This window comes from Nicotiana sylvestris, chromosome 8 (genome assembly GCF_000393655.2).
Source record: "Nicotiana sylvestris chromosome 8, ASM39365v2, whole genome shotgun sequence".
In the NCBI taxonomy this organism is placed as follows: domain Eukaryota; kingdom Viridiplantae; phylum Streptophyta; class Magnoliopsida; order Solanales; family Solanaceae; genus Nicotiana; species Nicotiana sylvestris.
The window spans coordinates 212,053,036-212,113,983 of NC_091064.1; the positions used below are offsets into that span (position 1 = coordinate 212,053,036).

Below are 60,948 nucleotides of genomic sequence, written 5' to 3' on the forward strand. Positions count from 1 at the left end.
AATCTTTTAGATAGAGCCAAAAATATCTCTACCTTATTTCCGCTATCCCCTAATTTTTGAATAACACAAAATCCTTCTTACTTGTTCTTTTTTATTTTGTCCTCATTATATGTAATTCACTTCTTTGTTGCCTTCTTAATAAAAATTCTTATACAAACATCCCCTCTATCAAGGGAAGTTTAACTGGTCTGCATAATCATAAACACAAAGTCTTTCAACTAAATCTTTATTGGACATGATAGATAGCACGATAAAATAGAGAACGAGAAATGGTGTGAATTTTCTAACATCTAGAAAATTCTAGTTATAGTATAAAAGCTAAAAATTCTGTAACTTTTTCTACTGTTTGGCATGTAAAAGTTCTCTTGGAAATTCAAAAGAGTTGAACACTAGTTAAAAAAAATTGCATTTTAATTGATTAATGGTAGTGGGTTAGTCCCAAATATCGTCTAACGTGATAAATTCTTTGTTGTTAGTGCAACAAAATAAAGTAGTGGCAAGTCAAAATTTCCTAAGTCGGGTAATGTTTTCACGAAATTGAAGTTTGTGAATTTTGTAGTATTAAATGCAAATTCGTCGCATGCTTGTTGGTAAGAATTATTCTATCCAATGCATTTAGGTTTTCTTCACATTAGGAACTAGGGGTATACATAACTATATATATTTATAGGCTGAACACTTAAACTTGTCCCTTAAACTTGTCCCTTTTTTCACTTGAATACTTAAACTCACCCCATGACCTATTGAATACTCAATCTCTATTTGAATTGTGTCAATTAAACACAAGAAACTGACCTGGCACAAAAGGTGAATCTCACCTATTTTGAGCGTGTGTACAATAAAAAGAGAGCTAAAATGGCCTTCTTCTCCACATTGAAGCCAAACGCACTTTAAACTTGCATAAGCAGTTAAGCTCCTTTCATTCACCAAAATAAATACACAATAAAAACCCAGCACAAAGTTTTATATAGAATTTTACAAACACCCAGCAAATAAAGAAAGAAAATTGCATACCCAGCTTTAGGAAGAATAATGCATACCCAGCTTCTAGAAGAAAACGTCTCAGAAACATGAAGACCAAATTTCAGAATTTCAACTCATCGCACTATTTTAATTTTCGTTTTACTTTTATAATTATTGAATATTTTTTTGTTATTCTCTTTGGGGCTCGTGAGGTGATGTAGTTGGTTTATTCCAAAATATAACTATTACTTTCATTATAATAGATCCAGATGCTTTTTCCTTAATTAGCTGTTAGATATTCCATAACAGAATCAGTGTTGTTCATCGAGTAAAATAATGAGATTTTGTCCAGAAATCTATAGAACTTGGCCATAACAGAGGAATTAGATTGGCGAGGATGACCCCTGATCTGGTCTAACAGAGGAAGTTCTTAAAAAAGAAAAGAAGCTCGTGTGGGGAAGAAGATCAACAAGGAGAAAAAAAAAAAGCTACTATAAACTAACACAAAAAATCCATAAATTAATGGGGATAATTTTCTGTGTAAGATGAAGATGTATGTGGGGAGTATATTATTTTTTTATTTTAATGCTCAAAAAGTTAGAAAGAGCCACATGTTTAATTTGCATTGGCTTGTTAAAACATCACCCGAGAGTGAGCTACACACATCTTGTTTTCTCAACTGTTCCAGCTTGTCGTGTCTAATTGGCACAATCTAAATAGAGATTGAGTGCTCAATAGGTTATGGGATGAGTTTAAGTGCCCAAGTGAAAAAAAGGGACAAGTTTAGGGGTCTGTAGATGTATTCAGCTATATTTTATTTATATATAACTATACAATATTGTATAAGAGTGTATACTGACAAGTCAAATCTTGGTCAAACTTTTCAAATTTCAAGCTTCAAACTGAGAACTGTTCTTCCAAATTCATTTCGATTACCCTGAAAACCAAAACCAACGATTCACATAAGTCATAATCCATCACACGGGGCAAATCATACCCGAGAACTGACGAGCAAAGTACAAAAGCTCAAAACGATCGGTTGGTCATTACAATTTGATGTAATTCTAAATCCAAACGTGCAACAATAGCCAAAAGTAAGTGAATTGAGGTAAACTTCACAACTGGTGAAAATGTTTCCTCATAATCTGCTCCAGCTTCTTGAGTAAAGCCTTTTGCCACCAATCGTGCCTTTGTATCTTTCTATTGTCCCATTCGTTTTGCATTTAACTTTGAGAACCCATTTGTTCCTAATGGCTCTATGCCCAGGCGGAAGGTCAACTAGATCCCAGACTTTGTTGGTTTTCATGGACTCTAATTCTTATTTCATTGCTTTATCCACTCATCTTTTCCAGGGCTCAATAAAGCTTCAGTCACAGATTTTGGCTCATCCTTTCTATGGGAGATACCAAGAAAATATAATCTTCAATGTCATAAATACGTTTGGCTATATTTTTCCTAGCACTCTTTCGTAGTTGAAATTCAGGTCGTCAGAAGGATTATGGGATTGAAAGTTCCCGCTCCCACTTGGATCAAGAATAAGATCTTGATCAATTTGATTATCAACTGTGTCAGAAGACACTTGCTGACTATATGAGTTCAACTTTTCATAAAAAGGCTCTTCATTATTTACCTCGCCCTTCTTTAAAAAATTATTTTCTAGAAATGTGACATCTCGTGATTCAATCTCAGTAACACTTCCATCCTCTAATTCACCAATGAACATATACCCTTTGGAGTATTATGAATATCTTATAAAGATACATTTTTTTCCTTTTGGACCTAATTTACCAAACTTGCTAAAGGATTCTTTTACATATGCAGCACAACCCCAAAGTCATAAATCCTTTAAGTTCGGTTTATGACCAGTCCATAACTCATAAGGAGTGGAAGGAACTGATTTAGAAGGCACTTTGTTCAATATGTAAGTTGCAGTCAATAACGCATCTCCCCAAAAGGAGATAGGTAAATTTATTTGCGCCATCATGGACCTTATCATGTCTAATAATGTTCTATTCCTCCTTTCTACTACACTATTTTGTTGAGGTGTGTACGGAATAGTTAACTGTCTGGTGATTCCTTTTTCATTGCACAATTCTTCAAATTCTTTTGAAAGATATTCACGCCCTCTATCGATTCTTAAGGTCTTAATCCTTTTGTCTAATTGATTTCTCAACTTCATTCACATATTTCTTAAAGCATTCAAGTGCTTCAAATTTATGAGAGATCAAATAGACATAACTAAAGCGTGTGAAATCATCAATGAACGTAATAATATATAAAGCACCAGACCTAGCCCTCACATTCATTGGACCACAGATATCAGAATAGATTAATTGCAATAGAAAATTAGCTCTCTTTGCCTTTCCAATTAGTTTACGTGTAATCTTTCCGGCAAGACACTTTTCACAAGTTGGCATTTCAATTTTAGAAAAAGGACCTAGGTATCCTTCCTTAGCCAATCTATTCATCCGATCCTAGTCTATGTGACCTAATCTTGCACGCCATGTCATAACATCAACATCATTGTTACTAGAATAACATGTCATAACACAACGGTCAACATAATAGTTATATATAGAAGAATTACAATCTAGCACAATAAAACCATCATAACGATGTCCAAAACCATAAAAACGTTGTCTTGAGTAATTCTAAGACCACTACGATTAAAGTTCAAATTGAAATCTAAATCTAGAAGAAGAGACATAGATATTAAGTTTCGTCAAATCTCTGGAACATATAGGACGTCATGCAATATCAAAGATCAGCCACCAAAGTCCACTCTGCAAGTGCCTATCCCTTTGACTTCAAGCTTTTCATTATTTCCCACATATACATGCTTTGATCCAGGTGGAACTCGACGAAACTCTATAAACGCTTCATTATCGCGGCTCACATGATCAGTGGCCCCTGAGTCTACAATCCACACAGGATAAGATTCAGTTAGTAAAACAGTGCTAGAAACATATATAGCACTAAGAGATGCGCTTTGAAATGCTACCTTTTTCGGCTCAGTGCACTCACGAGCAAAATGCCCTGGGACTTGGTAATTGTAACACTTCATCTTGCTCTTGTCATTCTTCTTGTAGAACCGTTTTTCTTTATTGGAATTTGGCTTGTTTATTTTCTGGGAGGGTCCTTCTCCGGTCTCCTTACATATTTCGTCATTTTTCCAGTTTCTCTTGCGCTTGAAGCTTGATCTCTTTGTACCACTTAATTCTGCCACAAAAGCATTAGGTACAGCTTTAGCAGCACCAAGCCGCTCGTCTTCAAGCTCCACGTGACGGGCAACATCAGTAAAAGTTTTGATGCTATCATTGTGGGTCAAGTTAACCTTCAAATGTTCCCAATTATTAGGAAGAGACCGAATCACTGCCTGAACCTGCTGCTCATCAGAGAGAACATGGCCAACACTTTTGAGTTGAAAAATCATATTTAACATCACCCTTAGATGTTGTTTAACACCGTGATCATGACGTTTTTTATACGTGTCAAACTTAATTGTCAGTTGTCGAAGGCAAGTCACAGTCATACCCCCATATGCCGTTCTTAAATGTGCCCACATGGCGTGAGCGGTAGGATATTGCTCACATTCGTGGATAAGATCATCAGCAACTGAACTTACAATAATTTTACGTGCAGTGAAATCTTTCTTTTTCTAAACATTGTAAGTTTCTAGATCCCTCCTGTGTTGGCCAGTATTACCCACCTCTGGGTGACTCATAGCATGGTTAATACTTTCAAGAGCATCTTGCTCTTCGAGTACATACCACATCTTACGACTTCAGATGTCGTAATTTTCACCATTCAGTTTGTCACCCTTGTTCAAGTCAGCAATGATACTTTTCGATGCCATGTCTGATATTAGAGACAATATTATAAGTTTAACTCATCAATATATATACTTCAGTTAATTTATGCATGTGATTACACACTCAAGTAAATTAATTATAATATTAATTTTACATTTAGTATAGAATCGAACGGTCACTACGTTTCCATTCATCATCTATATCTAAATATTTTGAATTAATATTAGAATCACTTCTTAGTGTGTACTTTATTTCAAGTCTCAATCCATTAAAAAAATATAATAAACAATGTATGTAACTGGTGAGACAAATAACATAATATAAATTTCATTAAGATAAAACACATAATGACAATTTACAAGTTTGCTAAGACATCCATATACCAATTGAACACTAACTTTTGCTCATATACGCTAAAAGGTGCACTAGGCCAAACATCATGATAAATCTAGTTAAAATTTCGCCCCAAGGCTCTCGAAGAGAGTCCTCTAAAATAGCTAATGCTTCCCAATCAGTAAGTTCTACGTAATTAGCCAATTCAGCTCTTTTTATCTTTAAAAGGTGTACATGTTCAGGGACGAAAGCATCCGGGTCCATTTTAAATTCCTTAAACTCCGTAAATTTCTTTTCTCTTTCACTTCGTTCAGCCCTTCGATCCTTTAACTCATTTTGCCTCGCCCTTGGGACATTCCTGATGACTTCCGGCTCAGAGTCTAAATTATTATAGAAATAAGTCATGCGACGACGTATCCTTCTACGTTGTCCCCCCCCCCTTTTTGACTTCGAGAACTCTCACTTGGAGTAATTCGAACTTGTCCCTGTTCAGCCATATCTGAAATAGGACCAAGGAAACAATAAGAATGACTACAACCACTCAATGTGACAACATATATCATAATTATTTGTAGAAGAATATCAATTGAGGGATTATGACTAAACTAATTTTAATTCAATGAAATAGACAATGATAGACATTAAGATTACCAAACGTCCATTCCGTGTACTTTGTTTAACCAATTTTCAGGTAATTTCCCTTCACCCCTTTTTTATATAACAAAAAGTATTTAAGATTATGAAGCAATTTACTTATTGGAGAAATTCCTCAAGAAATCAGTAGACCTTTTTGCCTGACTTCCATAGACTTGCAAGATAGTAAGCTTATAAGCTCTATTCCACCAATTATGTTTAACCAGCCATCACTTAAATAGATTGGTCTAACAAATAACAATCTTTATGAAAACTTCCTGGAAATATATGTGACAATTTTCCAAATTTAATTATTTCTTTTTAGCAACAAAAGAATTCATCACTACATTCTGCGAATGTCAAGAAAAAATTCACAGAAAATATTAACTTATGCTTTCTGTGATATAACATGGTGCTAGGCCACTTCTGTTAAAATTAAAATTGTTTTAAAGCACCATAATAGGCAAAGAAGGTTAAAACAAATATAAGTATTAAAGACAAAAAAGAAGTATGAAGAAAACTTCTGATATGAATAATAGATTGGACATTAGCCAAAAATCAATTGTTTGACGTCAACAAACTAATTGGTAAATAGTTATACTACAAAACAAACTTTGTTCCCTTTCCAGTAAGGATTCACAATTCTAGAATTGTTATCAAACATGACGTTTTCTACCTTTTACTGCAACAGTACCAAAGAAAATTGCAGTAACAGTCATAAAAAATATAGCATCGACTGAGAAGATGTAAACCAGAAAATAATATCACTGGCTCTAATACCATTGTCAGTTAAATTCGAGTAACAGGGATATCGAATATGTGTACCTATTAAAAACAGCGGAGGATTTTTGCAGAATCTGTTCCAATCAATTGCCCGAATCCGATTTCGTCTCTCTTGAAAACGAAATTCTTGTTCACGAACTAAATACATTTTTCTTTCTTTTACTGTATTTCTATCTTTGAAGGAAGAGTATCTCAGAGTCTATATTTCTGAAGAAGGGGAGTGTTGATTATATAGAGAGGGGAAGTTGTCAGAGAAAATAAAAATTACCGTGAAACTGACCCACGTTGATCCCCACGCTCCCCCTTACTTCTCAACGTGCGATAATTTTATTTTAGGAGTTAAACCTTCCCTAGGTAACTTGCCTTAATTATATCTCCTTTAAAAACAAGCCGGGTCAGTCCATATGGACGACCCGCGACCCAAACCCAATATCCAACACTAATTCATGCTGGTTTTTCGAATTAATTTCCACACCTTTAAGGAATGCAAATCAGCTTCAAATGGTTTAAATAGTGATTTATTTTGAAACCCACCATTCATGGATTAGAAAAGTTAAAAAACTGGAGAATCGAAATTCTTGGGTGTTTGTGATTTGTATTGATAAATAGTTGATTTTTTTTTTTTTGCCTACATATTCGTATTTTAAATTCTGATTTTAGTATTTGGGTGAAGAACACATGAAATTCATTCGGTGAAGAATTTCCAAAAATCTGGAAGCTTTTCGCCGTTGACGAGCTCTAAGTTTTTTCAGATCTGGAATTGCTTGTTGAAAAAGTGAAGAGAAATTTTTAGAGAAGTTTAATTAGTTCTAATTTATCTATCCCTGTATAAGTAGAGCAAAAATATCATTTTTGGTTAATACAAGTAAGCATATAAACTACAGTTTCAATTACTTTCCTTATTAGTCCGTTTAAAAAATAATAATATATTTTTATATTTAAAAATAACTTAACATTGAATTTTTATTTACTCATTTTATCCTTAATAAAAAAAATTTATAGTCATACAAATATCATCACCTCATAATTCTTTTGCCTCTTAAGTTTTGTAAGATCGCGTTTCAAAAGTTTTTTTTTTGTTACTTAAATTTTGTGTGAAATTAAATTACATCATTTAAATTGGACTGAACGGATAAGTTTAATTGGACCTTTTAGTCGGCTATGAACAAGAATTTGTGTCAGTACTTTGTACAGTATAATAACATGCCACGATACGAAAATCCACGATTCACATGCTCATTTACCCGCACGCGAGAAAAACACTGTATTTGTCGTATTCAAATGTTTGTCTATTGTGCTGTCTTTTCTTCAACCTAAGCCTAAGACGAGACAAAATAGAATCGTTTTCTTTGTTTTTCTTAGCATAATAATATATATTCTAGTAATTTTCTGTTCCAATTTTGCAACTAGTGGTTCACGAGTCACAAACGGCATAGAATTTTGACAAAAGTAGACAAGTGAATAGTATAATAGAAGTCTCGAAGGGACGGCCCATTTGGTTTGGATGGGTGTTGTCCACACGAGCGATGAAAGTTTGATTCATTGTCAATGTCTTCTAGCTTTGAGTATGTCGTACATGATTTATTTAGTGCGATTTATATACCCTGTATAATATTATCCACACGGGCGATGAGAGTTTGATTCACCCTAAGCTGTAGCGACTACAAATTTTTTTGGTTTCCAAAAAAAATATTAGAATAGACAAAAGAGGGGACAAAGATTGGCATCTAATTAAAATTTAGTTAATTGGGTAAGAAATGGGGTTAAATTAATTGTAGGACGTCCTAAACAACCAATTTAGAGTTACTTGTATCATCCCGTTGCTTTTTCGTATATTTGGAATTAAACCTAAAGTCGGCTAGTTTCTTTTAGCACAGGTGTTTTTATTGCTTCTTATTTATTTTGGTACATAATCGTCTGGTTATTTTGTGCACATCTGACAAATTTATCAGGTACATCTTACCTTTCACTGGCATATATATTAAGTAACTCTGCTAATAATAATTTTCTTAATTGGTTTTAACTTCTTCTATTCATATTTACTTTACAAGTTTCACTAATTTTATACAATGTAAGAAGATTTTACACTATCATATCACTTACGACGTTGTCAGCATTTTTAATTTTCTTTTCTTTTCAAAGAGGAGCCGTGGAGCAACGGTAAAATTGTCTCTGTGTGTCCTATAGATTACGAATTCAAGTCGTGAAAGCAGTCACTAATGCTTACAGTAGGGTAGCTTATCTACGTCACACACCTTAAGATGCGGTCCTTCCCCGAATTAATCCTTCGTGAACACGAAATACCTTGTACATCGGGCAGCACATATTTTTTAGACTTTTTTTTCCGTGTATGCCTTGCTGACTTGTTTTCCCTATAGTTTTCCATAAGCTTGATTGCATATAGATTCGTGCTTTCATCTCTCTCTCGGCAATTTAAATAATCCATTACTGAAACAAATTGGTTGTATTCTTAACAAACATAAATATATTGATAAATCTTACTCCTATTAATTAGCTGGAGAATTGAACTGTTTATTTGGCAATATTCATGCGTTGTATTAATTCACAAACTGAAACGGCAGGCTTTGAATTGCCTCTGCCTCTCAATTCATAGTCAAATCTATTTTTAATAGTGGCTTTAAATGACCGTCCAACAGTTTCTCTTGCCTCTTTCCACACATACCTTAAACAATGTTATCTAAGGTAAGTGCCTTCAAAACAGAAATAAAAAGTTTTTTTTTGCAACTTTAACCCGCGCTAAAAACTATTTATATTTGATAGCCCAAAAAATATATAAAATATGTATAATTTCTGTATATAACATAGAAAGGTATATATATATACAAAATATATATATTTTTCGGCTATTATTTTGAGGACGATTATACAATATTATTTCATAGAAATATTAGTATTTTCTACACACAAAAAACTTTCTACCAAAATAAATACACAAAAACAACCCATTTAACGTAAAAAGACCAAATACGTTTACCACATTCATTGTCTTTTTTTTTTTTGTTCAAGGCTCGAAAGACATGGATTTAGTGTAAGTTTTTCTCATCTTTCTTGAAAATCTTGCTGTGTATTTGATTTGAGCAGGCCAAATAGTGACATATATATAGTCAATAGATAGTCGGTTATAAAACGACATTTTCAATTAGAAACATTCAAAATCTTTTGAGTTGGAAAATTTTGGAGGCTCTATTTGCAAACAACTAGTCAACCAAAATATCTTTTCCTCTAAAAAAAAAAACAAAGAAAATTTCCAAATTTGCACCCTTATAAAAAGCCAACGCCAACTCATATAAACTCCTTAAAACCCTTTCTCCTTCCTTCAAAAACCCCTTAAACTTACCTCCTTTTTGAAAATTCATATACACAATTTTTTTTTTTTGTTAAATATGTTGACTCCATTGATTTCTGAAAATCCAACAATAGAATACCAAAAGGAACATAACAATTATATTCCTAGACAAAAAAATCATCTAACTCTTTCAATTTTAGAAGCAAAATGCATAGCTAATATTGCATTTCCAATGATATTCACAGGCTTAATTCTTTACTCTCGTTCAATGATTTCCATGATCTTTCTTGGCCGGCTCGGCGAGCTTTCTTTAGCCGGCGGTTCGCTCGCTATTGGTTTTGCAAATATAACCGGTTATTCAATTCTTTCTGGTTTAGCCATGGGAATGGAACCAATTTGTGGACAAGCTTTTGGTGCAAAAAGATTCAAGCTTTTAGGTCTTACGTTACAAAGGACAATTCTTTTGCTACTTTTAACCTCAATTCCAATTTCATTCTTGTGGCTATACATGAAAAGACTCTTGATATTATGTGGCCAAAATCATAATATTGCAACACAAGCTCAAAATTACATTCTTTATTCACTTCCTGATCTTTTAACTCAGTCATTTTTACACCCCCTTAGAATTTATCTACGTTCACAATCCATAACATTACCTCTAACTTATTGTGCTGCTTTTTCTATTCTTATCCATATCCCAATAAATTATTTTCTTGTTATAGTACTTAATCTTGGAATTAAAGGGGTTGCCTTAAGTGGGGTTTGGACAAATTTCAATCTTGTTGGTTCATTAATTCTTTATATTATATTTTCTAGGGTACATAAAAAAACTTGGAATGGAATTTCCTCAGAGTGTTTAAAGGGATGGAAATCACTTCTAAATTTAGCAATTCCAAGTTGTATTAGTGTTTGCCTAGAATGGTGGTGGTACGAAATTATGATTTTATTATGTGGACTTTTAATTAATCCTCAAGCTACAGTTGCATCAATGGGAATATTGATTCAAACAACATCTTTGATATATATTTTTCCATCTTCTTTGAGTTTTGGTGTATCAACAAGAGTTGGAAATGAATTAGGAGCTAATCGTCCGAATCGCGCTAAATTAGCAGCCATAATTGGACTATGTTCAAGCTTAATATTAGGAATTTCAGCATTATTTTTTGCTACTATGGTAAGAAATATTTGGGCAAGAATATTTACTCAAGATCAAGAAATTGTGACATTAACGGCTATGATTTTGCCAATTATAGGACTATGTGAACTTGGGAACTGTCCACAGACAACAGGTTGTGGTGTTTTAAGAGGAACAGCACGTCCTAAATTAGGTGCTAATATTAATTTAGGATGTTTTTATTTTGTTGGAATGCCAGTGGCTATTTGGTTAGGATTTTATATGGGGTTTGATTTAAAAGGATTATGGTTGGGATTATTAGCTGCTCAAGCTTCATGTGCAGTGACTATGATGTTAATTATATTTGCCAAAACTAATTGGGAAGATCAAGCAAGAAGAGCAAAAGAACTTACTTCAATTATTGGTGATTATGATAATGAAGATGAAAAGTTCATTGATGAAAAGGCAGAGGATTATTTGGATTTATCAGATTATCAGAAGCTAGAGAATTCAGTTGTTTGATTTTTTGTTTCAATTTTTGGATTATTCATACTATTCTTTATCGGAAGGGAGACTTGGAGCAACGATCAACTTGTCTGTTTGACCTATAGATTACGGGTTTGAGTCGTGAAATCAATCAACATCACGGTAGACTGCCTACATCACACCTCATAGAATGCAGCATTTCCCTGGATCCTACATGAACGCGGAATAATTTGTGCACCGGACTTGGCTGCCTTAATTCTTTTCTTTTTCATTTTCTTTTTATATTCCATTTCTTTATTTTTGTACACTAGTAGAGAGCTTAGTTTTGGTGTTTGTCATTCATCAAATTAAATTATTTATTTTTCTTTCTTCAAATGTAATTATGCACGTAGATATCCTTTTTCTTTATTTTCTTCCTTAGAATGAAGATTTTGTACTTTTCTGATATTATTAATTAATGAAAGCCGGCATTTTTTAATGTCATTGTAGCTGTCTATAGATTGTGCAAAATTGATCGGCATGCTTTTTGAGTTTATATATGTTCTCCACATTTTGAACACGAATGTTTTACTTCTAAAGTCAATTATTTTTTTTCTTTTTAAATTGTTTAAATTTAGGTTAGGTGAGTAGTACTCCATATCTATCCATTTGAGCTATTTTCGTAACGCTTGAATAAGTCTGATTCTCACCCCCAATTAAGTAGGCGTTTGGACATAAAAATTGCAATTTTGAAAAAAAAAAAGCATTTAGAGTTAAGTTGAAAAATAGTATTTGGAATTTGAAATTATGTTTGGACATGCATTTTACTTGAAAAAATATTGTACTTTTGTGAATAAGAAAAAAAAAATTGAAAATTTGGAAAAAGTGATTTTTGAAAATACGTACTCTTACTTTAATTGGTTTACTGTAATTATATAATGCGTACTCTTACTTTATTTAATATGTAATTCTTAAGATCAAATTCTAAAATTTTGATCAAAACAGAGTGCAGATAAATATTTTTTGGTTTGTATATATCACCAGCCAACCTATCATATGATGTGTCGTGACTCGTGAGTTGTTTTATTATGAAAATAAAATGTTATGACCCAAAAAAAAAAAAGGAAAATAAAACGTGTAGGAACTGGGGAGACAGTTCAAACTTTGCAGCCGCCAGCTATATACAACCAAGAGAACGTCCATGGTATGTGTTCGTTGAATCTTAGAATTCTCTAGGCATGGCTTAGTATATACATGGAATAAATTACCCAAATCTGGAATTTATTGAGGAGGCTTTCTTTGAAAAAGACAAAACACAAAGTTGTCTCTTAATGGGATAATCTAGGTCTGTCAAATTTGGCCCAGCCCAAATGACTCGTCCAACTCGCACCCGCTCATTATTGAATTCAACCCATCTTGATCCAACCCATTTAAAATTGGGTTAATTTTTGAGAAATTTTCATAAAGCACTATTTTTTAGTGGTAATTAGCTATCTATAGATACCATTTATTATATTACGGATTGTATACGTTTTCTGTTGTTATAAGATGTATTAGATGTATTTAAGCTATTGTATTCATGAATACAGTAGCAAAAATAGGTGTGAATCAGGGAAGTCCAGCTAATCAGTTGTTGTATTCGAGTGTATTCGACTGTATTCATGGCGTGAAACATGGGATTACGGCTGGACAGATTATTGTATTCGACTGTATTCACGGCATGAAACAGAGGAATACACTGTAATAGACTCCTAATATAACTCAACAAACTCAATTATAACACACAAATTTTATATTTCCAGTTATAAAAAAAGATTCTCGACCAAAAAATACCCCCAAAGCATAGCAATCTTCAGAGAAATTATATAATACATCTGAATACATAAATTATATTAATTAAAAAAAACATATGAATACATTCATGGCATATAGCGAGACATTGAATACAATGAAATACATAAAATACAACGGATATATTGAAATACAATGAAAAAAAAGACACTGAATACAATGAAATACATGGAATACAGCGAGATACATTGAATTACAATGGGAAAAAAAAGACAATGAATACAATAAAATACATAAAAATACATTGAAATATATTAACAAAAAATCAAGTTGCTCAGCCCCAAACTTCACCGTCTTTGTTCAAGAACAAACCCTAATTTCCGGCGAATCCGTCATCGAGCAAAAACCCTGAATTACTGGGGCTGCAACTCTAACAATAACGTTCCTTTTCACCTTCTTCTTTTCCCTTTTAGCCTCTTCATTATCTTTCTGTTCTTGCTTTTCTGGTTTGAAGTATTCCTCATTGCTTAAACCAAGTGGATCGTAGTCTGTTTTTCATGCTCTTGATTTTTCTATTGCAAAATTAGCACCAGCAGCCCAATTGATTTTAATTGCTCTATTTTCCCCATCATCGGCTTCTACTACTCTGATTTCTTTTTCTTTTGTTTTTTTCACAGCTTTCTTAATCATCAATTCTTCACTGTAGATAAATTGTGAAATTCTTCACTGAATCTCACATGGAATGCTGTTTGTGACTAATGGTAGGTGATGTGGGTGAGAGAAATTTTGAGATTGAGTATCGTGTTTTCAGGGAATGGGGGAAAAGAATGGCATGTATCAAAGTATAGAGAGAAAGAAAATAGTGTAACTGAATAACGTATTTAGTGGCTTAGGGGTAGGAGGTTACCAAAATTAGATATTTTGTTATAAACATTTAAAAGGTATCTATTGAATATAATTTTTTTAAATGGTATTTATTTAAAATAAATAAGGTGTTAACATTTGCTATAGGAGGTAAAAATTTCTTAATTTTTTAGCCCAAATTGATGCAGGAGTAACTTTGCAAAAAATATATATATTAGAAATAAATTTGTTTTTTGTTTGATATGTTATATATGACCATAATAAAAGAAAAAAAATATATTTTTTAATAATTATACAATTCATAAGAATATAACAAATACTAACTAAAGATTGATAAGAGTTGGGCGGGTTGGACTATGACCTAAATTTTAGCTTATTTTGATCCAACCCGTCTTAGCTCAAATTATTGACTCAACCTATTTTGACCCGCCCAAAATTGACTCAATCCGCCCATTTGACACCCCTAGGATAATCACAACATGTATGTCATGCAATACGGATAGTAATGGCAACCATGTTGCAAAATGCATGCTTTTTCGATAAGTATGAGAAGAAGTCAAGAAGCTACGTCAATTTGCCATCTATATATGTTATATATAATTCTTGTTATTATTTGAAGAAAATGCTGTACTTACAAACTGTGGTTACGCAAAGTTGATATACTGTTTCGGTTTTATAGATGTTAAGGGAAGAAATTTAAAAATAGCCAGATTTACAACTGGTCATTTAAAAATAGCCCAGTTTCAAAAATAATTGAAATTTAGCCACTTTTTATGTAAAGATAAATTTGAGCGAAAATATTGTTCAAAACACGGAAAATACACCCGTATGTTATACTGGAGTTCCAGCATAAGTATGCTTGAACTTCAACATATTATACGGGAGTTCCAGGATAACTATGTTGGAACTCCAGCATAATATGTTGAAGTTCCAGCATAAGTACACTAGAACTCCAGCATAATATACTGGAGTTCCAGCAAGTATAAATGTCCAGTATAATATACTGGAGTTTGGAGCACCGGTGCTCCAGCCTCCCGTATATTATACAGGAGTCAGCAAAATATACTGGTCCAGCATAATATGCTAGAGTTCGTACAGAGATGCACCGAACTCCCGTATATTATGCGAGACCGGTCTTTGTTGCAGCAAAATAGTGACTATTTTTCATTGACATCGTAAACGGTGACTATTTTTGAATGACCAGTCCGAAAACTGACTATACTGTGCTATTTTAACGATGTTAAGCAGTTATTGGGCTTGTACAAACAAAGCAGTTATTGGGCCTAACAAGGGTGTCCACTGAATTTCATTGTTGGACTTGTATTTAAAAAGTGGATCCGCCAAATACGTGAAAATAGCACGGGCTAACCATTTCTCGGCTTGGTAATTAAAAAATAGTCAGCCGTTGCAAAGTCATTAAAAAATAGCTCTATTTTACTGCAACACGAAAAGTTCCAGCATACTATACTGGAGATTGGTGCATCTGTGTATGAACTTCCAGCATAATATACTGGAGATTGGAGCACCTGTGTAAAAACTTCCAACATATTATGATAGACCAGCATATTGTGCTGGAACTCCAGTATATTATGCTGGAAGTTCACATGTAAAAAATTCGAACTCCAGTATATTATGCTGGAATATTTTTCGAATTTTGAACAATGTTCTCGTCCGAATTTATCTTTACATGAAAAGTGGCTATTTCGATTACTTTTGAAATCGTAGCTATTTTTCAATTCCCACTCATAAATCTGGCTATTTTTAAATTTCATGGACTAGAATAGAGAAATAAGATAATAAAATTTTGTAGTAACAATGAGGGGTTAACCACTTTCATCATTGTAATAAAATATGTATATATATTATCGGCTATTATTTTTTGAGAGCGACTAAAAAATAGTATATATTTCTCTTTTAAAAAAAACTAGTCTTAGGGTACGCGCTTTGCGCGTGTACCCTGTATCAATGAGTATGTAATCTTAAAATATTTCGTCTATATAACTTCTCATATTTTGTTTCTTTCTTAATTATTTTGCTTTATTTTTTTATTACACTTAACTATGTTATTATTTTAATTTTTTCACAAAATTATACCTCGTAAGTTTTGAAAGAATAAGTCATCCACAAACTTGACTTATAATGAGTGATGTCATTAAAGTTGAACTTTATTATTGGATCGGGTTATATGCAAACTTAACTACGTTAAAATGATAGATTACTTTTTTAATATTTAAATAATATTCTCATTTTCCAATCTTTATTTTTGTGATTCCATGTAGTCGCTCATATTTTTTATTTTATTTTCTTCATTTAGCATAATTGTGCTATTATTCTAGTTATGAAACTACTCCTCCTAATATTAAAAATAATGAATCATGAATAAACTTAGCATATAATGAGTGATGTCATTAAAGTAGAATCATTGTTGAATGAGGTTATAGACTTATGTTTTCATTTTCTTTCGAATTATATTTACTTATATTATGTTGAAACTTATTTTATGTTATGTTTTAATTTTACATAAGAGTATTATGTTAATTTTTTTTTTGATTTTGAATTTATGTTATATTTTCACTTACATTTTATTTGCTTTAGTATTTACTTATTAATTCAGATTGCATGCCATTCTTTTCAGTTAGAATTGATAAATTATTTTTTTCGTAAAATATTTGAGCAATGTTACGATATTATATTTATAAATATTAATTGTTTTATCAATCATGTAGTCCATGACGTTCTTACAAAATATGTACTTTTAAATTTTATAATTGATTAAAATAAAATATTATTAATTTAATATATATATATATATATATATATTATTTATATATATATATGAATTATTTTAAAAATATTAGTTATAAATATATGATTATCATTAATATATTTTCAAGAAATAATATTTATCTTAAATGTCAAATTTAATATTATTTATAAATTCATATATTTGTTAAATATAGCTTTCAATTTTTGATAATTAACTTTATATTTAAAATTTAATCTAACTATGTAATTACGCTTGTGCAACCAAAATACACTTGTAATTATACAGTAATTACACTATGACAAACAAACAGGTCTCGTAATTACAATATTGTATGATTACTAACCTAGTAATTACACCAATTTTAATTATCTGGTGGCTTTCCAAACAGACCCTAAATATTTCCTAGTTTATCTTAATCCTAAAAGGTATAGTGTTGGACAAGTTATTCCACTCCTAACAAGATTAATAAGATGATTCTATTTTAATTCTACCTTATAGATTGACAAACTATAATTACTTTGTGCACAAATAAATTCTTACTCAGTTTTAAAATCTTAAATATTAGAAGTTCTTACATAGTTTAGATAAAAAGATTTATTAATAATTTTTTAAATTTTAAAGTCTTAACATTAAAAAATAATTAAATGACAAATATTTTATTAATTTCAAAGTTCTAAAGTTTCCTTGTTGAACTTTGCATGTAAATAATAACTGCATACAAATTATGAGAAATGCACGTGCAAATTGTTGCCCAAGTTAAGCCAAAAGATAGCAGACAATATTAGGAAAAGTCTTACTCCCTTTGTTCCAGTTTATGTGAACCTATTTCATTTTTGGTCTGTTTCAAAAAGAATGAACCCTTTCTAAATTTGGTAACAATTTAGCTTAAAGTTACAACTCTATCCTTAATGAGAAGCTTTTATAACCACACAAATACTCTGGGCCCCATTTGGACTTGTTTAGGACCACAAATTCCAAAAGTCTTCATTTTTTTCTTAAACTTCGTGCCCAGTCAAACATGTTCACATAAATTGGAACAGAGTGAGTAGTTAACATTAAAAAAATAATTAAATGACAAATATTTTATTAATTTCAAAGTTCTAAAGTTTCCTTGTTGCACTTTGCATGTGAATAATAACTGCATACAAATTATGAGAAATGCACGTGCAGATTGTTGCCAGATTGTTGCCCAAGTTAAGCCAAAAGATAGCTGACAATATTAGGAAAAGTCTTAGTTGATGTTTTAAATATTAAGCCTTCCTACACGGCTTAATAAGAATTTTTTTATTGTTATTATTTTGCCTTTACAAATATGTTATATGATATAATTTAAATAAGGAAGGATTCAATATATAAATTTAGTTGATTTTGAAATCTTAAATATTAGGAAAACAATTAAATGACTATTCCTAAATTTAAGGAAAATAACTAAATGGCGATTTTGTCTAGTGTGAAAGCTATTTTTTAAAGGGTAAAAAAGACGAATTTAATATAATATAGATAGTCAATGTCATGGTGTTTCAAACTTCACATATGTATGAAACTTTACCTGTAAAATTTTAAACTCTATTGGTTATTTTTCAATCAGAATCAGGACAAAGTGGTCATTCATTAAGATTAGGCAAATCTTACTTAATATATCAATAAACTAAATGTGATGGTAGGAGGCGTGTTTCACAACAGTTTCCTTTCTGTTTGATCAAATTAAAACAAATCTTGTAATTAGTTGCTCTAGTCAAATATAACCCCACTTACCTAAACGAAATTATGCATAAATTACTTAACGAGATTTCAAAGTGCAGCATGCTTGAAGAAGTCAGACCCAACATATTTTAGAGACATTTTTCTGGAGATTTAGATAGCTAATCTCATTAAATAAATATTAATTGTGTATGGTTATAGAAGCATGCATGAATCTTGGGGCTGACAATAGAGACCAGGAAAACACCTAACTTGCACACTGTATCGAAAACATTATACGGTCAGACCTCTTTATAATAGCATCCCTATATAACAATATTTCATTATAAAAGTCAAGCTTTTTCGGACACCAATTTTCATATTATGTTATAATATATGTTTTCTATAACAGCATTTCGTTATAACATTCAAAAATATTCGAAACAAACAAGGCTATTATAGAAAGATTTGACCGTAGAATAGCCCATTACGAAACTATAAGGAAAATCAACTTAGTTTAGGTAACTTAATGTGGTTTAGCTTTGGTCTTTTGGATTTTGTTTTTGGTGTTAGGGGAGGGAACCAATTACCATACATTGTTTTTTTCATATGCGAATCTAGGATTTTGCATAACAAATACAACCTGCTAGGGGTGTACAAAAAGAACCGATAAATCGCACCAACCCAATAATCCGAGTCAAACCGAGAAAAAAAACCGACTATGGTTTGGTTTGGTGTTGGAAAAAGAAAACCCGGCCATAATTGGTTTGGTTTGGTTTGATTTTAACTAAAGAAAGTCAAACCGAAACCAAACCAACCTGGCATTACATATAAAGAAATTTTAGATATATTTTATATATAAATATACTTATTGTGATAGTAATTTGTAAATATTTCTTAAAATAAATCATAATTTTATCTTTTAACGTATTATTTAAAGGTTGGACTTAGAACTTTTGAATATTTCAATAAGTTTTATAGTCATTAACATTAGTAAATTAAATAATGCTAACAAAAGCCCAAGCCAAAATCAAATCAATATTAATGCTAACAAAATACATTCAATTCAGTACTACCAACGAGAATGTATTGAATATCTATTTTTGTTTTGCAATAATTTAGATAAAAAAATACATAACATATTTTTATTTTTCTTTAGCGTTTAGTCATGTAATTAATATTTCCTAATTAGTCTACTTATTTTAGCATGACTTAATACTTTTAGATTATGTTTATTTTTATTATGGCTTTTTAATTAGCAATATTTATATTACATAATTTTACTGTCTTAATTGTTGAGTATTTTAGGATAATGCCATGACACATCTCATATTTTGTATAATTTTCTTGAAAAATACTTTATATAGTTGTATCTTACTAGGATTAAAGAAATATTTTGAGCACAATTTATGTGTTTTGTTCTACGAAAATTTTACCGAAAAAAACTGAATAACCCGAAAACCCGAGAAAAACTGAGAGTAAAAAACCTGAGTTTTATTGGTTTGGTTTGGTCTTTAGATTTAATAACTCGTCACAATTGGTTTGGGTTGGTAATTGTAAAATCCGAACCAACCCGACCTATGTGCACCCTTACAACCTGCTACTAGGTTCGAAAATTTCTCAAGGCGAGAGTGCCCGTTTTGCTCCTTAATGAATCGAATTGTCCTTTGATCTTCGTTTGATTCAGTTGGATGGCATAGATTGTATGTCGCGGGTGGAGAGTTTGCCTAAATCTTGTGGCCCCAAGTAACAGGGGCGGAGCCAACATGTTGCTTACGTATTTGGTCGAATCCAATAAATTTTATTCAAATCTTGTATTTGTTTTGAAAAATTCATTGAATATGTACAAATTGTTAATTTTGAACCTAATAACTTAAAAAGATTAGAAGCTCTAACCCATATTAAATCCAGGCTCAGTCTCTGCTAAGTAATACCTAATTAAGTGTAGCATATGAGTTATGTCTTCTCCTTGTTGTAAGGGCGGAGTGATAATAGGCTAGATTCATGTAATTTGGCAACTGTTTAAGCCCCACCTTGACTATATTTCACTATTCTAGGATAGTTAAATGACAATAAATTGGCTCTAATTGTAAATTTCATGTGTTGCAGGAGCGAGTTGCACTTATGAGCTTAGGACTGTGTTTGGAACTAAATTGAAGCAAGGGAAGCCCCTCGGAGCTGAGTATGTTGAAAGAAGAGAGAAAAGAAGAGCTGAAATGATGATCCACTAGCACGCCCACCAACCCAGGAATTCGAGGCAGAATACTATGCCATATGCGCGGTCATTAGCGCGACCGCGCTAGTCCAGTTCGGAAAAATATAATTCAGGGGTAAACTTGGAAGTTCGGGGGTAATTCCACTTAACCTATAAGAAGTCTAGCTCGCCCAAAGGGACATTATCAAGGTTTTTACAGCTTAATTGGAGGCAAGGAGAGGCAAGAGGCAAGGAGGATAATTCAACATCGAATTCTTCCTTTCTTCCTTTTGTATTTTACCATTTATGATGAATTTTGCTATAGTTATGATGAATATGATTATGAGTAGCTAAATATTTAGTCTAGGGTTTTGATGAAACTTATTGAAGGATGAACTTCGTGTTATGTTAATATAGTTTGCCCGGTTTAATCTTTATTTGTTCAACTACATTCTTGTTGTAGTTAATTGATAGGATCCTCAATTAGCTGTGCCTATTTAATCTGTATTACTCGGTAGAGAGTGCATAATTAGGTAATTGTTGAACAACACCACTCCCAAAATATGCGAGGCATCAATAACCGAGGGTTTAAAGGCGGCATTAGGGATAACGAAGCCTTGGGTGCGATCTAAAGTGAGCTGTAGTAAAAGTCAGCTAGCGTAACTCGGGAGAGTGCGTCTAGTAAATTATCGTGATTACTCGGGAGAGATTTACGGTAATAAGAGTGCTCATGATCGATAGAGACGATTAGACAATTCTATGCAAAACATAACAGGAAGGGATTCCATCAATAGGGGAAATCATAACCTTAGATCCTTCTCTTACTTGCATACTCAGTCATAGTTAGCTTTTAGTTACTTGATTTCATTCAGTTATAGTTAGTAAAAACATCTCCAATTGTTATTCAAAATATCTGAAAAGTTGATTATGAAGAATTTAGTGAGTCTAACAAAAGTAATTGGTAGGTTAATTCCCTGTGAATTCGACTCTGGGCTAAATACTCGGATTATATTTGCAGCGACCGCTTTATCCTTTTAATAAGTCATAGTTGGGCGTGATCAAATTTTGGCGCCGTTACCGGGGAATTAACGGTGTTATCAATTACAGTTGAAAGAAATACAAAAATTCTTAGTGTAGTCAGTTTTCTTTATTTTCAATCTATACATTGAAATTTTAATATTTGTTGACTTGGTTGCAGAGGTGCATGCCTAGAAATTCATCGAGAACTGGTGAAGTATTTGAAGCATTATCAGATCCCGAGAAAGTTTTCAAGGCCTTGAATCGGGCCAACCGAACAAACAAACAACAACAATCAACTAAACGACTCGAACTAGACACGAGGGATAATTTGTTAGACCCAGCTGTGTTATTGGCGCCAGTGGCACCTCTTGTGCCAGAGGCTGCTCTATATGACTGGGCACAACCCACAGTAGAGAATTTGGCCACAACGATATTAGTCCCGCAGATACAGGCTGAGTCATTTCAAATCATGAACAACATGCTGCATTTGTTGCAAAATAAGAGACTATTCTCGGGGTCATACATTGAAGATCCTCAACAGCACTTGAAGAATTTTCTGTCAATCTGCAAAACTCAAAGGCAGCCCAACGTAACTCAAGAAGCAATAAAGTTGTTGTTGTTTCCATTCTCAGTGACATGAGCTGCCCAGACTTGGCTAAACTCGCTCCCCATTGATTCCATATCTACTTGGGAGGAGTTAGTCAAGCAATTTGTGAATAAGTTTCATCCACCCAACAAGATTGCTCAGCAAGTTGATGAAATTTTGAGCTTCAAATAGAAATCAATGGAGACACTGCAAGAAACGTAGGAATGATTCAAAGGGATGTTGGTTATATGTCTGCACCATGGTATTCCAGATCAGATGTTGGGGCAGCGGTTTTACATGGGTTTGACAGATAGCGTGAAGGCTAACGTTAATGCTTCAGCTGGTAGAGCATTCTTGAGCAAAACATGGAGAGAAAGACAAAGCCTGCTTGACAAGATGGCACAGAATTCGGGGTGGACAATCAGGAATGCACCTATCACTCTAGTAGTTCACTCAGTGCCCTTAGATCCATCTAACACTTTTGCTAAAAATATAGCCACATTAATGACATATATGAGTATACTTATTAAAAAGGTGGAAGAGTTAGGGTAGAAGCAGCATGTACACATTGTTGATACTACCAATGGGAGCTTATGCACATCTTGCATTAGTCAGCTAGTTGGTAACCAATGGAATGCAGAAAGTGATCATCATCATTACCCTGAGGACATGAATTATGTGTCTAATTATGGGGGCCAGAGACAGGGTAGTTAGAATTGGGACCAACAGAATCAGCCATACAGGCCAGTCCAACCACAACTCAACAATGGAAATATGGGAGGTATGCGACCTCACAATAATATGGCATCTTACCAAAGGCCACGGGGATATAACAATCAAAATCAGCAACAGGGTTATCATCCTCCTCAGCAACAGCATGGTGGAAGACAGAAAGATGGGTTTGCTAGACTTGAGGCAATGATGCAACAGGTTATTAGGTCAAATTCAAAAATGAGTGAAAGGGTAGATGCACATGAGTCAGCTATAAAGAATATTGAAGTGCAGATGGGCTAGATAACGATGTCTTTGAATAATCGTCCTCATGGGACATTGCCTGCAGACACTCAGATAAATCCAAAGGATCAAGGCCCGAAGCAGCTGATGGCAGTGAGTCTATGTAATGGCAGAAACTTAGACTTGGAGAAAGATAGGGCTCGAGAAAGCAGACAAGCTGAGACACTTGTACCAATGCCCATTAAGCTAGATGATTCAACGAAACTGACAAATGTGACAGTACAGCCTGCCCTGGAAGAACCCAACACACAGATTGAGGCTGAGAAAGAAGCTGAGGCAGCCTAGGAACCGGTAGTTGAGGTGGTGTTTGACAAAGAAACTACCCAAATCATTGAGAAGAAGAGGCCTCCAACACCATTCCCACAGAGGCTGGCTAAGTACCAGAAAGAGGAACAATAAAAGAAATTTTTGGAGATGCTGAAACAAATCCAGGTAAATATTCCATTGATTGATGCCTTGAAGGAGATGTTTGGTTATGCAAAAATAATGAAGGACTTGATGTCTCGAAAATTCGATTTCCAAGATTTGGCTATAGTGACGCTTACTTAGACATGTAGTGTTGTGGTGACTAGACCAGTTGCTGAGAAGCTGCCTGACCCAGAGAGTTTCACAATTCCCTGCACCATTGGTAACTTTGCTTTTGCCAAGGCACTTTGTTATTTGGGGGCTAGCATAAATCTTATGCCCCTAGCGATATATAAGAGGTTGGGGATTGGAAGAGCTAGACCCACTTATATGTTATTGCAGTTGGCTAACAGGACCGTGAAAAGACCGTCTGGTATCTTGGATGATTCAGGTAGAGAAATTTGTGTTCCCTGCAGATTTTGTGATTCTAGATTGCATGGTGGATGAAGAAATTTCCATAATTTTGGGAAGGCCGTTCTTGACCATAGGGAGAGCTCTCATTGATTGTGAAACTGGGAAGCTCAAGATGAGGAGATAACATTCAATGTGCAGAAATCTATGAGGCGACCAAGTGAATTCGCCAATTGTTCTCTTATTGATGCCATAGATGTAATCGTCGAAGCAGATGATGAGACGTTGACTATTGAGGACCCTCTTACTGCATGTCTGGTGAATTTAGATGAGGTGAATAGGGAAGAATTGGCAGAAGAGGTGTTCGCTTTAGAGGGCAGAGGGTTTTGGGATAGAACACTTGAATTCGATCCCCTACACTTAGAAAACAGAGAAACTCATCCAGCCAAGCCATCCATACAAGAACCACCAAAGCTGGAGTTGAAGCCACAGCCCGCCCTCCTCAGGTATGAGTTCCTAGGACCTAACTCCACATTACCTGTTATTATCTCATCTAATTTGTTAGATGTGCAGGCACAACAACTTTTGCAGGTACTCAAGGAGTGCAAGACTGTCATTGGGTGGACCATGGCAGACATTAAGGGGATCATCCTGGCATATTGTATGCACAAAATTCTGCTGGAAGAGGGGCACAAACCTTATAGGGAGCACCAAAGAAGGCTGAACCCCAACATACAGGAAATGGTGAAGAAGAGGTGATTAAGTGGTTGGATGCGAGAATCATTTTTCCCATCTCTGACAGCAACTGGGTTAGCCCGGTGCAATGTATTCCTAAGAAAGATGGTATGACGGTGGTAAAAAATGATAATAATGAGTTGATCTCTGCAAGAACCGTCACAGGTTGGAGAATTTGCATGAACTATAGGAAATTGAATCTGGCCACCCGGAAAGACCACTTTCCACTTCCCTTCATTGATTAGATGCTTGACAGACTGGCAGGGAGGTCTCACTTCTATTTTCTGGATGGGTACTCAGGGTACAATCAAATCTCCATTGCACCAGAGGACAGAGAGAAGACCTCCTTCACATGCCCATATGGCATTTATGCTTTTTGGAGGATGCTCTTTGGCCTATGCAATGCACCAGCCATATTCCAAAGGTTCATGATGGCCATATTCACTGACATGGTCGAAGACAAAATGGAGGTGCTCATGGATGATTTCTCAGTGGTGGAAAACTCATTCGACGAGTGCCTTATAAATCTGACCGGAGTATTGAAAAGATGTATTGAGACTAACCTGGTACTTAATTGGGAGAAGTGCTATTTCATGGTACAAGAGGGCATAATCTTGGGACAACGGGTATCAAGCAAGGGAATCGAGGTGGATCGTGCTAAAGGTGGCATGATAGTGAAGTTGCCACCCCTCACTTCAGTCAAGGCAATCAAGAGCTTCCTCGGGCATGCCGGTTTCTACCGGAGATTCATAAAAAATTTCTTAAAAATTGTCAACCCTCTCTATAAGTTGTTAGAAAAAGATCACCCTTTCTTGTTTTCTGATGATTGCATGGTAGCATTCGAGGAGTTGAAAAAGAGGCTAGTCACAGCACCCATCATTGTCGCCCCCGACTGGGAGCAACCATTCGAACTCATATGTGACGCTAGTGACTATGCATTGGGGGCAGTGTTGGGACAGCGGAAAGACAAGCTAATGCACCCAATCTACTATGCCAATAGAACGCTGAGTAGAGCCCAGCTGAACTACATTGTGACTGAAAAGGAGATGCTGGTTGTGGTGTTTGCATTCGACAAGTTCAGATCATACCTGATTGGCTCTAAAGTAATTGTATATACTAATCATGCAGCTCTCAGGTACTTAATTGAGAAGAAGGAGTCCAAACCACAATGATTCATTAGGTGTTGTTACTGCAAGAGTTCGACCTCGAAATTCGTGACCGTAAGGGCACAAAAAACCAAGTCGTCAATTATCTATCATGACTTGAAGGAGCTGAAAACTCAGTTGAGGTTGAAGATATTCTAGAAACCTTTCTAGATGAGCAGATACTCGCTACAAGCCTTGAGGAAGTGCCATGGTATGTAGACTTTGCAAATTACCTGGCAAGCGGTATAGCTCCCTATGACCTTTCCTTTGTGCAAAAGAAAAAGTTTTATCATGACTGCCGCATGTATTATTGGGATGAACCTTATCTGTTTCGAATATATGTTGACAATATGATCCGGAGGTGTGTCCCCGAGATAGAACAATCTTCTGTTTTGCAGGCATGTTACGCATCGGCGTATGGCGGGCATTTTGGAGGAGTCAAGATGGCTGCGAAAGTGCTAGAGGCCGGGTTCTACTGGCCAACAGTGTTTAAGGATGCACATCAATTGGTGAAGGGCTATAATGAATGTAGCGAACTGGAAACATTTCATGTTGCCATGAGATGCCTATGAACCCAATTCAAGAGGTTTGAAGTGTTCGATGTCTGGGGGATAGACTTTATGGGCCCCTTTGTCAGCTCCTTTGGTAATAAGTACACACTTGTTGTTGTAGATTATGTGTCCAAATAGGTGGAAGCTGCAACACTTCCCACCAATGATGCCAGAGTGGTGGTGGGGTTTTTGAAGAAGAATATATTCACCCGTTTCGGGACCTTGAGAGCTATTATCGGCGACGGAGGCACTCACGTCTGCAATCGAGGCTTCGAGAAATTGTTAACAAAGTAAGATGTATGCTACAAGGTCATCCTCAGACCAGTGGACAGGTCGAAGTGTCTAATAGAGAGATAAAGAGTATACTGACCAAGACTGTAAATGTCGCAAGAACTGATTGGGCGAAGAAGCTAGATGATGCACTCTAGGACTACAGAACTGCATTCAAAACAACAATTGGTATGTCACCATACAAGTTGGTGTTCGGGAAGGCCTGTCACTTGCCAGTGGAACTAGAACATAGAGCTTGGTGGGCAATGAAACAGCTGAATCTGGACATTCAGGCTGTAGGGACAACTACAGTTACAGAATTGCATGAGCTCGACGAGTTCTGATATCTTGCTTTTGAGAGCACAAGGTTGTATAAGGAAAGAATGAAGAGGTTGCACGACAAGAACATTGTTGAGCGAAATTTCAATCCCGGAGACATGGTATTGCTTTATAACTCAAGATTAAGGCTATTTCCTGAAATACTCAACTCACAATAGTCTGGACCATTTCGAGTGGTCGAAGTATTCCCCTCAGGTGTCGTAGAGATTGCCTAAGAAAAAGACTATCATACATTTAAAGTCAATGGGCAGAGATTGAAACTATATATGGGCATGAACGAACCAAAGGAAGTGTCAGAGATCTACCTGACTGAACCTCAGAGGTTGAGCGAGCCTTAAATGTGCTTATCTGCGTCGTGCCACGACGTTAAATCAGGTGCTGCATGGGAGGCAATCCATTGATTTGTTGTAATCTTTGTTCCACGACATTAACTAAGGCGCTGGTTGGGAGGCAACCCAATGATAGTTAGTAGTTGTTAATTATGAGTTTGGTAAGTACTAACCAATGCAGGTGAGTTGGGGCAGGTGATAACTTCATCGGATGCGGAAAGAACAAGTGAAAAAATGAAAAAATTTTGTGCCTAGGAGCGCGCTCGCGCTACCCACCGAGGTACAGGTCGCGCATATGGGCAAACATTGTGCCTCAGCTCTCAAACACTAGCACGACCACGCTATGACCGCGTTACTGCCCACGCTAGAAGCGCGACTGCTCTAGTGGCCGCGCATATGGCCAAGTACACTGTCTGCACTAGCACGCGCTCGTACCGCGCTACGACCGTGCTAGTCCCGCTTGGTTAAGTCGTTGTTTTACTTCTTTTAGTTTTTTTTTGTTTTTTTAACCTTTATGTTGTATGTTATTTTTATTAAGTGTTATTCCCCCTTCCCCCATCTAATTACCTCCCCCTCCCCCTCTTCACTAACACACGAAATTCCCCAATGCTCAAAATTCCCCCAACCCTAACCCCCTTCTTCTTCAAATTCCATCTTCTTCCAACTCCCTCTCCTCTAAATTCACAACCTAAATTCCCCAAGGTTCAAGCACAACCCCCCTACTCTTCTTCATTTCTCACCATCTCCTCTCACTACAGGTAAGGTTTCTCTTTTTGCCAATTTCTTTTTTTTGTTTCAGTTTTTTGTTTTTAATTTTTTTTATGTAGTTTTTTTCTTTTCTTTTCTTAAGTAGAAATTTGTAGTGTATGTTGTAGTGATTGTGGGTGGAGTTGTATCTTAACTTAGTGGGTGAAATTGGGGACATTGTGGTGTTATTGGGGTTCCAACATGTTTGAAATGGGGTGTGAGTATATAATGCCCACCAGGTGTTTGTTTAAATACCTCAGTGAATATAATTGAGTAATTGTGACCAATTGTGCGCGTGAAGTCTGAGTAACCGCATTGCGTCACATTTTTTGGGATGTACTAATGTTATTCCTTTTCCAGGTACTATGGCTCCATCTAGGAAACGTCGCACCACAGGTGCCTCTTCTAACAGTCAATCTGGATCGTCTAGGGCACACGGGTCAGCTCCTGCTCGTCCCTTTGATAGTATTTTTGACTCTGCCAAAGCTCAGGATCGCTTTGCGGATAAGGCCCCAAAGAAACCGATACCGGAAAGGGGCATAGATATAGGGTCAGTCCAGCTGGGCTGCCCTCACTTGTATCATGAGCTGGTAAAACAGGGAGTACAAATCTTCATTGACGAACCAGACGAGGGAAATGTGATGGTTGTCCATGAGTTCTACGCCAATGTAAAAGAACATGTGAATGGCGTAGTAACTGTGCGTGAAAAGGCAGTGGATGCCTCTGTTGAGGCTATACGGAGGATGTACCATCTTCCCCTCCTGTGGATCCATATGAAGACTATTATGAGGGGTATGACAGATCACACACGCAGTGGGAGATGTTCTTTGAAACAATCTGTGTACCCAGAAACAAAATTGTCTGGATGGAGTATGGTCAGAAGTTTCACTCTGCGGCGTTAACCTTTGAAGGGAAGTGTTGGTTGTATGTTATCAACAACCGTTCCCGTCTTCCAACACTACGGAGGTAAATGGTCCTCGAGCGGCTCTGATTTGGTGCTTTATTAATGGTCACAACTTTGACATGGCCAAAGTGATTCATGAGGAGATATTCACCCGTTGTCTGGTGAAAAGGTATGTGTTCTTCTTCCCTTCCTTGGTTACTCGACTTTGCTGGGCAGCTCGGGTGCTGGAAAATCTGGATGTGGATGGGTGAGTGCCAAAAGACCACAAGTTCCGAGCATATAAGGTCACTACTGGTAAGGAGCCGGTGGCAACAGGTGGTGATGATAGTGGTGAATCTGATAACTCTAAGGAAGAGGAGGCTGAGTAGGAGGATGTAAGGGCCGAGCCATAGGCCCATGAGCAAATTGCAGTAGTTGCAACGCCATCTGGACTACAACACCATTTGGGGCTGCTCGGGTTACCCGGTTCACAAATTTGGAGCAGGAGGTGGCTGGATTGCGTACTCCGATCACTGACTTGGGTACACGTGTTGATGCGGTGGCTACCCAACAAGTGAAATCGGAGAAGAAAATATTGGGTTGACTGAGAGCTCTGGGTTGTGCTTGCAATTTGAACCCAGACACTGTCTCCGATCAAGAGTAATCATTCAGGGAAGTTCATTTACCTCACTGTTCTTTATTTTGTATGCCATGAGGACATGTCTTATTTTTAAGTATCGGGTGGAGGATACTTCAATGTATGTGTGTATATGTAACAACTTGACTATTTGATGTTTTCTTTGTTTTTCTTGATTGATTTTGGTGGTTTTGAGTGATAGTCAAATTAGGTAAGTTTAAAGTAGGTAAGTCGACTTGTTCCGACGACAGATCTCTTTTGACGGGGTTCTTGAGGGTCTAAGTCGATGTGAAAAAAACAAAAATATGTTGGACTCTTCCTGATGACGGATCTTCTAGAAAGTTTTCTTGAGGGAAGTAAGTCTAAAGAAAATACCAAAAAGATTTATTTTAGGTAGTATAGTAACTCCCCTTTGGTTTTTCTTTGGGCCACAGTTCTTTTTCAAGGGTTTTGCTTGAACCGGGTATAGTTAGTTTTTGTTTATTTTGTTTTTATTTTTAGTTAGTATTAATGGGCTATGAGCTGAAATAGAAAGAGAAGTCCTTGGCGTTGATACACCTGAACACAGTAGACACTAGAGTGTAACGCTTAGTCTTAGTGGTTGATTCTTGCTAGACTGCCTTAAATTGTATGTTTGTAACTAACTTGAATACTCAAACGAGAGTGTCTTGATAAGCCAATCTGGAGTGAGTCATGTGCCATGTGCGTGTGAGTTGTACTGTATTCTATGTTCTGCATTTGATGTCTAGAACTTGTCCCGTGTGTTTGCAAAGCGAAATAGTAGCTTTATTCAGTCTTAGAAGTGATATAGGCATTTCTTTATTAAGACAGATATATAAAGTAGACCCACCTAAATGCAATACATCGTAGTTAACCCCGTTGAGCCTATAAACCTGTTTCTTTGGCAACCACATTACGAACCTTACCCAATTGTTTGAACGACCCATCTGTTTGAACCCTTTTACCTCCCATGAGCACTTGAATGATTATGAAATATGCAAAAGCTAAAGTGTGGGGTGGTGGTTTGGTTTTTGATTGGAACCGATGAAATAGATAAATGTGCAGTTTCTGAAAAAGTAAAAGAATAAGCACCACTTAAAAAAAAGAAAAAAAAAAAGAAGAATGAGTAAATGTAGTATTTGATAAGTGATGACTTGATACAATTGCACCTAATGGAGTGGGATGCTATGAATAGAAATGTGGTGGAATGTCAGGTTGACATAAGTATAGTTTTGAATGTTAATGTGATTGTATTAAAAGTGCTTAGGGAGGTTAGTCACTATATCCAAATATATCCTACATGTCCCTTAGTGTACATTACAACCAAATGAAGTCCTAATTGATCTTAGATTGAATGAGTTCTATTAGTAGAGTAGTACACTACGGGCAAACCTATGGTGCATCTGTGTGGCATATGAATTTCTTTCGGAGAGTGAGCGAATTTTGTCTATATAAGTTCCTAATTGTTCGTAATATTATTATTTGTGGAACTACTCTCTTGTGGGATGCGAGGGCATGTGATTCACGAAGGAAAGGTAAGTCTTGACTTCTGTATAGAGTAACTTGAGTAAATACGAATATTGCACGGCACGTAAGAGTCGACTTTTGGGGCAAAGATTATTCACTACTAGACGTAACTTTGGTGATTTGTTCTTGGTGTGATACGTTAGGGGAAAAACTTAATAAAGGAACCTTTATAGAGTGTGGTGAATTGCTCGAGGACTAGCAATGACTTAAGTGTGGGGTGTTGATAATAAGCTAGATTCATGTAATTTGGCGACTGTTTATGCCCCAGCTTGACTATATTTCACTGTTCTAGGATAGTTAAATGACGATAAATTGGCTCTAATTGTGAATTTCATGTGTTGTAGGAGCGAGTTGCGCTTATGAGGACTTAGGACTGTGTTTGGAGCTAAATTGAAGCAAGGAAGCCCCTCGGAGCTGAGTACGTTGAAAGAAGAGAGAAAAGAAGAGCTGAAATGATGATCCACTAGCATACCCACTAGCGTGACCACGCTAGCCCAGGAATTCGAGGTAGAATACTATGCCATATGCGCGGTCATTAGCGTGCCCACTAGCGCTACCGCGCTAGTCCAGTTCGGAAAAATATAATTCAGGGGTAAACTTGAAAGTTCGGGGGTAATTCCACTTAACCTATAAGAAGTCTAGCTCGCCCAAAGGGATATTATCAAGGTTTTTATGGCTTAATTGAAGGCAAGGAGAGGCAAGAGGCAAGGAGGACAATTCAACATCGAGTTTTTCCTTTTTTCCTTTTGTATTTTACCATTTATGATGAATTTTGCTATTGTTATGATGAATATGATTATGAGTAGTTAAATATTTAGTCTAGGATTTTGATGGAACCTATTGAGTATTGAAGGATGAACTTCGTGTTATGTTAATATAGTTTGCCCGGTTTAATCTTTATTTATTCAACTACGTTCTTGTTGTAGTTAATTGATAGGATCCTCAATTAGCTGTGCCTATTTAGTATGTACTACTCGGGAGAGAGTGCATATTTAGGTAATTGTTGAACAATATCACTCCCAAAGTATATGACGGATCAATAACCGAGGGTTTAAAGGCGGGATTAGGGATAACGAAGCCTTGAGTGCGATCTAAAATGAGCTGTAGTAAAAGCCAGCTAGCGTAACTCGGGAGAGTGCGTCTAGTAAATTCTCATGATTACTCGGGAGAGATTTACGGTAATAAGCGTGCTCATGATCGATAAAGACGATTTGGCAATTCTATGCGAAACATAACAGGAAGGGATTCCATCAATAGGGGAAATCATAACCTTAAATCCTTCTCTTACTTGCATACAACCCAGTCATAGTTAGCTTTTAGTTACTTGCTTTCATTTAGTTATAGTTAGTAAAAACATCTCCAATTGTTATTTAAAATATCTGGAAAGTTGATTACGAAGAATTTAGTGAGTCTAACAAGAGTAATTGGTAGGTTAATTCCCTGTGGATTCGACTCTGGGCTAAATACTCGGATTATATTTGCAGTGACCGCTTAATCCTTTTAATAAGGCATAGTTGAGCGTGATCACGGAGTCGCAAAGCTAGATTGTTGTGATGGGTTCAATTGAATCTCCTCATTCAAAAAGTTATACTGAGCAAATAAGGCTAGCTTACTTGCATGTTCAAATCTTATGTTCTATATTTTAGTATTTTTTTTTTGAAATTTTTTATGTAAGTTTTGGCTTCGCCACTGTTATGCTAATTCACAAACGGACTTAAACCGCTCTTTGGGGGTTGGATCGAAGAAAAGAAAGAAGGGCGAGATAAACAAATAAAGAGCTAACTTTCTTTAAACTTTCTTTATTATTATGTAAGATTATAAGGTTCAAAATTAATCGGCGCAGGAGCTGCTACAATTGCTTCAGCGGGAGCTGCTGCCGATATTGGAAATGTTTTCAGTTCCTTAATTCTGTTGCGAGAAATCATTCATTGGCAAAACAATTATTAGGTTATGCTATTTTGGGATTTGCTTTAACCGAAGCTATTGACATTGCCAAACATTCAGCAACCAATAACGCAATGTGCCATTGTACTTGTTCCAAAGTAATTGTGAGAACAAATTTTGCTAACGAAAAGCACTCATTGATACAAGTTGTCAATCATTATCATCAGACACAAACACCATGCCTTATAATTTAGAGTTGGATGGCTGAATGTGCGATACTGATTTTGCACGTTCTAGGATATATTGGTTGGCAATTGAACTATTTCCAAGTCGACCACATTATTTTCTCAGCTTTTTTTTTTTTTCAAAAATTGTTGATTTTTAAAAGACATGAAGATGGTATTTGAACACCTACATTTTTCTTTGTAAATATATATATGATATATCACATATATAAACACTTATACTTTACAAGAAAGTGGATTGAATTGAACCCTTTTTCATGAAAAGAATATTAACTCATATTGAAAAGAATAAATTTACTTTCAATCCTCCTCAAATTATAAAGAAATATTAACTCAAATAATTGCCCATCTAATTTCTTAAACTAAAAATAGCCGGTTCTCTCTCTCTCTCTCTCTCTCTCTCTCTCTCTCTCTATATATATATATATATATATATAAATTCATGCTCAATTTATGTATAACTGTGTATAATTAATATATACTCAATGTATACCGATAAAAAAGTAAATATTTAATCTGGCGGACTATTTATGTAACAATCCCAATTTAAACTAACCTTGAGTTTTAATCACTTGATAAAATGTATCTTCACCTTGCCTATATATGCCACTTAATTCCATGTATCTACACTGTTGTCACAATAATAATGTACGATAGACAAATAAAAGAATGTTCTCTTTATTCTCTGTGCCTTAGGTCCCATATAGCGTGAGATGTCTCTTCTTCTAAGCAGCATATATTCTCTCTTTTGCCTTCTTTTTATTTTTGAAGAGAATATAATTATACCTACAGCTTTGAGGTGTTTGTGAAAAATGCTAAGATCCTGCCACTCAACTTTTATGGCCTCAATTTTGTTGGTTTTCTATTGACAAGGAATTGATATATTCAGAGGCGGATTTAAATTTTAAGGATTCAAATTCGCAATTCTATCGCATCCCATATAATTTAATAGGTTTAAAATTTATTAGTTGTAAATATTTTATAATTTTTTAGATAAAAATATATGGTATGAGCAAAAGTTATTGGTTCAGCTTTTACACTGTTATGCCCATGAACATAGCTAGCTTCCATGCTGCCAAAAAATCTTCTATTTATCTATATTATGTTATTCCTTTTTTTTTTATTATGTGTGTGTATAAATATGGCCGGCGAAAAATTTAAGAAAGCAATATTCTTTGACATTTTTGAATTTTGTTCAATGTCTAACTTTCACATCATGTACTTGTCAAGAATGTCGACTTGTATTTTATTTTTATTTTTTTTTGGTAGGAGGGGAAATTAGCAACCGTTACAATCTCTGTCACGCCCTCTATCCTTGTGGTGAGTACTTTGTGCGCACTGGGTAAACCTCCCACTGTGTAATAGCCTGCAAACCACACATAAAATGTAAACCGCACTAGGCAAGCCCTGACAGGCTCAATCCCGAAAATAAAAAGGAATGACTTGTGAGGTTGTGCCACTTCTCTTTTATTTAATTTGCTTGAAACTAACTTAGAAATCATGTTTTAAACCCTCCCCCCCGCAACAAAACAAAAGACAACTTGATGTACAAGGTGTTCCGCGTTCACGCAGAATTCAGGGAAAGAACGCAACCTAATGCAAGCAATATTAGTTGCTTCCAACGGTTCAAATCCGTAACTTATAGTTATATTTTTATAAATTTTAATTGCTAAAAGAAGAATAAAATCAAATAAAACCAATATACAACATTTTAGTTCATAATCCAAGGTACCTCATTCGTTGGGGCAAAGCATTTCAATTTTATGAATGTAAAAGATTCTTTCTGTTTATTATATGAACATATGATTAATCTTGTCTGCTTTCACGTTGGCATTCTTCCTAATTATTAGCACATTGGTTTGTCCTTGATTTTCATTTATTATTACCTCAATTAGATGACATTTTTCGGAATTTTAGAATTTTGATATTATTCCTTTTGAAAAAACTCATATGTTAGCTTATGATTGATTGTCCTATAACCTTATATCTTACATATCCCCTTAGCTTGTGCTGAAATGATACGTCTAGGCTTAATTATTTTTTTTACTGCAGTGTTCGAGTCAATTTGTGCGTACCTAAATAATTTTATTTAGTACCTAAATAATTTTATTTAGTACCTGCTATCTTCCATCAGTATAAGTATTAGATAACTTTACAGATAAAAAGAAATCACCTTGCTGACTTTGGGTTGGTTTAAAGGAAACTTTCATTTGGAAATACTTTTCAATGATGAAGGATTTGAAATTCACCTAGATGCTGTGACAAATACTGCTTATGATATCATCAAAAGGAAGGGAAAAAAAGGGGTATCACTTTTAGCTCGTGGCGGAAACTATTTACATTCAGTAGTCGAAAAAGTGTATAAAATTTGTATAATTTTTATCTATAACAATATATATATATATATATATATATATATATACAAAAAAATATACAACAAATATATTTTTTCGCCTATTATTTTTAGAGTGATTATACAATATCATTTTTCAAAATAAAATAAAATATCACATTGACAAGGGCCTGCTGGCTGGCTGGCTTAGAAAGTTCTCTTTTATTTTATATTTTTAGTTTATTTGCTAGTAGTAGTATTGTTTGCCTATTCAAGCTATGAGGCTAATGAAACAAAAATATAGTTGAAAAATTAAATAAATAAATAACAAAGTGGAATCCAACCTATTAAACAATCCCATTAATGATCATTACCATGTCCTCCAAAGTCAACCCTATACTTTTTATCATTTTGGAGTGATTAGTTAGCGATAATAATTAAATATTACCAAAAGGTTATTCTTTCGGCTTAACATTAATTTTAATTAATTACCTTTTGCAACCTCACAACAAACATTAGATCTTTATGATCCAACTAACTTATAATCATATCTTCATTAAATGGCAGCTAATCAAAAAAGTTTTCCACATACACCAAAAAGCAAATTTCTTGTTGGCGAAATGGTCCCAAATCACATTGAATTTGGATGGCAAAATGAAAAGGAAAGAATTGAAAGAAACAGAAAATAGTTGTGTGAAGAGGAGGTAAAAGAAAACAACAATTGCACTAGTTAGATCAGAGGCGGAGATAGAATTTTAAGTTTATGAATTCTTGATTAGTTAAGTGAATTTTTTTTAACAAAATATATAGTTTGAGCCAAAACTACTAGGTTTTGCCGAACACGCACACAGTACACTGGCTCCTCCCCTGAGTTAGACAGATTTTTTTCGGTTTAACTACTATGTAGCCTTTGAAAATTTTAGGTCCAAATTAACAACGAAAATTAATTAGTTTGATCATCGTACTTCTAAAAGAGTAATAATAACTAATTTTATAAGTGCTAAATTTGTAATCATTTTATGAAATAAAAAATTCAAGTAAAACCATAAACTTATCTATATCCACCAGATGCTGGCATATATATATACACACACATTTATACAACTTAGGATTCAAAGGCCACATAAGAAATCACCACATTATCTTTTAACCCCAAGAACAACTGGGGTCAAAATCTAAATAGAGAAAGAATGAAGACACTGAATCCATAAAACCAAAATTTATTTTTTTTTACCCCCTAATTTTTTTCAAAGCACACACTAATATTCCTTAGGCTTTTTTATTATCAATTCTTAGAAAGTTTCCCATTTTGTTGTAACCACAACTGGCCCTGGATTTCTTTGATCAGCAAAACTAACCCTCTTCCTCTGCTCTTGATTATAGTACATGGATTTTGGCATTTTTCCTGTGAATATTCCATTTTTGTGGTGCATTTGCACTTTGGCATTGTGATTTCCAAGGGCTGAATTTCTTATTTTCAACATGTCTAGTGTCTCTATGTATTTTTGCACCCTTTTCACCTACAATTATCAACAAAAAAAAATCAGTATTTTAGCAAAAGAATTTAACAAGTGTAAAAAAAATTATAAATACTATCATATCACCTAAAAAGCAACTACAGGTTAGTGTTTACAAAAAGTTGAACCAGTGACCCAAAAAATAAGACAAGTTTTTTTATTGCAACAAAGATGATGTTAATCACTTCTAAAGCAAAAGAAAGATGCATTATGATTGAGTTTGAATATTGGGGCGAAGCTACGTCTGGTAAAGGGCACCCGGGGAGGTAGGATTACCGCTAAGAGGTTTAAAAAATAAATTAAAATGGCGGAAATATAATCAATGACCTTACAAAGTTTTGAATCCCTTGCCCACTAACCTATGCTTTTGGGTTGTGTCAAAGTTATTCAAAACATAATATATAGAGGTAAAAACTAATTTTATTTTATATGTACGTATTATTTTTCGGCGAAGGGGGTTGGAGTGAACACCCTTCCGCCCCCTAAATCCGGCTCTGGTCAAAAGTGGTCAACCGAACACCACTCGCCGAAAAATTATAATGTACATCGTATAAAATATTACTACTTGTTATTGATTAAAAAAAATAGACTTTGACCCTAATTGAATTTCTTGGCTTCGCTACTCATTGAAAATATGTATACCTGCATTCTTCTCTGCAATTTGAGATCACCATCAGCAGTAATTCCATCCAATTTTATCAATTGTGTCATTAACAATTCAATCAAACTCAATAGCAAAGTCTCTGTTACTTTCTTGCCACCATAAATGTCCATTTCAACATTAGCAACCTACATAAACATAAAAAAACCAATGATCAAATCCCTTGAAATGAAAAATCAAGAGAAAAAAATATGTAATTTAGAAAATAGAATTCTTGTTACCTGTTTAGCAAGTTTATCAATATCAAGTCTAATTGATGTGATTTCCTTTGATGCATTCTCCATTTTTGCATTTCTTCTTGATTCAATAAACCTCTTTTCTCTGCTTATCTCATCCTCAATTAGTACAAGTTTTGATCCATCTTTTAAACCAGCAACATCAAGAAAATTTCTTGAATCTCTTTCTTTTTCCTTGTAAAATATTTTCTGATCTTCAGTATGTAATCCAGTTTGACCTGCTAGCATTTTCTTCAATTCCCCTGTAAAATTCAAGATTCCTCATTTTATGACAACCCTTTTGAGAGATGAAAAGAAAAATTGCAAAATAAAAGTATGAACATGCAGTTCCATTTCAAGATTCCTCATTTTATGACAACCCTTTTGAGAGATGAATGGAAAAATGCATAACAACAAAATAACTGGTAAAGTTGATGTCATGTGACCAGGAGGTCACGAGTTCGAGTCATGGAAACAGCCGAAATGCAGGGTGAGGCTGCGTGCAATAAACCCTTGTGATCCAGCCCTTTCCTGGACCCTGCGCATAACGTGAGCTTAGTGCACCGGGCTACTTTTTTTAACAAAGTAAGACGACGACAACAACAACAACAAGCCCAGTATAATTCCACAAGTGAAGTCTGGGGAAGGTAATATGTACGCAGACTATACCGCTACCTTGAGAAGTAAAGAGGTTGTTTCTGAGAGATACCGAAGAAAAAAAGTAAGAAGGAATGCAAATTACCAAAAGTTGCTTGTGAACTGATTTTGACTTCATGATAAGATGAACCATATTTGACTTTGATTTTAATGGTTGGAACTGTAACTGAACTTTGATATGAATCAGAACTTCTTTGTTGTACTAACATTCCTCCTGGCCTCATCTCCCATCCTGAAGATGAAAGTCCATTCCCATTTGGCTTATTTGGCTTAGTCTTCATTCTTAACAAGTCTTTGCTCATACTGAGAAATTTTTGTTGTGATAATGAATGGAATTTATTATGACAACTTTCCTCAAGAAATGTCAAAAGTTGATGAAAAATGTTTTTTTTTTTAAAAAAATAAAAATAAATTAAAGTGCTTGTCTGCTAAGCTAAGAACAACCCCATGAATGAAGGAAAGAAAGAACCAGAAAGATTCTGACCCACAATGTCAGAAGCACAACAACAACAATGTTATGTTCCTATGACAGAAAATCCTTGTAACTAATCAAGAAACACTAAACTGGTTTTTATGCTAAAACTTTAGGCTTTTTATATTTGTTCTTGAGTCTAAAGAAAGAAAAAAAAAAAGGAAATTGAGGGACTTTTCTAGAGAAGTTTGAGAAATAATGTGATAATGATTTTATAGAAACTTAAATGTGGAGTGATAAGAATAGTAAGAAAGAAAAAGAATGAATGGCTATTGGGATGGGTGAGAAGTGAGTAGAAGGGAATATATGGATGTTAGAATATAAGAATATAATTTTAGTTTCTTTTAAAAAAAATAAGAATTGAAAGACCCCTTTTTTAAAAGAATTATAGTGATTCAAGGGTATATTTATTTTATAAGGGCAAAAGAAAAGAGGTGGAGGTTTGGTTTATAAAATAATGAGATTGATATCCTAGAGTCCATATTGAAAATATGTTAATTAATTAAAATAAGGGGGGTCAAAATGCCAAGTGTTATCTTTTTATTTGTTTTCTTTTTCCTGGAAAGAGACTTGAGAAGAATAGCTTTGGCTTTTGACACTGACTGATTCTTTGCTTGTACACAATTTTGTTATCCATGTAATTTCTTGTCCATTCATATGTCCCTAATTAATACTAATTTTTGCTATATTTTGTATGCAATAATTGTAAATTGATCCCACAAGTAACTTACTTATTCATCTTCCTTTGTATTGGGGAATTGTACATACACCTTTTAATAATATTCTTTTACATGGCCATAAAGAGTTAATAAATGTTGTTGACAAATCACATAATTTCAGCAAAACTTTGCTATGACCTACATGAATTTAGCCAAACTTTTCTCTACTATTTCAATTTGAAGTTTTTTGGGACTTGAGGGGGAAAAAACAACTAAGATCAATATATAAAGTACTCATAAACTTTTACAGTGGATTAAAAGAAAGAACAAGCTCATATGAAAGTTCCCAACAAAATAATTGTTGTTGAATCAGCCATGAAATATGCTCTTGCTCACGAATCTGTTTTTCTAGCCCAGATCATGCTATCTTCGAGAAAATAGGAGTCTCGAACGATTTTTAAAAATGACTAGTTGAATCAGCTTTGAAATACGCTTTTTGCTCACGAATATGTTGTTCTAGATCAGACTAGGCTATCTTCAAGAAATAGGGGTCGTGAGCGATTTTTTGAAACAACCATCATCTTTAATAATGGTGTATTTTCTAGGACAAAAAAAATTTATTTTCTCTTTCCAAGATTAAGTATAATTTTTACCAACTTGGTGGACCTATTGGGAAAAGGAAGAGAGTAAACCAATAGTAAGGAAAGCAATCCCTTGAAGCAATAGTAAATTGTCAAAAAGATTTTAGTTTCAAACCCTTTTTCTCCTACAAGCATGCAAGAAAGTTGTTAGAATGATCTCTAGGTGAAGGAAATGAATAGGAGAATCTTCACTTTCATGAGAAAAGGAATTATTAATCTTTTATAGAACTAGCAAATTAGAAAATAAAAAGTAATGAATCAAAGGAGGAGGATTAGAAAGAGTGCAAATCAAAATTATAAAATTGGTGATGCTATATTATTATGGACAAAACAATCAAGACTTTGAACTTCAAAAATGGCATCTTTTTTGGTTCATTGCTTAATCTTAGATTCATTTATTCCTTTCTTACTTTATTCATGACATTATTATCTTTCTTTATTTGCCAAAAAAAAAAAAAGATTCTAGTAAACCACAAATTTAGACTAAAAGATCTTGTTAGATGAAGTTTAAAAATTACTTTTTAATAAAAATGTAGCAAGGGTTATCTCCATAGTTGAATTAAGATGAGGACAATAATATCTATGTAAAAAAGCTCTTAATACTTTCTTTCTTTCTTTTTTTAGTGGTGTATTCTTATTCTAAAAATCCTAAATCCGCCTCTCGTAACTGAACAATATTTCTTGAAAATAATATATATATATATATATATATATATATATATATATATATATATATGTAAACATATGTATATATGAGAGCTCATTTATAAAAAATAAAAATAAAAAGAAACTATGTGGGACTTGATTCTTTTTTTTGCTTCTTTTCTTTTTTTTTTTTTTGGGGGGGGGGGGGGTTGGGGGGAGGGACGGAGGGTTACTCAAAAGAGAGTACATAGGCAGCTCTCCTAAAAAAACGTCGTATAAATCCTAACATTTTAGTAGAGTGGAGGCGAACTTATCAACAAGAAAGAGGCCCTACTCATGTTCTAATTTATTAAATTACATGCTTATATGTTCATAACATCACATGTAGAGCTATTCAGAAGAGAATCACTAGCATAAAAATAATTGAGGACCCAAAATTAAGCACAAGAAAAAAACGAAATACAGAAGAAAACAAATGGAAAAAAGATAAAGAAGAACAAGGGGTCCATGAATTGGCTGCATTGGCAGAATGTGCTGCTAGCCAGAATGTCCCCTTCAAAAACAAAAATGGCCAGCTTTCTTTGGGTCAGATAGTCCTTGGAAAAATCTGCATCCAATGAGCTATATTGCCCATCCAGTTTGTTAGTAGTCAGTTCTGAAGGGCATACATCATTTTGTTTGTCCAGCAAAACATTAGCAAGTGAATTGCACCGAAGGGTCTGGCCTAGTAGTCAATGAAGTGAGTGAGAATCATGAGGTCTCGGGTTCAAATCCCAGCAGAGACAAAAAATACTAGGTGATTTCTTCCTATCTATCCAAATCTTGGTAGATAGAGTTACTTGGTACCTGTTGCTGGTGGGAGGTGACAAGTATCCCGTGGAATTAGTCGAGGTACGCGCAAGACAAGCCAGCCCGGACACCACGGCTATCCAACAGAAAACATAGCAAGTGAACTACTTGGTAAAGTACCTATCTCCCTGGAACCTACATAAATGTCTTGTTTCTTCCCCAGATGGCAAGCAGCTTTTGGTTCATTGGTTCAATAATAAGTTAAAAACAACCATATTATGACATGTCTTTTGTCAACTATAATTGTATTCCTGTAAAAGCATGAACTAGCGTGTAACAATCTACCTGTATGCTAGTCATGTCATTCCTCCAGCTCCATCGAATGCATTGAGAAAAGTAACTTAGCAGATTAAACAGTGTATATTGTATGACAACTTTATTTCCTTGTTTAACCATTCGGTATCCTAATTCTACTAGCCCGACTAACACAGGATTTGTGTCAGGTAGACCCAATAAAGGGGTGAATGGATCCGTACTTAAAAGTTATGTTGCACGGGCTCTCCAAAATACAGCCACACCAATATCGGATTCTCCAAGAATCCGAGCAACATAGCTTAAAAGTTCTCCATTCTCAAGACTCAGACCGTAAACTTTGATCAATGGTAAAGAGACTTCAACCATCCCATTACACGCCCCTCGACAGTAGAAACAAAGTTGATGTTACTATAGAACAATGTATAAGAATGGCTATCTTTGAGGGTGTGATCAAAATCTACAGTTTGGATGGGCCTATAGGCATAAACATAATGAAGTGGGGGCTACAAAGTGGTGGCATAAGAGTGACATGCCTAATCCAAGGGCAAAATAATTCCAGGAGTAGAATACATAAAAGAGAAAAATCACTGTTTAGGCCTTTTCAGCCTTATCCTTGAACAAGCAGTCCATGTTTTCAAAAAGCATTATCAAAGAAAAGTGGGGCTAAAGCCAGTTCATATCTCTACAGTAGCATATGGAGTAACAAATAGAGGAGAAAATGCATGCATTATCAGAAGCTTTAGTATTTAATCTTTATAGTTTCACTCACACAACTCACAAGCTGTTTAAGGGTGGTCCAGGATAACATGCCTTTCTGGCATTTCATCAAAAAAGAAATGGCCACAAAGTCAAGAATCCAGCTGCCTAAAAACATTATTAAAAAAACACAGCTCAAGCAACTAACTGGAGCTTAAGGTCCTACAATGTTCCACTCATCAATGGTATTGAAAGAGATGAAGTACTTCATGAAATATGTCAAAGTTGATGAATTACTAGAGTTTTGAATAGCAACAAGAGATCTGAAGTCAACAAAAGAATAAGTTTACTAGAGTACTAACTTCTATGGTATAGGGCAGCCCGGTGCACTAAGCTCCCGCTATGCGCTGTGTCCGGGAAAGGGCCGGACTACAAGGGTCTATTGTAAGCAGTCTTACCCTGCATTTCTGCAAGACGTTTCCACGGCTCGAACCCGTGACCTCCTGGTCGCATGGCAACAACTTTACCGGTAACGCCAAGGCTCCCCTTCACTAACTTCTATGTTATAATGGTACTAATTGCCATTCCACCTCAACGGCTCAACCATACTAGAATGTAAAATGACTAAGCAGATTGCAAGATAAGTAATGTAGAAACCAAAGGGAGGCTGCATTTTGAATCACTAGATTTCAGTGCTAACTGGAGCATAGGATTTGCATCAGCTTTCCTCTCCTTTGTTAAACTAATATTTCTACTTCTCCTTTCCACACACTATTAGACAATTGTGGAAGATTCAATACTACAAAGCCTGCAGGCTGCAAGCAGTGCTTGAATCTAAAGTCCCAAAAGAAAACAGCAAGCAATTATCTCTACCAAAAATGTGAATAACATCGAAGCAATTGTTAAAACATTTCAGCATGAAAATTCAAATCAACGGTTGTAGAATGTCATCCAACTAATCCTGAAATCAACAGCTTTAGGTATCCTACAGATTTACACTAAACATAAGCATAAAAGCTTTCCCAAGCTTGTTTTTCCAGTCACCTAGATAAGAGATATCACACTTTGAAAGAAACATCACAGGAGAAAAGAGGTATCATAGCATTACTTTTCTGTATATTTCCCCACTGCTTCAACCCCACACCTTCTGCTGCAAGAAAGGGGAACAGGGGCAAAGAGTATGTTGTTTCTTTTTCTTTTTCTTTTGGGATAAATAGTAGCTTTGTTGTTTCATATGAACACTCTCCCGGGAAAGGCACACAACCAACACAGAAGAAAGTGGTTATGAACATTGAATGCAAGAACAGAACTTGATTAGATAGTAGCAAAAACAATCATTTATCGATTCTTGTGGCCAAGATTTCCCCAATAATTATACAGTTGGATACATAACTTTTAGTGGCCAGGTATTTGGAGGAATAATGCTACTTCTCCTGTTCTGCTCAAATTAAGAGCTGTCCAGCTATCAGAACAGAGTACATAGTCAAAATGAAATCTAAGCAAATATCTCAAGAAACTGGCTCGGACTCACTCTACTTTCCTAGCTTTAGATGTCGCAGGTTTTGGAGGCTTAACTACTTTACTAAGCAGGATGAGTACAACTGGTACAATTGTTCCAACATAGTATACACTTCCATATGCTGTAAGGGTTTCATGCAGGCTTAATACCTGTAACACATGAAAGAACACTATGATCAGCCTCTGTCGAACACAATTAGCTTTAGAGTAAACATCATTCCAAAAAATATGAGACTAACCATGAACCCAACAGCGGAATAGTTTAGAACCAGAAGTGTGTATGCAAAGTTCATTAATACCAGTATCTTCTCAAACAGAGTACCAGTAGCAGCTTGCTGCCATCTGTAAATGACTGCTCATAGACAAAACAACATTAGGAAAAGTAAACCAAAGTTAAATGCATCTGATCGGGTGTGTGTGCAAGTTAAATACCTCTTGATCCAGCAATCATCAAAGCGGACTGTACAAAGAAAATGATGTACCCAGGATATAATCCCTGTAATGTAACACAGAAAATTATACCATTAGGTAGACAGCCACACAATAACGGACGACAAGCAGAGGGTGCAATGACAAAGAAAACACTTCAGAAGAGCATAAAGTATTTTATCCAATTTCAAGTTAACCTTTGAATTAACATGAGAATTCAAAATGTCAATCAATTAGCATGGTGTATAAGAAAAAGGGTTCTGAAGTAGCAGGCCACAGTGGATTAGTCGAGGTGCGCAAGTTGTAAATTAAAAAAATTACAAACAACAAAAGAGAAGAAAGAAAGGGTTCCATAGCTTACTTTTTGAGATTACTTAAAGTTTAATAACTAAAAAACAGGTTTTGACAAGCATAAAAGTATGGGAGCTCCTTTCTCTTAAAATTGGGAAGCGGCAGCCGGCAAATATGCAAAGGTGTTCAAGAATTAAAAAGTGCAAATTGCTTAGGAAGATGTGTATACTCCAGTCTAGATCAATAGGTTTTTATGTAAAATATATGAATGGCAGCAAAAGATAAAACGCAGAGCTTGTATCTCATCTGGGAATTATCAGAAATGTCCTTTTTTAAGAAAGACAACAACTATTTTGAGACACCAAAAAATGGCAGATGAATACTAAAGTGGAGGTGAAAAGACTACAAAACATATAAAGTAGATGGACGTTCACAAGATTACTTAAACAAAGGAAATTATAGAAATTCAATAAAGGCTATCAGAATGCTCAACCAATTGGACAAGAAGTTGTGAAAGGAACACTATGGTTCAACTCTGATGGGTTTTAAGTAGGACCTATACCATGACTTATAAACTGTACGGGTTTCTTATAACCATCAAACAGATGTAGAGAAAGATTCTCAACAGACACACAAGGATAATCCACTAGCCCACTAAAATGTTTCACAGGAAACCAATTGTTCCTGTTATCCCAGCTGGATATTATGGCATGCGCAAGAATGGATATCCTGTATGTAAGGGTAAGACTGTACAGAAATTTATGGGTACATAAGGGGAACAACTAAGTCCACAAGATGTCTTTCCACCAATAGTAACCAGATAGGAACAACAACAAACCCAGCGGAATCCCACAAGTGGGGTGTACGCAACCTTACCTCTACCTTATGAAGGTAGAGAGGATATTTTCGATAGACCCTCAGCTTTAGTACCCAGAAAGGAACAATGCAGCAAAATAATACACTTACATAGTTGATAAGCCACTTTTTCGGTGGCAGGAATAACCACCCAAATGATTACAACATACAGTATAGCTAAGCTCAAATTTTACTATTGCAAACGTCAAGCAAATATCAGTTGACTATCAGAACAAGAAGTAATTCTTAAATAATAAAACTAGCTGTAGAACACTTTCCTAGCAGATTATCACGCCTCAATAGACATAATCAACTATTTGTGCAAGTATAATACAGTTAAAAGAAAATACATCAATAAAAGATTACGTGTATATTATGATATATATTTCACAATACAATATGTTAATTTGCATGCCTATCCGGTGCTTAAGTATCCACTTACATGCCATACAGCACTGACAGTCTGGGTAGCTAGCAACTGGAAGAAACCAGGCTTCCTTCCTTTCTGTATCAGCCTCTCGTATACATCTGCAGAGCAAAAATGTAAAGTGAATAGAGATCAGATTGTATACACATGACGTTAAAAAGTGAACGCATACTAGCTGCATGCACTATTGCCTCAAAACTACTATACTACCAATAATTTAAAGTATATCAGGATAAACTATCAAAATTCTATGTTTACCACGATAAAAGAGTCATCTAGAAGATGTATGATGCACGGTGAATAATTTGTCTCAAAATAAAGCTAAGTTTACTCACAATAGAAATGAATAACTTGCCTGCATCAATATCTATTATGATGGTTAATAGAATGTAGCTACAGAACATCATCACAAGTATTTACATTCTTACCAGTAGACAAAATGGTTCTACTAGTCTAACAGCTTTACAAAACTGAAGCATGTGATTGGCTTGCAAATGACTAGAAGAGAGATTCACTTACAGTGTCGCAGCCACGTGCTGACTTGAATGTTCCATACAAGTGGTAACTGAACCGAGCTCTTTGCTAACTCAACACCCAATACATCAACATTTTTTGCACGGTCCCAAAGTGGTTTTGGTGGAGAAGAGTTTGTCCAACCACTGAAACCTAGTCCGGATACGACGATAGCAGCTTCAGAGATTGACCAGATAAAATAATATTTCCACCGAGCGGTAAAGCAAGCCATATATTGGTAACCCAACCGTTTGAAGAAACCCCATTCTTGGTATAATGGATCAGTGAACCTGGAAAGTGGAAAAAGAGGCACCAGGTAGAGATACAACCCCATACAAATAGCAGCTTGAAGAAGAGCTCTTAAAGTTGACCCCAAAGGTGAGGGATTTCCTTTCTCTGAAGGTTTCCAGATCTGAAAGGAGTAAGGATTGAGTTTATTAGCTGCAGTGGGACTTTTTTTGATGAAGTAGTTGCAACGAAATTCAACATGCAGGAAACAATACAATGATGATATTAACTTACTCCTTTTCTCTCTGTCCAGTCAAGGTAATCTTTCATCTCATACACTGGACCTGCAAAATGACTTCCACAACAGAGACAGTAACCAATGTACTCAAATAATGATGGCAACTTGAGCAAACAATTTTTCTTCTGAGCCTCACGCAAATCTTCCTCCTTCAACAATCCATCTTGGTAATTAATCACACATGAAATTATTTTCAGTGTTATCACCATTAAAGCTCCTGAAAATTTGGACAAGAAAATAACATAAATTTTGGATTAGCTAAAAATCTAGAAACACGAGAAGTGAACTTTGTAACTCTGAGTAGTCTACCAGTAAAACCAAATGTATAAAAAAATCATATCACAAATTGCTCCTAGGATGATCTAATTTTTTTCATCTGATCTGCAACAAAGCAGCTCATTGCCACTCCTAATATGTGTCCATCGTCTTGCCACTAAATGACAGTCACCAATTGTTTTGATGATGAAACCAACCAAAGTCCTGGCCTCATAACATAAGGGGTTTCACCGCAATGTTTGGCTGAACCTGCATTCTTCTATGTGATTTGTGTAGTTTTTAAGGATTTGTAATTCTGTTTCCAATTAGTTTCCCCTCTTATTAACTGAGATAATTTCCATCAAACATCACAAATGTTGACATCGTCCAAATTGAATATTTGATATGAGAAGTATTCAGATGTTTCATAGAAGGTCGACTTTATTTCTAAGAACTGGAGGGTGAGTGTAGTGATTGAGCCATAAATTTACTTTGGTTGTCTTAAGAGGTAAATTTCCTGTTGATTCAGAAAGCATTTGCTGGTTTGTATCTAAATATATGGATTGAGCACATCAATGAAAGAGGGTCAAGAGCATGATACCTATACATTATTGCATTTAACAGAAAATAGGCAAGGACGAAGATCGAGACAGTGTTTACCTGTAGCATCAATCCCTCCTTCCTTCCATGCATCCCCGCTCATGTAGTATACATGGCTGCAAGTTGTACCAAATAACTTTCAAATATAATCGAAATTGAGAAGCTTCCATAAGAGTATATTTAAAATGCAAAAATGGGGGGTTGGGGGGGGGGTGGGGGGAGGAATTGGATGGTCAGTTTTCCAATGGAGCAACTATGACCAATTTCTACTTTTTACTAGTACCGCTGCATATCAGAACACCTGCATTTTATATGGAAATCTCTTGTAAATTGTACGATTTGAATCAATTTACAAGGGAGCCGTCCCTCACTTTACTTGAACTTGCAAAAAAATCCCAAAGTCAAGAATATATCATCCTAGATGAGTATTAAAACAACCAGGGTAAAAGAAAAGCAGGGTACAGAACCTGACACCTTAACTCAGATTAAAAATCAAAATTTTGACACACAAACTCCCAAATTTCACAACTTTCCAGATTTTAATGAATACGGCCTGGGATAACTGATACCTTGATCTTTGTATTAACAATCCAAACAACATAATTCTAGCATAACTAGTAGAGTAAATTAACTTATCCCAAGAAAATGCATAACTAGTACTATGTGACCAAACGGCCCTAATATAGTGGGAATTTCAGCTGATCGACTTCTTCCTCACGCCTTAACCATTCAGCCAGGACCATAGTAGGAGCTGGTAGCCACACAAAAAAAGTTGATTCATGTGATACTCTTTCCTTTAGTTGGTCCATAAAAAACATATTCTATATTTAGAAACAATTAACTTTAAACTTCTAATTTTGCCGTTTATAACTACATAAATGTTTATGACTTGTTTTAGACTACAAATTTCAAATTCTTTCTTTTTTATATTAAACTTCATAAGCAATCAAACACCATTACATAACTGTTTTCAGAGAAAAAAAGAAAGAGCTGTATGATTGAGAATGTAATGTACCATCCAATAAGATATCCAAACGCAGCGAAGAAAGTGATGATCCCGCAGTAACGGCGAGAGACAACCATAGAAACATAACCCAGAAGCATAGGCCCAAAGAAGTGAAGATTTGAGGAGAAACCAAATGACAGGTACGAGAGAACAGCGCCGGTAACGGCGGCGTAAAGGTGCCTACAGACGGCGCTAGGGACAAAACGGTGGAGGAAGCTCACCGGAATGGTGGCGACAAAGCAAAGCAAGAAACGGAGCACCGGCACTGATACTCCGATCGCTGACGCCATTGATTCCATCTCCGGCAGCCCCATATTGGATCAATTGGGTCGGGTTGACTCCGAATCAGGTTTGTTCAATCAGTACACCTGGACAAGTTATTCTGAATCTTGGATTTCAGGACCAGTGACCATGAAAATGAAAGAGAAATTGGACAAACTAAAAAGAGACAACGAACCAATTAAATAAAAAAGAATTAGTTAGGAAAGAGAAATAGATCGTATAGTGTGAGATTACGTGGAACGACATTTTTGTTTGCAACTACCTGATATAAATGTATGCACACGCATTAAGAGGAACTTTATTTTACCCAATATTAACTCATTCACAAAAATATTTATTTTCATAATATAGACTCTTCTAAAAAGGGAAAATTTTGATATCCCTACTTTTCAATTTTATAACTCATATTTCAATTTACAACCAACTAACCCAAAAATAATAGGCTAAGATTCAACATCCAACTCCAATAGGTTCTCAAAATTACTATTTAATTTTTAAAAAGATTGTTCAAGCTTTTAAGTTAATTTTCGAAGCAGTAACTGTAACTCAAATATTAGTTCAACAAACCAAATCCATTTGAGTGATGAAAATTAGATTTTTAACAAGCTTTAATATGTGGGTTTAGATTCCGAATTTAATTTTGTGAGAAATTTGGAGTGGGTATTATCTAGAATTGTTAGAAATAGTATAAGGAGATTGTATATAAAATTTGAAGTCATTTAGTGAAAATTTGGACTGATTTTGAACAAAAATTGTAACTAAAAATCATGGAAGAAGTTCGTCTACATATGTTTGTATAAAGGTGTATAAAAGTGTATAATAGTGTATAAGATGTGTTTATACACTCATATACACTATTATACAAGATTATACATAATTATTAAAAAAAAAAAACTGGCTTCATCTTCTTCCTTGCGTTTTTTTCTGAAATTTAACTCGAATCTTACTCAAATCTACTCCAAATCATTTCAAATTTAAATTTTGAACTCCTTTTGATATTTTCAATCAATTGGAACAACACTCAATCCAAACAACTAACAAACTCAAAAAAACTTATTTTTGAAAGCAAAAGCTTTGAATGGCTTTCAATAGTGGAATGATGAATCTTCAATTTTCTTAAATTGCAACCAGGTGACACAGGGGAGAAGCAGTAATGGCAGACGGCCCTCTTGAAGCATATGTAGAAGATGTGAGAAGAAAAGAGAGTGAAAACAATGGTTGTGAGAACATAGATTTAACTTCATAGCTTTTAGAAGCAATGGTTGTAAGAAAACAGATTTTGAATTTGCTAGTGCTTTCAAAATATGTACAATATGGGCTAGGTCGAGTAAAACTTAAAAATATGAACCATTTTTTGTTATAGTGTGAAGTCAAGTGTATTTTCTTGTAATTCTTCTTCTAAAAATATTGAATTTAAAATATTGCTCAAGTGATAGATCAAGTGAATAAGTTATGGATTCAGTGGAATTTAATAATTTTGTGTTTACGAGTTATGATTTAAAAAAAAACACAAAAATATAAATAATAAATTTTGAACACAATAAATTAGATGAGTTGTGTTTAAAATTCTAAATTCGTAATCATAAATTTTAAATCTCGAATTCATCTACCGTGAGAATGCACCAAACGGTCACTTAGAATATTTCTTTGGCAATCAATTCAAACAAATTATTTTCCCGATGTTAGTACTTCTCTCTTCTTCTTCCTCTTCTTTTTCGTTTTTTTTTTTTTTTGTAATTCACATCGATTAATTTTTTTTTCCGATATTATGTCCGGGGTCAGTTGTACAGTACTGATGTTGGATTCATCTGGAACTATAACTTTCGAGCCTGAACATAAATTTATGTATAATCATTCATTAAAGTTGTAACAAATGGTAGATCTGAACGCATAAGTTTAAAAATATAATAAGTACAATTCTAATAATCTTAAATGTTAGACCCCATAAAATTTAGTCCTAAATCTGGCTCTGATTACGACTATCACCCAACCTAATAAGCTTCCCAACTATTAGCCAAACTTGATCAGTCGTAAGTGGTACCAACTAGTAACTACCATTTACAGTTTCTTTTCGAGCTTATAAAATTTATTAGTAGTCTCTAAATAAGTATTTCGTATAGTTTAAAATCAAGCAGATTTTATTGGTGAACATGACTGTTGATGTTTGGATTGAGTTGTTGAACTGCTAAACTTAATATTTTATGCAGCAATTAAAAATATAAAAAAAAAAAAAAAACTTAAGGCCCATAAATGTAGAATAAAGGTAAAAATAACACGGTATAGCCAGTTTTTGGATTGGTCATTCAAAAATAGCTAGCGTTTACGAAGTCAATGAAAAATAGCCATTATTTTGCTGCAACAGAGACCGGTCCAGCATAATATACTGTAGTTCGGTGCACTTGTGTATGAACTCTAGCATATTATGCTGGACCGGTATACTTTGCTGACTCCAGTATAATATACTGGAGACTGGAGCACCGGTGCTCCAAACTCTAGTATATTATACTGGACAATTATACTTGCTAGAACTCCAGTATATTATGCTGGAGTTCTAGTGTACTTATGCTAGAACTCTATCATATTATGCTGGAGTTCCAGCATACTTATTCTGGAATTCCAGTATAATATACTGGAACTCTAGTATAATATACTGGTGTATTTTTCGGGTTTTGAATAGTGTTTTCGCTCAGATTTATCTTTACATGAAAAGTGAGTAAATTTCGATTACTTTTGAAACTGAGCTATTTTTGAACGACCAGTTATAAATCTGGCTATTTTTGAATTTCTCCTAGAATAAAGGCTAAAGCCATCACTCTCTCCTTATTTATCTTTTTAATTGTTTCTTTCTGATGAAGAATTCATTTTATTACCTAAAAATATGATAATATGAAATTAGGGGTGAAGAAAATTAGTTCTTTGTATTCATATATTGCGCTTTTGGTCCTTGAAGAAAAAACGAATATTGTGTGAACTATATCAAATTAGGGGTGACGAAAAAATCTTCTAAATTTAAAAACGAATAAATGCATGAAATAAATTTATGCATACATCTCTATTGCTTAACATGATTAATTATTAGTACAATTTTGACATAAACAACCAATAGGAATAAGTATTTATCTTTGTTATTTATAACGTGATAGGGACATTTGGGTACCTCGATATCATCGATTAGGTGTTTGGTGTTTGATAGTGCATTAAATAGTCTGTTTTATCTTCATTTATTAACGAACCAATCTCCTTAATATTTTCAAAAACCAAATTGCTGTAGTATCGTGTAAAACAGTTCTAATAAACTTCGAGAGCCCACAAAACAAATCTGTCTAGCTAGTCATATTACGATATTATGAGTACATTCAAATTCACAATAAAACATCAATTTGCTACGATATTACGAAGTAATTTTTTCTTCTATATACTTATGTTTACTCGTAACGTTACAGTTGAATTTATACGTAATTGCTACACAAGTGAATTAAAAAATGGGGTCCTATCAACTTGTTCCGACCTAGGATAATAATCTCATTAGCTTGGTCTTACTTTACCGTTGAGAAACGATCCTAAAATAATAAAAGAATTGAAGAAATATGTAATACTTAGCCTTGATATGAAGACGAAATAGCAGAAATAGTAACTCCGGAAGCGAGGCCTCCGGGCGCAACAAAAATGAAACCAAAAAGTAAGAAGATAAAATTGCATAGAGCTTTGAATAGATTATGGCATAAGTTTTCCAGAAAAAGCTTTCTCTTACAATGATAACAGAGCTCACTATTTATAGCTATACCATGGGAACAAGGTCCTGTTGTTATTATGCCTGTATTTGTAAATAATGATTCTGGAAATTAGAACGTTAGCTTATAAACGTAAATATAAGTAAAACAGAAATTAATTCGAGCCCACTGAATTCACAGTGTTTCCTTAAGGAATTTAATCCCCTCCTAGTACCCAAGGTTATGGATTATTTCCTCCCAGGATAGAACGAATTACACACTGGTGTAGCGGTACTTCAAACCCCAGTGTTTCAGCGAATACAAAGTTCGGCAGCAAATCACACTTACGGATGCTTTGTTTGTAGTTTTAAAACAATGCAGAACAAGGGGAAAACTCGGAAGTCGAATGGAAATTCTGAGAGGAAGGAATGCAAATTATAGCCAACGTTGAGTTTTCGGTGAAGAGAAGATCAATAGCTCTCAATTCTGTTGTGGTGTGTGATTCTCCAACTGCTGCTGCTCATATTTATAGCAGTCAGTTGTGAGACCTGCCCCCTTTCCATGGTGGAGCATGCACTAGCTTGTTATAGAGCAAGCACTTAGCCATGGTGGGAGGAGCACTAGGCGGCTGCTATTGTAACTGGTGGTACAATACACGGATTGGAACATATATGTTACAAACACGGATAATATTACGTTAATATTTACTATTAACAAATAAATTTGGTCCAAAAAATTAATCAATCATTTGACCAAATCTAAATCCAAATCCGAAGCCGGACCCGAAGCCGTAGCCGAAGCCGAGCCGAGCCGAGCGAGCGACGACGACGGTGTGAGGCTTGCCTTCTTCCTAACTCTTTAATAGCTACATGAAGTGCATTTGTATATAAACACATCAAACTCCTTTTTCTCTACCAATGAGGGACAATGTCTCATTAAAAGGAGAGGGAAACTTAAAATTTTACTCAAAATTTTCATTTCCCTCCATTTCCAATTCACCCTCTTTTTAATATCTTTCCATATTAAAAAGAAACTCAACAATCTCCCACATGAATGGGGAATGGCTATATCACGGAAGTATGCATGAAAAACTTGTGTGATTTGCAAGCAAGGATTAATTGCATCTGGATAAGTAGGTTTCCCTTTGAACTTTCCGTAGTGAACTTATGTCGGATATACTCGGTCAATCGGTAGATTTGATATCTTTGAACCGTCGAACTTTAGTGTATACCTAGACAACCATAAGTCACACAATCAATCCCTTAACCGTCTTTGGTTCTCATTGTTGTGTTCGTTTCAGCCATGAACACTGCCTGGTTTCATAAGTGCGTAGAGAATTGGCCTTGCAAAATTCTCCTTAAAGCGGCTAACACTTCACACTTACATAGGTGATTCCTAAACGAGTCATCCCATAGATACACTATTTGATATACCCTGTATCAAATTTATAAATCATTAAAAAGCCTTAATGCTTTATCCTTGGTACTGAACATTGTCTCATCACGAGAATGGACTAAAAAAATTTGTTGACAATGTTGAACCGTCATTAATAACTTTGTTTGATCTCCTTGAACCTAGATCTTGGGATCTCCAGTCTTCTAGGTAGAGTTACCGCCACAATGACTTGTTCTCGGCCATAGTCTCATTCCCTCGATGATTTCTCAACTACATCTCTAGTTAGGCCTATTGTAAGTGGATCCGACACATTATCACTTGACTTTACATAGTCAATCGTGATAATTCCTCTAGAGAGTAGTTGCCTAACGGTTTTATGTCTTCGTCGTATATGACGAGATTTACCGTTATACATAACGCTCTCAGCCTTCCAATTGTTGCTTGGCTATCACAAGTGTATGCATATTGGTGCCAACGGTTTGGGCCAAAATGGAATATCTTCCAAGAAATTCCGGAGCCATTCAGCTTCTTCACCGGCTTTATCTAAGGCTATGAACTCAGCCTCCATTGTAGAGCGGGCAATACATGTTTGTTTGGACGACTTCCAAGATACCGCTCCTCCACCAATAGTGAATACATATCCACTTGTGGACTTCGAATCAGTTGAACCGGTGATCCAATTTGCATCACAATATCCTTCAATCACCGCAGGATATTTACTGTAGTGCAAATCAAAGTTTTGGGTATGTTCTAAGTATCCCAAAACTCGTTTCATTGCCATCCAATGAGATTGACCTGGATTGCTCGTGTATCGACTTAGTTTACTTATAGCACAAGCTATATCTGGTCGTGTACAATTCATGATGTACATTAAGCATCCCAACACACGAGCATAATCCAATTGTGATATGCTTTGGCCTTTATTCTTTGCTAGTGCAAGATTTACGTCAATTGGAGTCTTTGCAACTTTAAAGCCCAAGTGCTTGAATTTTTCAAGTACTGTCTTAATATAATGAGATTGTGACAATGCCAGACCTTGAGGAGTCTTTTGGATCTTAATCCCCAGAATTAAATCCGCAATTCCCAAGTCCTTCATATCAAACTTGCTAGTTAGCATACGCTTAGTAGCATTTATGTTGGCAATGTTATTACTCATTATCAGCATATCATCCACATATAGGCAAACAATGACTATGTGATTTGGAACATTTTTAATGTACACACATTTATCACATTCATTTATCTTAAAACCATTTGACAACATTGTTTGGTCAAATTTCGCATGCCATTGTTTGGGTGCTTGTTTTAGTCCGTAAAGGGACTTAACAAGTCTACATACCTTATTTTCTTTACCTGGAACCACAAACCCTTCAGGTTGTTCCATGTAAATTTCTTCCTCCAACTCTCCATTTAAGAAGGCCGTTTTAACATCCATTTGATGAATTTCAAGACCATACACTGCAGCTAATGCTACTAACATCCGTATGGACGTAATCCTTGTAACTGGGGAGTATGTATCAAAGTAGTCAAGACCTTCTCGTTGTCTATACCCTTTGACAACAAGTCTTGCCTTAAATTTATCAATAGTGCCATCATCTTTCATTTTTCTCTTAAAAATCCATTTAGAACCCAAAGGTTTATTTCCAGGAGGAAGATCAACCAATTCCCATGTATGGTTGTTCAATATGGATTCTATTTCACTATTGACTGCCTCTTTCCAGAACAATGATTCCGAAGAAGACATAACTTCTTTAAATGTTCGAGGCTCATTTTCCAATAAGAAAGTCACAAAATCTGGTCCAAACGAAGTAGACGTTCTTTGACGTTTACTACGTCTTGGATCCTCCTGATAAAATGTACTTTCTTTTGTTTCTTCCCGAGGTCGTTTAGATCCTTCACCAAACAACTCACATTCCTTTTTATACGGATATAAATTTTAAAGAACTCAACATTATCTGATTCTATAACCGTATTATTATGAATGTCAGGATTTTCTGATTTATGAACCATAAATCGATATGCTTTACTATTGGTCACATATCCTATGAAAACACAATCAACTGTTTTCGGTCCTATTTTTACCCTTTTGGGTTTAGGAACTTGTACTTTTGCCAAACACCCCCACACTTTAAAATAATTTAAGTTGGGCTTCCTTCCTTTCCATTTTTCATATGGAATGGATTGTGTTTTGCTATGGGGTACTCGATTTAGTATTCGGCTAGCCGTAAGAACAACTTCTCCCCACAAGTTCTGCGGCAATCCAGAACTTATCAACAATGCATTCATCATCTCTTTTAATGAACGATTCTTTCTTTCCGCAATCCCATTGGATTGGGGCGTGTAAGGGGATGTTGCTTGATGAATAATTCCATATTCTAAACATATTTGTTCAAAAGGAGATTCATATTCACCACCCCTATCACTTCTTATCATTTTGATTTTCTTGTTAAGCTGTGTTTCAACTTCATTTTTGTATTGGTTGAATGCATCTATTGCTTCATCTTTACTATTAAGTAAGTAAACATAGCAATATCAAGTACTATCGTCAATAAAAGTTATGAAATACTTCTTTCCACCGCGAGATGGTATTGATTTCATGTCACAAATATCTGTGTGAATTAAGTCTAAAGGATTTGAATTCCTTTCAACCGACTTATAAGGATGTTTAACATACTTAGATTCCACACATATTTGACATTTTGATTTTTTGCATTCAAACTTAGGCAATACTTCCAAGTTAATCATTTCTCGCAAGGTTTTATAATTGACATGACCCAAACGTACATGCCATAAATCATTTGACTCAAGTAAGTAAGAAGAAGCTAAAGTTTTATTATTAGTTTCAACAACTATTACATTCAGCTTGAAAAGGCCCTCATTAAAGTAACCTTTTCCTACAAACATTTCATTCTTACTAATCACTACCTTGTCAGATACAAAAATGCACTTGAAACCGTGTTTTACAAGAAGTCCAGTAGAGACTAAGTTCTTCCTAATCTCGGGAACATGAAGGACGTTGTTCAAAGTCATGACCTTGCCAGAAGTGTTAGCGGAAACGTAAAAGAAAGAACACGAGATTTAACGTGGTTCAGATCAAAATAATCTTACGTCCACCAGAGAACAGTTGCCTTTTTAATATTAACAAAGGAAGGGGAGAGTTCCCAATTACACTTGAGAGAATTTCTCTCTTAACTCTCTACTCACTACAATGTGTTGTATTATTTTTGGGATGGTTTCTACAAATGAAGGAGTGCATCTATTTATAGAGGTAAAGACCTCCTCTTGATGTCATTGGTGACATCAAACTACCTCCTCTTGATGTCATGGGTGACATCAAAGGAGGAAGCTTCCTCCTAGCATCCACACCAACTCTTTCCACCAACTCTTCCAATTGGCATGCCATTGTTGACTAAACATAAACCAACACCTTCAATCTCCACCTTGGTTTGCGTTTCGAGCGTGCGTGTGAACAACTCTGGCCAAAACTTCTAAGCTTACTGGGCAACCCCATTGTAAGAAACAAGAAGAATCAAACCATTGTTGAACATACCACCTCCACCTAACAATTGTTCTCTTCGGAGTTGCATCAGTTGATGCACACCCCCGCCAAGTCCTTGTAGTGTGCAAACTTAGCGAGTGGGACTATCTTGGTCAATATATCTGCAGCATTATCATTTGTGATAACCTTCACGACCTTGATAGTTCCCTCTTCAATAACATCTTGAATAAAATGAAATCTGACATCAATGTGTTTAGTGCGCTCATGAAATATCTGATTTTTCATTAGATGAATAGCACTCTTACTATCACATCTAAGAGTTAATTCCAGCTGAACCAAACTCAATTCCGCTACTAAACCTTTCAACCAGATAGCTTCCTTCACCACCTCCGCTGCTGCCATGTATTCTGCTTCTGTCGTAGACAAAGCGGCAATCGACTGCAGAGTCGACTTCCAACTAACAGCACTGCCAATGAGGGTAAAGATGTATCCAGTTGTGGACCTTCTTCTATCAAGATCTCCTGCATAGTCAGAATCTACATAACCGAGAATTGAAATACCTCCACCACTTTTTCGAAAGGTCAGACCAATACCAGAAGCTCATTTGAGATATCTCAATATCCATTTGACAGCTTTCCAATGCCTCTTTCCTGGGCTGGACATGTATCTACTTACCACACTTACAGATTGAACAATATCTGGACGTGTGCATACCATAGCATACATAATGCTACCAACTGCACTGGCATAAGGAATCTTTGACATATGCTCCATCTCATCCTCGGACTGAGGCATTTGTAACTCTGAAAGTTTAAAATGAGGAGCTAATGGTGTACTTACAGGCTTACACATATGCATATTGAATCTCTTGAGAACCCTTTCAATATACCTCTTCTGAGAAAGATGTACAACACCGTCTTCTCTTGAAACCTCCATACCAAGGATTTTCTTTGCAGCTCCTAAATCCTTCATGTCAAATTCCTTACTCAACAATTTCTTCAAAGCATTTATCTCTGTAATGTTGTTAGCAGCAATAAACATATCATCAACATACAACAGTAAATAAATCATTGAGTTACCAGACATCTTCTTGTGATACACACAGCTATCAAATGCACTCCTTGAGAATTCATGTGTAGTCATGAATGCATCAAACCTCTTGTACCACTGTCTAGGGGATTGCTTCAAACCATACAAAGACTTCTTTAGTTGGCATACGTGATCTTCTTTTCCCTCAGCTAGGAAACCTTCAGGCTGATCCATATAGATTGTCTCTTCTAGATCACCGTGTAAGAAAGCAGTTTTGACATCAAGCTGTTGAAGCTCCAAGTCAAATTGGGCAACCAATGCTAGTAGCACGCGAATTGAGCTATGCTTCACGACTGGAGAGAAAATCTCATTGTAGTCAATTCCCTCCTTCTGACTGAATCCTTTTGCAACCAATCTCGCCTTGAACCTAGCATCTTCCACTTCAGGAATTCCCTCTTTCTTTCGGTAGACCCACTTGCATCCAACTGTCCTCTTCCCCTTTTGTCTTTTCACTAAGACCCATGTCTGATTCTTGTGAAGAGACTCCATCTCTTCAGTCATGGCTAACCGCCATTGTGCGGCATCCTTGCAAGAAGTTGCTTCAATATACGAGGAGGGCTCCAGATCTTTAATCTCTTCTTGTGCAGCTACGAACGCATATGCAATCAAGTTTGCTTGATTTATAAGGCGTTCCGGTTCTCGTGTCTGCCTCTTCTCCCTCCCCTTCGCAATTGTGTATGGTTCATTGACAGCAAGTTCTTCAACGCCTACATCTTCTGACTCATCTTTAACCTGAGTCTCTTGATCCTTTTCCTTGGCAAGCTCCACCGGAAGCTCCACCTGCTCGTTGTTCTTGTTTCCTGAAAACTCCACGGAAACTTTACGGGGATCAAGTATAGAGGATTCATCGAAGGTGACATCTCTACTAACTATAAATTTGAGTAAAGACAAACACCAAAGTTTGTACCCTTTTACTCCATCCACATACCCTACGAATATGGCCTTCTTAGCCCTTGGTTCAAGCTTTCCTTCATTAACGTGATAATAAGCTGGACACCCAAATACTCGTAAGTATGAATAGTTAGAGGGTTCACCTGACCATACCTCATTCGGAGTCTTAAAGTCAATTGCCGATGCTGGAGATCGATTGACAATATGAGCAGCAGTGTGAACTGCTTCAGCCCAAAATACTTTGGACATTTTGGCTTGTAGGAGCATACAACGAGCCTTTTCAAGAAGAGTTCTGTTCATTCTCTCGGCAACTCCATTCTGCTGTGGGGTATGCCTGACAGTCCTATGTCTTGAGATCCCATGAACCTTGCAGAATTCATTAAACTCTTCATTGCAAAACTCCAAGCCATTGTCTGTGCGAAGATACTTGATTTTCCGCTCCATTTGATTTTCAACCAAAATCTTCCACTCTTTAAATGCTTCAAAAGCATCACTTTTTGCCTTCAAAAAATGCACCCAAACCTTTCGTGAGAAATCATCAATAAAAGTGAGAAGATACCTCTTTTTGCCCTTCGATGGAAGTTTAGAGGGACCCCATAAATCTGAATGGATGTAGTCTAGCACTCCTCTTGTCTTATGTTTTCCAGTGCTGAATCTGACCTTCTTTTGCTTCCCTAGAACGCAGTGCT

At 35.3% G+C, this 60,948-nt stretch overlaps 3 protein-coding genes across 4 annotated transcripts; 1 reads left to right on the top strand and 2 right to left on the bottom strand.

Annotated features, from left to right (window-relative positions):
- The first annotated feature begins 9,861 nt into the window (after positions 1–9,861).
- On the top strand, positions 9,862–11,893 carry LOC104212366 (protein DETOXIFICATION 49-like). Its single transcript, XM_009761592.2, has one exon. The coding sequence runs from the start codon at positions 9,929–9,931 to the stop codon at positions 11,465–11,467; it is 1,539 nt and encodes a 512-aa protein (XP_009759894.1). The 5' UTR covers positions 9,862–9,928; the 3' UTR covers positions 11,468–11,893.
- Positions 11,894–36,738: 24,845 nt separating this feature from the next.
- On the bottom strand, positions 36,739–39,650 carry LOC104212367 (BAG family molecular chaperone regulator 3-like). 2 transcript variants are annotated; one of them, XM_009761593.2, is made up of 4 exons: positions 38,842–39,650; positions 38,106–38,362; positions 37,866–38,012; positions 36,739–37,226 (listed from the first exon to the last, which is right to left on the bottom strand). In XM_009761593.2, the coding sequence occupies exons 1-4, from the start codon at positions 39,056–39,058 to the stop codon at positions 36,999–37,001; spliced, it is 849 nt and encodes a 282-aa protein (XP_009759895.1). In that variant the 5' UTR covers positions 39,059–39,650; the 3' UTR covers positions 36,739–36,998. The 2 variants fall into 2 exon arrangements, with proteins under 2 accessions (XP_009759895.1, XP_070009110.1); XM_070153009.1 differs by having other exon boundaries at positions 38,106–38,637; positions 38,842–39,507.
- A 4,619-nt stretch (positions 39,651–44,269) lies between these two features.
- On the bottom strand, positions 44,270–49,916 carry LOC104212368 (lysophospholipid acyltransferase 1-like). The gene is made up of 8 exons (XM_009761594.2): positions 49,403–49,916; positions 48,448–48,503; positions 47,529–47,749; positions 47,013–47,418; positions 46,509–46,594; positions 44,924–44,987; positions 44,731–44,843; positions 44,270–44,641 (listed from the first exon to the last, which is right to left on the bottom strand). The coding sequence occupies exons 1-8, from the start codon at positions 49,705–49,707 to the stop codon at positions 44,501–44,503; spliced, it is 1,392 nt and encodes a 463-aa protein (XP_009759896.1). The 5' UTR covers positions 49,708–49,916; the 3' UTR covers positions 44,270–44,500.
- Between the last annotated feature and the right edge of the window lie 11,032 nt (positions 49,917–60,948).

Bases quoted from the DNA above. Each gene is read 5' to 3' on its own strand.
- LOC104212366 (XM_009761592.2), top strand. From the start codon at position 9,929: ATGTTGACTCCATTGATTTCTGAAAATCCAACAATAGAATACCAAAAG.
- LOC104212367 (XM_009761593.2), bottom strand. From the start codon at position 39,058: ATGAGCAAAGACTTGTTAAGAATGAAGACTAAGCCAAATAAGCCAAAT. The intron at 38,363-38,841 runs GTAATTTGCATT...TGAATTTTACAG, and splicing joins CAGTTCACAAGCAACTTTTG to GGGAATTGAAGAAAATGCTA. The intron at 37,227-37,865 runs GTATACATATTT...TGATAATTGTAG, and splicing joins AATTGCAGAGAAGAATGCAG to GTGAAAAGGGTGCAAAAATA.
- LOC104212368 (XM_009761594.2), bottom strand. From the start codon at position 49,707: ATGGGGCTGCCGGAGATGGAATCAATGGCGTCAGCGATCGGAGTATCA. The intron at 44,844-44,923 runs GTATTTAACTTG...GTCTATGAGCAG, and splicing joins GATGATTGCTGGATCAAGAG to TCATTTACAGATGGCAGCAA. The intron at 44,642-44,730 runs GTTAGTCTCATA...CATGTGTTACAG, and splicing joins ATTCCGCTGTTGGGTTCATG to GTATTAAGCCTGCATGAAAC.